The sequence below is a fragment of the Pelophylax lessonae genome, assembly GCF_965119305.1.
Source record: "Pelophylax lessonae genome assembly, chromosome: 12".
Lineage (NCBI taxonomy): Eukaryota > Metazoa > Chordata > Amphibia > Anura > Ranidae > Pelophylax > Pelophylax lessonae.
In genome coordinates this window covers 107949385-108021473 of record NC_138779.1, presented here as the reverse complement: position 1 = coordinate 108021473, position 72089 = coordinate 107949385, and positions in this window count along the sequence as shown.

Genomic DNA, 72089 nt, shown 5'->3' with positions numbered 1-72089 from the left:
GCCTAATGTACCTTCAGCCACAGAATACAACGTTCTTAGCTGTCAGGTAAACCCATGTGGGCTACTTTTTGGGGCCTATACTGGCCGACACTTACTTCTGTATCCTGTGAACGCCTAATGTACCTTCAGTCACAGAATACAACATTCTTAGCTGTCAGTTAAACCCATGTGGGCTAATTTTTTGGGGCCAATACTGGCTGACACTTACTTCTGTATCCTGTGAATGACTAATGTACCTTCAGCCACAGAATACAATGTTCTTAGCTGTCAGGTAAATCCACGTGGGCTAATTTTTGGGGCCTTTTATGGCCTACACTTACTTATTTATCATGTGAATGCCTAATGTACCTTCTGCCTAAGAATACAACGTTCTTAGCAGTCAGGTTAAACCCATGTGGGCTAATTTTTGGGGCCTATACTGGCCGACACTTACTTCTGTATCCTGTGAATGCCTAATGTACCTTCTGCCACAGAATACAACGTTCTTAGCTGTCAGGTAAACCCATGTGGGCTAATTTTTGGGGCCTATACTTGCCGACACTTACTTCTGTATCCTGTGAATGCCTAATGTACCTTCAGCCACAGAATACAACGTACTTAGCTGTCAGGTAAACCCATGTGGACTAATTTTTGGGGCCTATACTGGCCGACACTTACTTCTGTATCCTGTGAATGACTAATGTACCTTCAGCCACAGAATACAATGTTCTTAGCTGTCAGGTAAACCCATGTGGGCTAATTTTTGGGGCCTTTTATGGCCTACACTTACTTATTTATCCTGTGAATGCCTAATGTACCTTCTGCCACAGAATACAACGTTCTTACCTGTCAGGTAAACCCATGTGGGCTAATTTTTGGGGCCTATACTGGCCGACACTTACTTCTGTATCCTGTGAATGACTAATGTACCTTCAGCCACAGAATACAACATTCTTAGCTGTCAGGTTAAACCCATGTGGGCTAATTTTTGGGGCCTTTTATGGCCTACACTTACTTATTTATCATGTGAATGCCTAATCTACCTTCTGCCTAAGAATACAACGTTCTTAGCAGTCAGGTTAAACCCATGTGGGCTAATTTTTGGGGCCTATACTGGCCGACACTTACTTCTGTATCCTGTGAATGCCTAATGTACCTTCTGCCACAGAATACAACGTTCTTAGCTGTCAGTTCAACCCATGTGGGCTAATTTTTGGGGCCTATACTTGCCGACACTTACTTCTGTATCCAGGGCCAGATTAACGTAGGGGCTATTGGAGCTGCAGCTCCAGGCCCCTACCTTTATATAGGCCCCGGGTTGGCCATATTCACTGTTACCGCTCTTCTGTCACTTGTAAACACAGAAGTCTGGCTTCTATGCTCGCTTCCCCAGGCAGCTCCCTCAGAACCTCCCCACACAGCACGAAGGCCGGACAAGGAGGGACAGTTGCCGATGCATGGATGTGTTTATGGGCTTCAGAGACAGCATCCCATGTTGAATTAGGCAAGCATGGCTGCACCCTTCCTCCTCTGGGTGCATGCCAAGGCATGGCCCTTAAGGCCCTTCAAAATCCTCAGCACCAAGCCCATGATGCTCTTAATCCGGCCCTGTCTGTATCCTGTGAATGCCTAATGTACCTTCAGCCACAGAATACAACGTACTTAGCTGTCAGGTAAACCCATGTGGACTAATTTTTGGGGCCTATACTGGCCGACACTTACTTCTGTATCCTGTGAATGACTAATGTACCTTCAGCCACAGAATACAATGTTCTTAGCTGTCAGGTAAACCCATGTGGGCTAATTTTTGGGGCCTTTTATGGCCTACACTTACTTATTTATCCTGTGAATGCCTAATGTACCTTCTGCCACAGAATACAACGTTCTTACCTGTCAGGTAAACCCATGTGGGCTAATTTTTGGGGCCTATACTGGCCGACACTTACTTCTGTATCCTGTGAATGACTAATGTACCTTCAGCCACAGAATACAACATTCTTAGCTGTCAGGTTAAACCCATGTGGGCTAATTTTTGGGGTCTATACTGGCCGACACTTACTTCTGTTTCCTGTGAATGCCTAAAGTACCTTCAGCCACAGAATACAATGTTCTTAGCTGTCAGGTAAACCCATGTGGTCTAATTTTTGGGGCTTATACTGGCCAACACTTACTTCTGTAACCTGTCAATGCCTAATGTACCTTCAGCCACAGAATACAACGTTCTTAGCTGTCAGGTAAACCCTTGTGGGCTAATTTTTGGGGCCTATACTGGCCGACACTTACTTCTATATCCTGTGAATGCCTAATGTACCTTCAGCCACAGAATACAACGTTCTTAGCTGTCAGGTAAACCCATGTGGGCTACTTTTTGGGGTCTATACTGGCCGACACTTACTTCTGTATCCTGTGAACGCCTAATGTACCTTCAGTCACAGAATACAACATTCTTAGCTGTCAGTTAAACCCATGTGGGCTAATTTTTTGGGGCCAATACTGGCTGACACTTACTTCTGTATCCTGTGAATGACTAATGTACCTTCAGCCACAGAATACAATGTTCTTAGCTGTCAGGTAAACCCACGTGGGCTAATTTTTGGGGCCTTTTATGGCCTACACTTACTTATTTATCATGTGAATGCCTAATGTACCTTCTGCCTAAGAATACAACGTTCTTAGCAGTCAGGTTAAACCCATGTGGGCTAATTTTTGGGGCCTATACTGGCCGACACTTACTTCTGAATCCTGTGAATGCCTAATGTACCTTCTGCCACAGAATACAACGTTCTTAGCTGTCAGGTAAACCCATGTGGGCTAATTTTTGGGGCCTTTTATGGCCTACACTTATTTTTTTATCCTGTGAATGCCTAATGTACCTTCTTCCACAGAATACAACGTTCTTACCTGTCAGGTAAACCCATGTGGGCTAATTTTTGGGGCCTATACTGGCCGACACTTACTTCTGTTTCCTGTGAATGCCTAATGTACCTTCAGCCACAGAATACAATGTTCTTAGCTGTCAGGTAAACCCATGTGGTCTAATTTTTGGGGCTTATACTGGCCAACACTTACTTCTGTAACCTGTCAATGCCTAATGTACCTTCAGCCACAGAATACAACGTTCTTAGCTGTCAGGTAAACCCTTGTGGGCTAATTTTTGGGGCCTATAATAGCCGACACTTACTTCTGTATCCTGTGAATGCCTAATGTACCTTCAGCCACAGAATACAACGTTCTTAGCTGTCAGGTAAAGCCATGTGGGCTACTTTTTGGGGCCTATACTGGCCGACACTTACTTCTGTATTCTGTGAACGCCTAATGTACCTTCAGCCACAGAATACAATGTTCTTAGCTGTCAGGTAAACCCATGTGGTCTAATTTTTGGGGCTTATACTGGCCAACACTTACTTCTGTAACCTGTCAATGCCTAATGTACCTTCAGCCACAGAATACAACGTTCTTAGCTGTCAGGAAAACCCTTGTGGGCTAATTTTTGGGGCCTATAATAGCCGACACTTACTTCTGTATCCTGTGAATGCCTAATGTACCTTCAGCCACAGAATACAACGTTCTTAGCTGTCAGGTAAACCCATGTGGGCTACTTTTTGGGGCCTATACTGGCCGACACTTACTTCTGTATTCTGTGAACGCCTAATGTACCTTCAGTCACAGAATACAATGTTCTTAGCTGTCAGGTAAACCCATGTGGTCTAATTTTTGGGGCTTATACTGGCCAACACTTACTTCTGTAACCTGTCAATGCCTAATGTACCTTCAGCCACAGAATACAACATTCTTAGCTGTCAGTTAAACCCATGTGGGCTAATTTTTTGGGGCCAATACTGGCTGACACTTACTTCTGTATCCTGTGAATGACTAATGTACCTTCAGCCACAGAATACAATGTTCTTAGCTGTCAGGTAAACCCACGTGGGCTAATTTTTGGGGACTATACTGGCCGACACTTACTTCTATATCCTGTGAATGCCTAATGTACCTTCAGCCACAGAATACAACGTTCTTAGCTGTCAGGTAAACCCATGTGGGCTACTTTTTGGGGCCTATACTGGCCGACACTTACTTCTGTATCCTGTGAACGCCTAATGTACCTTCAGTCACAGAATACAACATTCTTAGCTGTCAGTTAAACCCATGTGGGCTAATTTTTTGGGGCCAATACTGGCTGACACTTACTTCTGTATCCTGTGAATGACTAATGTACCTTCAGCCACAGAATACAATGTTCTTAGCTGTCAGGTAAACCCACGTGGGCTAATTTTTGGGGCCTTTTATGGCCTACACTTACTTATTTATCATGTGAATGCCTAATGTACCTTCTGCCTAAGAATACAACGTTCTTAGCAGTCAGGTTAAACCCATGTGGGCTAATTTTTGGGGCCTATACTGGCCGACACTTACTTCTGTATCCTGTGAATGCCTAATGTACCTTCTGCCACAGAATACAACGTTCTTAGCTGTCAGGTAAACCCATGTGGGCTAATTTTTGGGGCCTATACTTGCCGACACTTACTTCTGTATCCTGTGAATGCCTAATGTACCTTCAGCCACAGAATACAACGTACTTAGCTGTCAGGTAAACCCATGTGGACTAATTTTTGGGGCCTATACTGGCCGACACTTACTTCTGTATCCTGTGAATGACTAATGTACCTTCAGCCACAGAATACAATGTTCTTAGCTGTCAGGTAAACCCATGTGGGCTAATTTTTGGGGCCTTTTATGGCCTACACTTACTTATTTATCCTGTGAATGCCTAATGTACCTTCTGCCACAGAATACAACGTTCTTACCTGTCAGGTAAACCCATGTGGGCTAATTTTTGGGGCCTATACTGGCCGACACTTACTTCTGTATCCTGTGAATGACTAATGTACCTTCAGCCACAGAATACAACATTCTTAGCTGTCAGGTTAAACCCATGTGGGCTAATTTTTGGGGCCTTTTATGGCCTACACTTACTTATTTATCATGTGAATGCCTAATGTACCTTCTGCCTAAGAATACAACGTTCTTAGCAGTCAGGTTAAACCCATGTGGGCTAATTTTTGGGGCCTATACTGGCCGACACTTACTTCTGTATCCTGTGAATGCCTAATGTACCTTCTGCCACAGAATACAACGTTCTTAGCTGTCAGTTCAACCCATGTGGGCTAATTTTTGGGGCCTATACTTGCCGACACTTACTTCTGTATCCAGGGCCAGATTAACGTAGGGGCTATTGGAGCTGCAGCTCCAGGCCCCTACCTTTATATAGGCCCCGGGTTGGCCATATTCACTGTTACCGCTCTTCTGTCACTTGTAAACACAGAAGTCTGGCTTCTATGCTCGCTTCCCCAGGCAGCTCCCTCAGAACCTCCCCACACAGCACGAAGGCCGGACAAGGAGGGACAGTTGCCGATGCATGGATGTGTTTATGGGCTTCAGAGACAGCATCCCATGTTGAATTAGGCATGCATGGCTGCACCCTTCCTCCTCTGGGTGCATGCCAAGGCATGGCCCTTAAGGCCCTTCAAAATCCTCAGCACCAAGCCCATGATGCTCTTAATCCGGCCCTGTCTGTATCCTGTGAATGCCTAATGTACCTTCAGCCACAGAATACAATTTTCTTAGCTGTCAGGTAAAACCATGTGGGCTAATTTTTGGGGCCTATACTGGCCGACACTAACTTCTGTTTCCTGTGAATGCCTAATGTACCTTCAGCCAAAGAATACAACATTCTTAGCTGTCAGGTAAACCCATGTGGGCTAATTTTTTGGAGCCTTTCATGGCCGACACTTACTTCTATATCCTGTGAATGACTAATGTACCTTCTGCCACAGAATACAACGCTCTTACCTGTCAGGTAAACCCATGTGGGCTAATTTTTGGGGCCTATACTGGCCGACACTTACTTCTGTATCCTGTGAATGACTAATGTACCTTCAGCCACAGACTACAACATTCTTAGCTGTCAGGTTAAACCCATGTGGGCTAATTTTTGGGGTCTATACTGGCCGACACTTACTTCTGTTTCCTGTGAATGCCTAAAGTACCTTCAGCCACAGAATACAATGTTCTTAGCTGTCAGGTAAACCCATGTGGTCTAATTTTTGGGGCTTATACTGGCCAACACTTACTTCTGTAACCTGTCAATGCCTAATGTACCTTCAGCCACAGAATACAACGTTCTTAGCTGTCAGGTAAACCCTTGTGGGCTAATTTTTGGGGACTATACTGGCCGACACTTACTTCTATATCCTGTGAATGCCTAATGTACCTTCAGCCACAGAATACAACGTTCTTAGCTGTCAGGTAAACCCATGTGGGCTAATTTTTGGGGCCTATACTTGCCGACACTTACTTCTGTATCCTGTGAATGACTAATGTACCTTCTGCCACAGAATACAACGCTCTTACCTGTCAGGTAAACCCATGTGGGCTAATTTTTGGGGCCTATACTGGCCGACACTTACTTCTGTATCCTGTGAATGCCTAATGTACCTTCTGCCACAGAATACAACGTTCTTAGCTGTCAGGTAAACCCATGTGGGCTAATTTTTGGGGCCTATACTTGCCGACACTTACTTCTGTATCCTGTGAATGCCTAATGTACCTTCAGCCACAGAATACAACGTACTTAGCTGTCAGGTAAACCCATGTGGACTAATTTTTGAGGCCTATACTGGCCGACACTTACTTCTGTATCCTGTGAATGACTAATGTACCTTCAGCCACAGAATACAATGTTCTTAGCTGTCAGGTAAACCCATGTGGGCTAATTTTTGGGGCCTTTTATGGCCTACACTTACTTATTTATCCTGTGAATGCCTAATGTACCTTCTGCCACAGAATACAACGTTCTTACCTGTCAGGTAAACCCATGTGGGCTAATTTTTGGGGCCTATACTGGCCGACACTTACTTCTGTATCCTGTGAATGACTAATGTACCTTCAGCCACAGAATACAACATTCTTAGCTGTCAGGTTAAACCCATGTGGGCTAATTTTTGGGGCCTTTTATGGCCTACACTTACTTATTTATCATGTGAATGCCTAATGTACCTTCTGCCTAAGAATACAACGTTCTTAGCAGTCAGGTTAAACCCATGTGGGCTAATTTTTGGGGCCTATACTGGCCGACACTTACTTCTGTATCCTGTGAATGCCTAATGTACCTTCTGCCACAGAATACAACGTTCTTAGCTGTCAGTTCAACCCATGTGGGCTAATTTTTGGGGCCTATACTTGCCGACACTTACTTCTGTATCCAGGGCCAGATTAATGTAGGGGCTATTGGAGCTGCAGCTCCAGGCCCCTACCTTTATATAGGCCCCGGGTTGGCCATATTCACTGTTACCGCTCTTCTGTCACTTGTAAACACAGAAGTCTGGCTTCTATGCTCGCTTCCCCAGGCAGCTCCCTCAGAACCTCCCCACACAGCACGAAGGCCGGACAAGGAGGGACAGTTGCCGATGCATGGATGTGTTTATGGGCTTCAGAGACAGCATCCCATGTTGAATTAGGCATGCATGGCTGCACCCTTCCTCCTCTGGGTGCATGCCAAGGCATGGCCCTTAAGGCCCTTCAAAATCCTCAGCACCAAGCCCATGATGCTCTTAATCCGGCCCTGTCTGTATCCTGTGAATGCCTAATGTACCTTCAGCCACAGAATACAATTTTCTTAGCTGTCAGGTAAAACCATGTGGGCTAATTTTTGGGGCTTATACTGGCCAACACTTACTTCTGTTTCCTGTGAATGCCTAATGTACCTTCAGCCAAAGAATACAACATTCTTAGCTGTCAGGTAAACCCATGTGGGCTAATTTTTTGGAGCCTTTCATGGCCGACACTTACTTCTATATCCTGTGAATGACTAATGTACCTTCTGCCACAGAATACAACGTTCTTACCTGTCAGGTAAACCCATGTGGGCTAATTTTTGGGGCCTATACTGGCCGACACTTACTTCTGTATCCTGTGAATGACTAATGTACCTTCAGCCACAGACTACAACATTCTTAGCTGTCAGGTTAAACCCATGTGGGCTAATTTTTGGGGTCTATACTGGTCGACACTTACTTCTGTTTCCTGTGAATGCCTAAAGTACCTTCAGCCACAGAATACAATGTTCTTAGCTGTCAGGTAAACCCATGTGGTCTAATTTTTGGGGCTTATACTGGCCAACACTTACTTCTGTAACCTGTCAATGCCTAATGTACCTTCAGCCACAGAATACAACGTTCTTAGCTGTCAGTTAAACCCATGTGGGCTAATTTTTTGGGGCCAATACTGGCTGACACTTACTTCTGTATCCTGTGAACGCCTAATGTACCTTCAGCCACAGAATACAACGTTCTTAGCTGTCAGGTAAACCCATGTGGGCTACTTTTTGGGGCCTATACTGGCCGACACTTACTTCTGTATCCTGTGAACGCCTAATGTACCTTCAGTCACAGAATACAACATTCTTAGCTGTCAGTTAAACCCATGTGGGCTAATTTTTTGGGGCCAATACTGGCTGACACTTACTTCTGTATCCTGTGAATGACTAATGTACCTTCAGCCACAGAATACAATGTTCTTAGCTGTCAGGTAAACCCACGTGGGCTAATTTTTGGGGCCTTTTATGGCCTACACTTACTTATTTATCATGTGAATGCCTAATGTACCTTCTGCCTAAGAATACAACGTTCTTAGCAGTCAGGTTAAACCCATGTGGGCTAATTTTTGGGGCCTATACTGGCCGACACTTACTTCTGTATCCTGTGAATGCCTAATGTACCTTCTGCCACAGAATACAACGTTCTTAGCTGTCAGGTAAACCCATGTGGGCTAATTTTTGGGGCCTATACTTGCCGACACTTACTTCTGTATCCTGTGAATGCCTAATGTACCTTCAGCCACAGAATACAACGTACTTAGCTGTCAGGTAAACCCATGTGGACTAATTTTTGGGGCCTATACTGGCCGACACTTACTTCTGTATCCTGTGAATGACTAATGTACCTTCAGCCACAGAATACAATGTTCTTAGCTGTCAGGTAAACCCATGTGGGCTAATTTTTGGGGCCTTTTATGGCCTACACTTACTTATTTATCCTGTGAATGCCTAATGTACCTTCTGCCACAGAATACAACGTTCTTACCTGTCAGGTAAACCCATGTGGGCTAATTTTTGGGGCCTATACTGGCCGACACTTACTTCTGTATCCTGTGAATGACTAATGTACCTTCAGCCACAGAATACAACATTCTTAGCTGTCAGGTTAAACCCATGTGGGCTAATTTTTGGGGCCTTTTATGGCCTACACTTACTTATTTATCATGTGAATGCCTAATGTACCTTCTGCCTAAGAATACAACGTTCTTAGCAGTCAGGTTAAACCCATGTGGGCTAATTTTTGGGGCCTATACTGGCCGACACTTACTTCTGTATCCTGTGAATGCCTAATGTACCTTCTGCCACAGAATACAACGTTCTTAGCTGTCAGTTCAACCCATGTGGGCTAATTTTTGGGGCCTATACTTGCCGACACTTACTTCTGTATCCAGGGCCAGATTAACGTAGGGGCTATTGGAGCTGCAGCTCCAGGCCCCTACCTTTATATAGGCCCCGGGTTGGCCATATTCACTGTTACCGCTCTTCTGTCACTTGTAAACACAGAAGTCTGGCTTCTATGCTCGCTTCCCCAGGCAGCTCCCTCAGAACCTCCCCACACAGCACGAAGGCCGGACAAGGAGGGACAGTTGCCGATGCATGGATGTGTTTATGGGCTTCAGAGACAGCATCCCATGTTGAATTAGGCATGCATGGCTGCACCCTTCCTCCTCTGGGTGCATGCCAAGGCATGGCCCTTAAGGCCCTTCAAAATCCTCAGCACCAAGCCCATGATGCTCTTAATCCGGCCCTGTCTGTATCCTGTGAATGCCTAATGTACCTTCAGCCACAGAATACAATTTTCTTAGCTGTCAGGTAAAACCATGTGGGCTAATTTTTGGGGCCTATACTGGCCGACACTAACTTCTGTTTCCTGTGAATGCCTAATGTACCTTCAGCCAAAGAATACAACATTCTTAGCTGTCAGGTAAACCCATGTGGGCTAATTTTTTGGAGCCTTTCATGGCCGACACTTACTTCTATATCCTGTGAATGACTAATGTACCTTCTGCCACAGAATACAACGTTCTTACCTGTCAGGTAAACCCATGTGGGCTATTTTTTGGGGCCTATACTGGCCGACACTTACTTCTGTATCCTGTGAATGACTAATGTACCTTCAGCCACAGACTACAACATTCTTAGCTGTCAGGTTAAAGCCATGTGGGCTAATTTTTGGGGTCTATACTGGTCGACACTTACTTCTGTTTCCTGTGAATGCCTAAAGTACCTTCAGCCACAGAATACAATGTTCTTAGCTGTCAGGTAAACCCATGTGGTCTAATTTTTGGGGCTTATACTGGCCAACACTTACTTCTGTAACCTGTCAATGCCTAATGTACCTTCAGCCACAGAATACAACGTTCTTAGCTGTCAGTTAAACCCATGTGGGCTAATTTTTTGGGGCCAATACTGGCTGACACTTACTTCTGTATCCTGTGAACGCCTAATGTACCTTCAGCCACAGAATACAACGTTCTTAGCTGTCAGGTAAACCCATGTGGGCTACTTTTTGGGGCCTATACTGGCCGACACTTACTTCTGTATCCTGTGAACGCCTAATGTACCTTCAGTCACAGAATACAACATTCTTAGCTGTCAGTTAAACCCATGTGGGCTAATTTTTTGGGGCCAATACTGGCTGACACTTACTTCTGTATCCTGTGAATGACTAATGTACCTTCAGCCACAGAATACAATGTTCTTAGCTGTCAGGTAAACCCACGTGGGCTAATTTTTGGGGCCTTTTATGGCCTACACTTACTTATTTATCATGTGAATGCCTAATGTACCTTCTGCCTAAGAATACAACGTTCTTAGCAGTCAGGTTAAACCCATGTGGGCTAATTTTTGGGGCCTATACTGGCCGACACTTACTTCTGTATCCTGTGAATGCCTAATGTACCTTCTGCCACAGAATACAACGTTCTTAGCTGTCAGGTAAACCCATGTGGGCTAATTTTTGGGGCCTATACTTGCCGACACTTACTTCTGTATCCTGTGAATGCCTAATGTACCTTCAGCCACAGAATACAACGTACTTAGCTGTCAGGTAAACCCATGTGGACTAATTTTTGGGGCCTATACTGGCCGACACTTACTTCTGTATCCTGTGAATGACTAATGTACCTTCAGCCACAGAATACAATGTTCTTAGCTGTCAGGTAAACCCATGTGGGCTAATTTTTGGGGCCTTTTATGGCCTACACTTACTTATTTATCCTGTAAATGCCTAATGTACCTTCTGCCACAGAATACAACGTTCTTACCTGTCAGGTAAACCCATGTGGGCTAATTTTTGGGGCCTATACTGGCCGACACTTACTTCTGTATCCTGTGAATGACTAATGTACCTTCAGCCACAGAATACAACATTCTTAGCTGTCAGGTTAAACCCATGTGGGCTAATTTTTGGGGCCTTTTATGGCCTACACTTACTTATTTATCATGTAAATGCCTAATGTACCTTCTGCCTAAGAATACAACGTTCTTAGCAGTCAGGTTAAACCCATGTGGGCTAATTTTTGGGGCCTATACTGGCCGACACTTACTTCTGTATCCTGTGAATGCCTAATGTACCTTCTGCCACAGAATACAACGTTCTTAGCTGTCAGTTCAACCCATGTGGGCTAATTTTTGGGGCCTATACTTGCCGACACTTACTTCTGTATCCAGGGCCAGATTAACGTAGGGGCTATTGGAGCTGCAGCTCCAGGCCCCTACCTTTATATAGGCCCCGGGTTGGCCATATTCACTGTTACCGCTCTTCTGTCACTTGTAAACACAGAAGTCTGGCTTCTATGCTCGCTTCCCCAGGCAGCTCCCTCAGAACCTCCCCACACAGCACGAAGGCCGGACAAGGAGGGACAGTTGCCGATGCATGGATGTGTTTATGGGCTTCAGAGACAGCATCCCATGTTGAATTAGGCATGCATGGCTGCACCCTTCCTCCTCTGGGTGCATGCCAAGGCATGGCCCTTAAGGCCCTTCAAAATCCTCAGCACCAAGCCCATGATGCTCTTAATCCGGCCCTGTCTGTATCCTGTGAATGCCTAATGTACCTTCAGCCACAGAATACAATTTTCTTAGCTGTCAGGTAAAACCATGTGGGCTAATTTTTGGGGCCTATACTGGCCGACACTAACTTCTGTTTCCTGTGAATGCCTAATGTACCTTCAGCCAAAGAATACAACATTCTTAGCTGTCAGGTAAACCCATGTGGGCTAATTTTTTGGAGCCTTTCATGGCCGACACTTACTTCTATATCCTGTGAATGACTAATGTACCTTCTGCCACAGAATACAACGTTCTTACCTGTCAGGTAAACCCATGTGGGCTAATTTTTGGGGCCTATACTGGCCGACACTTACTTCTATATCCTGTGAATGACTAATGTACCTTCAGCCACAGACTACAACATTCTTAGCTGTCAGGTTAAAGCCATGTGGGCTAATTTTTGGGGTCTATACTGGTCGACACTTACTTCTGTTTCCTGTGAATGCCTAAAGTACCTTCAGCCACAGAATACAATGTTCTTAGCTGTCAGGTAAACCCATGTGGTCTAATTTTTGGGGCTTATACTGGCCAACACTTACTTCTGTAACCTGTCAATGCCTAATGTACCTTCAGCCACAGAATACAACGTTCTTAGCTGTCAGTTAAACCCATGTGGGCTAATTTTTTGGGGCCAATACTGGCTGACACTTACTTCTGTATCCTGTGAACGCCTAATGTACCTTCAGCCACAGAATACAACGTTCTTAGCTGTCAGGTAAACCCATGTGGGCTACTTTTTGGGGCCTATACTGGCCGACACTTACTTCTGTATCCTGTGAACGCCTAATGTACCTTCAGTCACAGAATACAACATTCTTAGCTGTCAGTTAAACCCATGTGGGCTAATTTTTTGGGGCCAATACTGGCTGACACTTACTTCTGTATCCTGTGAATGACTAATGTACCTTCAGCCACAGAATACAATGTTCTTAGCTGTCAGGTAAACCCACGTGGGCTAATTTTTGGGGCCTTTTATGGCCTACACTTACTTATTTATCATGTGAATGCCTAATGTACCTTCTGCCTAAGAATACAACGTTCTTAGCAGTCAGGTTAAACCCATGTGGGCTAATTTTTGGGGCCTATACTGGCCGACACTTACTTCTGTATCCTGTGAATGCCTAATGTACCTTCTGCCACAGAATACAACATTCTTAGCTGTCAGGTAAACCCATGTGGGCTAATTTTTGGGGCCTATACTTGCCGACACTTACTTCTGTATCCTGTGAATGCCTAATGTACCTTCAGCCACAGAATACAACGTACTTAGCTGTCAGGTAAACCCATGTGGACTAATTTTTGGGGCCTATACTGGCCGACACTTACTTCTGTATCCTGTGAATGACTAATGTACCTTCAGCCTCAGAATACAATGTTCTTAGCTGTCAGGTAAACCCATGTGGGCTAATTTTTGGGGCCTTTTATGGCCTACACTTACTTATTTATCCTGTAAATGCCTAATGTACCTTCTGCCACAGAATACAACGTTCTTACCTGTCAGGTAAACCCATGTGGGCTAATTTTTGGGGCCTATACTGGCCGACACTTACTTCTGTATCCTGTGAATGACTAATGTACCTTCAGCCACAGAATACAACATTCTTAGCTGTCAGGTTAAACCCATGTGGGCTAATTTTTGGGGCCTTTTATGGCCTACACTTACTTATTTATCATGTGAATGCCTAATGTACCTTCTGCCTAAGAATACAACGTTCTTAGCAGTCAGGTTAAACCCATGTGGGCTAATTTTTGGGGCCTATACTGGCCGACACTTACTTCTGTATCCTGTGAATGCCTAATGTACCTTCTGCCACAGAATACAACGTTCTTAGCTGTCAGTTCAACCCATGTGGGCTAATTTTTGGGGCCTATACTTGCCGACACTTACTTCTGTATCCAGGGCCAGATTAACGTAGGGGCTATTGGAGCTGCAGCTCCAGGCCCCTACCTTTATATAGGCCCCGGGTTGGCCATATTCACTGTTACCGCTCTTCTGTCACTTGTAAACACAGAAGTCTGGCTTCTATGCTCGCTTCCCCAGGCAGCTCCCTCAGAACCTCCCCACACAGCACGAAGGCCGGACAAGGAGGGACAGTTGCCGATGCATGGATGTGTTTATGGGCTTCAGAGACAGCATCCCATGTTGAATTAGGCATGCATGGCTGCACCCTTCCTCCTCTGGGTGCATGCCAAGGCATGGCCCTTAAGGCCCTTCAAAATCCTCAGCACCAAGCCCATGATGCTCTTAATCCGGCCCTGTCTGTATCCTGTGAATGCCTAATGTACCTTCAGCCACAGAATACAACGTACTTAGCTGTCAGGTAAACCCATGTGGACTAATTTTTGGGGCCTATACTGGCCGACACTTACTTCTGTATCCTGTGAATGACTAATGTACCTTCAGCCACAGAATACAATGTTCTTAGCTGTCAGGTAAACCCATGTGGGCTAATTTTTGGGGCCTTTTATGGCCTACACTTACTTATTTATCCTGTGAATGCCTAATGTACCTTCTGCCACAGAATACAACGTTCTTACCTGTCAGGTAAACCCATGCGGGCTAATTTTTGGGGCCTATACTGGCCGAAACTTACTTCTGTATCCTGTGAATGACTAATGTACCTTCAGCCACAGAATACAACATTCTTAGCTGTCAGGTTAAACCCATGTGGGCTAATTTTTGGGGTCTATACTGGCCGACACTTACTTCTGTTTCCTGTGAATGCCTAAAGTACCTTCAGCCACAGAATACAATGTTCTTAGCTGTCAGGTAAACCCATGTGGTCTAATTTTTGGGGCTTATACTGGCCAACACTTACTTCTGTAACCTGTCAATGCCTAATGTACCTTCAGCCACAGAATACAACGTTCATAGCTGTCAGGTAAACCCTTGTGGGCTAATTTTTGGGGCCTATACTGGCCGACACTTACTTCTATATCCTGTGAATGCCTAATGTACCTTCAGCCACAGAATACAACGTTCTTAGCTGTCAGGTAAACCCATGTGGGCTACTTTTTGGGGTCTATACTGGCCGACACTTACTTCTGTATCCTGTGAACGCCTAATGTACCTTCAGTCACAGAATACAACATTCTTAGCTGTCAGTTAAACCCATGTGGGCTAATTTTTTGGGGCCAATACTGGCTGACACTTACTTCTGTATCCTGTGAATGACTAATGTACCTTCAGCCACAGAATACAATGTTCTTAGCTGTCAGGTAAACCCACGTGGGCTAATTTCTGGGGCCTTTTATGGCCTACACTTACTTATTTATCATGTGAATGCCTAATGTACCTTCTGCCTAAGAATACAACGTTCTTAGCAGTCAGGTTAAACCCATGTGGGCTAATTTTTGGGGCCTATACTGGCCGACACTTACTTCTGTATCCTGTGAATGCCTAATGTACCTTCTGCCACAGAATACAACGTTCTTAGCTGTCAGGTAAACCCATGTGGGCTAATTTTTGGGGCCTATACTTGCCGACACTTACTTCTGTATCCTGTGAATGCCTAATGTACCTTCAGCCACAGAATACAACGTACTTAGCTGTCAGGTAAACCCATGTGGACTAATTTTTGGGGCCTATACTGGCCGACACTTACTTCTGTATCCTGTGAATGACTAATGTACCTTCAGCCTCAGAATACAATGTTCTTAGCTGTCAGGTAAACCCATGTGGGCTAATTTTTGGGGCCTTTTATGGCCTACACTTACTTATTTATCCTGTAAATGCCTAATGTACCTTCTGCCACAGAATACAACGTTCTTACCTGTCAGGTAAACCCATGTGGGCTAATTTTTGGGGCCTATACTGGCCGACACTTACTTCTGTATCCTGTGAATGACTAATGTACCTTCAGCCACAGAATACAACATTCTTAGCTGTCAGGTTAAACCCATGTGGGCTAATTTTTGGGGCCTTTTATGGCCTACACTTACTTATTTATCATGTGAATGCCTAATGTACCTTCTGCCTAAGAATACAACGTTCTTAGCAGTCAGGTTAAACCCATGTGGGCTAATTTTTGGGGCCTATACTGGCCGACACTTACTTCTGTATCCTGTGAATGCCTAATGTACCTTCTGCCACAGAATACAACGTTCTTAGCTGTCAGTTCAACCCATGTGGGCTAATTTTTGGGGCCTATACTTGCCGACACTTACTTCTGTATCCAGGGCCAGATTAACGTAGGGGCTATTGGAGCTGCAGCTCCAGGCCCCTACCTTTATATAGGCCCCGGGTTGGCCATATTCACTGTTACCGCTCTTCTGTCACTTGTAAACACAGAAGTCTGGCTTCTATGCTCGCTTCCCCAGGCAGCTCCCTCAGAACCTCCCCACACAGCACGAAGGCCGGACAAGGAGGGACAGTTGCCGATGCATGGATGTGTTTATGGGCTTCAGAGACAGCATCCCATGTTGAATTAGGCATGCATGGCTGCACCCTTCCTCCTCTGGGTGCATGCCAAGGCATGGCCCTTAAGGCCCTTCAAAATCCTCAGCACCAAGCCCATGATGCTCTTAATCCGGCCCTGTCTGTATCCTGTGAATGCCTAATGTACCTTCAGCCACAGAATACAACGTACTTAGCTGTCAGGTAAACCCATGTGGACTAATTTTTGGGGCCTATACTGGCCGACACTTACTTCTGTATCCTGTGAATGACTAATGTACCTTCAGCCACAGAATACAATGTTCTTAGCTGTCAGGTAAACCCATGTGGGCTAATTTTTGGGGCCTTTTATGGCCTACACTTACTTATTTATCCTGTGAATGCCTAATGTACCTTCTGCCACAGAATACAACGTTCTTACCTGTCAGGTAAACCCATGCGGGCTAATTTTTGGGGCCTATACTGGCCGAAACTTACTTCTGTATCCTGTGAATGACTAATGTACCTTCAGCCACAGAATACAACATTCTTAGCTGTCAGGTTAAACCCATGTGGGCTAATTTTTGGGGTCTATACTGGCCGACACTTACTTCTGTTTCCTGTGAATGCCTAAAGTACCTTCAGCCACAGAATACAATGTTCTTAGCTGTCAGGTAAACCCATGTGGTCTAATTTTTGGGGCTTATACTGGCCAACACTTACTTCTGTAACCTGTCAATGCCTAATGTACCTTCAGCCACAGAATACAACGTTCATAGCTGTCAGGTAAACCCTTGTGGGCTAATTTTTGGGGCCTATACTGGCCGACACTTACTTCTATATCCTGTGAATGCCTAATGTACCTTCAGCCACAGAATACAACGTTCTTAGCTGTCAGGTAAACCCATGTGGGCTACTTTTTGGGGTCTATACTGGCCGACACTTACTTCTGTATCCTGTGAACGCCTAATGTACCTTCAGTCACAGAATACAACATTCTTAGCTGTCAGTTAAACCCATGTGGGCTAATTTTTTGGGGCCAATACTGGCTGACACTTACTTCTGTATCCTGTGAATGACTAATGTACCTTCAGCCACAGAATACAATGTTCTTAGCTGTCAGGTAAACCCACGTGGGCTAATTTCTGGGGCCTTTTATGGCCTACACTTACTTATTTATCATGTGAATGCCTAATGTACCTTCTGCCTAAGAATACAACGTTCTTAGCAGTCAGGTTAAACCCATGTGGGCTAATTTTTGGGGCCTATACTGGCCGACACTTACTTCTGTATCCTGTGAATGCCTAATGTACCTTCTGCCACAGAATACAACGTTCTTAGCTGTCAGGTAAACCCATGTGGGCTAATTTTTGGGGCCTTTTATGGCCTACACTTATTTTTTTATCCTGTGAATGCCTAATGTACCTTCTTCCACAGAATACAACGTTCTTACCTGTCAGGTAAACCCATGTGGGCTAATTTTTGGGGCCTATACTGGCCGACACTTACTTCTGTTTCCTGTGAATGCCTAATGTACCTTCAGCCACAGAATACAATGTTCTTAGCTGTCAGGTAAACCCATGTGGTCTAATTTTTGGGGCTTATACTGGCCAACACTTACTTCTGTAACCTGTCAATGCCTAATGTACCTTCAGCCACAGAATACAACGTTCTTAGCTGTCAGGTAAACCCTTGTGGGCTAATTTTTGGGGCCTATACTGGCCGACACTTACTTCTCTATCCTGTGAATGCCTAATGTACCTTCAGCCACAGAATACAACGTTCTTAGCTGTCAGGTAAACCCATGTGGGCTACTTTTTGGGGCCTATACTGGCCGACACTTACTTCTGTATCCTGTGAACGCCTAATGTACCTTCAGTCACAGAATACAACGTTCTTAGCTGTCAGGTAATCCCATGTGGGCTAATTATTGGGGCCTTTCATGGCCGACACTTACTTATTTATCCTGTGAATGCCTAATGTACCTTCAGCCACAGAATACAACGTTCTTAGCTGTCAGGTAAACCCTTGTGGGCTAATTTTTTGGGGCCTATACTGGCCGACACTTACTTCTGTATCCTGTGAATGACTAATGTACCTTCAGCCACAGAATACAATGTTCTTAGCTGTCAGGTAAACCCACGAAGGCTAATTTTTGGGGCCTATACTGGCTGACACTTACTTCTGTATCCTGTGAATGCCTAATGTACCTTCAGCCACAGAATACAACGTTCTTAGCTGTCAGGTAAACCCATGTGGGCTAATTTTTGGGGCCTATACTGGCCGACACTTACTTCTGTTTCCTGTGAATGCCTAATGTACCTTCAGCCACAGAATACACTGTTCTTAGCTGTCAGGTGAACCCATGTGGTCTAATTTTTGGGGCCTATACTGGCCGACACTTACTTCTATATTCTGTGAATGCCAAATGTACCTTCAGCCACAGAATACAACGTTCTTAGCTGTCAGGTAAACCCATGTGGGCTACTTTTTGGGGCCTATACTGGCCGACACTTACTTCTGTATCCTGTGAACGCCTAATATACCTTCAGCCACAGAATACAATGTTCTTAGCTGTCAGGTGAACCCATGTGGACTAATTTTTGGGGCCTTTCATGGCCGACACTTACTTATTTATCCTGTGAATGCCTAATGTACCTTCAGCCACAGAATAAAACATTCTTAGCTGTCAGGTAAACCCATGTGGGCTAATTTTTTGGGCCCTATACCTGCCGACACTTACTTCTGTATCCTGTGAATGCCTACTGTACCTTCAGCCACAGAATACAACGTTCTTAGCTGTCAGGTAAACCCATGTGGGCTAATTTTTGGGGCCTATACTGGCCGACACTTACTTCTGTATCCTGTGAATGCCTAATGTACCTTCAGCCACAGAATACAACATTCTTAGCTGTCAGGTTAAACCCATGTGGGCTAATTTTGGGGGCCTATACTGGCCGACACTTACTTCTGTTTCCTGTGAATGCCTAATGTACCTTCAGCCACAGAATACAATGTTCTTAGCTGTCAGGAAAAACCATGTGGGCTAATTTTTGGGGCCTATACTGGCCGACACTTACTTCTGTTTCCTGTGAATGCCTAATGTGCCTTCAGCCACAGAATACAACATTCTTAGCTGTCAGGTAAACCCATGTGGGCTAATTTTTTGGGGCATTTCATGGCCGACACTTACATATTTATCCTGTGAATGCCTAATGTACCTTCAGCCACAGAATACAACTTTCTTAGCTGTCAGTTAAACCCATGTGGGCTAATTTTTTGGGGCCTATACTGGCCGACACTTACTTCTATATCCTGTAAATGACTAATGTACCTTCAGCCACAGAATACAATGTTCTTAGCTGTCAGGTAAACCCACGAAGGCTAATTTTTGGGGCCTATACTGGCCGACACTTACTTCTGTATCCTGTGAATGACTAATGTACCTTCAGCCACAGAATACAACGTTCTTAGCTGTCAGGTAAACCCTTGTGGACTAATTTTTGGGGCCTATACTGGCCGACACTTACTTCTGTTTCCTGTGAATGCCTAATGTACCTTCAGCCACAAAATACAATGTTCTTAGCTGTCAGGTAAACCCATGTGGTCTAATTTTTGGGGCTTATACTGGCCAACACTTACTTCTGTAACCTGTCAATGCCTAATGTACCTTCAGCCACAGAATACAACGTTCTTAGCTGTCAGGTAAACCCTTGTGGGCTAATTTTTGGGGCCTATAAAAGCCGACACTTACTTCTGTATCCTGTGAATGCCTAATGTACCTTCAGCCACAGAATACAACGTTCTTAGCTGTCAGGTAAAGCCATGTGGGCTACTTTTTGGGGCCTATACTGGCCGACACTTACTTCTGTATTCTGTGAACGCCTAATGTACCTTCAGCCACAGAATACAATGTTCTTAGCTGTCAGGTAAACCCATGTGGTCTAATTTTTGGGGCTTATACTGGCCAACACTTACTTCTGTAACCTGTCAATGCCTAATGTACCTTCAGCCACAGAATACAACGTTCTTAGCTGTCAGGAAAACCCTTGTGGGCTAATTTTTGGGGCCTATAATAGCCGACACTTACTTCTGTATCCTGTGAATGCCTAATGTACCTTCAGCCACAGAATACAACGTTCTTAGCTGTCAGGTAAACCCATGTGGGCTACTTTTTGGGGCCTATACTGGCCGACACTTACTTCTGTATTCTGTGAACGCCTAATGTACCTTCAGTCACAGAATACAATGTTCTTAGCTGTCAGGTAAACCCATGTGGTCTAATTTTTGGGGCTTATACTGGCCAACACTTACTTCTGTAACCTGTCAATGCCTAATGTACCTTCAGCCACAGAATACAACGTTCTTAGCTGTCAGGTAAACCCTTGTGGGCTAATTTTTGGGGACTATACTGGCCGACACTTACTTCTATATCCTGTGAATGCCTAATGTACCTTCAGCCACAGAATACAACGTTCTTAGCTGTCAGGTAAACCCATGTGGGCTAATTTTTGGGGCCTATACTGGCCGACACTTACTTCTGTTTCCTGTGAATGCCTAATGTACCTTCAGCCACAGAATACAACGTTCTTAGCTGTCAGGTAAACCCATGTGGGCTACTTTTTGGGGCCTATACTGGCCGACACTTACTTCTGTATTCTGTGAACGCCTAATGTACCTTCAGTCACAGAATACAATGTTCTTAGCTGTCAGGTAAACCCATGTGGTCTAATTTTTGGGGCTTATACTGGCCAACACTTACTTCTGTAACCTGTCAATGCCTAATGTACCTTCAGCCACAGAATACAACGTTCTTAGCTGTCAGGTAAACCCACGAAGGCTAATTTTTGGGGCCTATACTGGCTGACACTTACTTCTGTATCCTGTGAATGCCTAATGTACCTTCAGCCACAGAATACAACGTTCTTAGCTGTCAGGTAAACCCATGTGGGCTAATTTTTGGGGCCTATACTGGCCGACACTTACTTCTGTTTCCTGTGAATGCCTAATGTACCTTCAGCCACAGAAAACAATGTTCTTAGCTGTCAGGTGAACCCATGTGGTCTAATTTTTGGGGCCTATACTGGCCGACACTTACTTCTATATTCTGTGAATGCCAAATGTACCTTCAGCCACAGAATACAACGTTCTTAGCTGTCAGGTAAACCCATGTGGGCTACTTTTTGGGGCCTATACTGGCCGACACTTACTTCTGTATCCTGTGAATGCCTAATGTACCTTCAGCCACAGAATAAAACATTCTTAGCTGTCAGGTAAACCCATGTGGGCTAATTTTTTGGGCCCTATACCTGCCGACACTTACTTCTGTATCCTGTGAATGCCTACTGTACCTTCAGCCACAGAATACAACGTTCTTAGCTGTCAGGTAAACCCATGTGGGCTAATTTTTGGGGCCTATACTGGCCGACACTTACTTCTGTACCCTTTGAATGCCTAATGTACCTTCAGCCACAGAATACAACATTCTTAGCTGTCAGGTTAAACCCATGTGGGCTAATTTTGGGGGCCTATACTGGCCGACACTTACTTCTGTTTCCTGTGAATGCCTAATGTACCTTCAGCCACAGAATACAATGTTCTTAGCTGTCAGGAAAAACCATGTGGGCTAATTTTTGGGGCCTATACTGGCCGACACTTACTTCTGTTTCCTGTGAATGCCTAATGTACCTTCAGCCACAGAATACAACATTCTTAGCTGTCAGGTAAACCCATGTGGGCTAATTTTTTGGGGCATTTCATGGCCGACACTTACTTATTTATCCTGTGAATGCCTAATGTACCTTCAGCCACAGAATACAACGTTCTTAGCTGTCAGTTAAACCCATGTGGGCTAATTTTTTGGGGCCTATACTGGCCGACACTTACTTCTATATCCTGTAAATGACTAATGTACCTTCAGCCACAGAATACAATGTTCTTAGCTGTCAGGTAAACCCACGAAGGCTAATTTTTGGGGCCTATACTGGCCGACACTTACTTCTGTATCCTGTGAATGACTAATGTACCTTCAGCCACAGAATACAACGTTCTTAGCTGTCAGGTAAACCCTTGTGGACTAATTTTTGGGGCCTATACTGGCCGACACTTACTTCTGTTTCCTGTGAATGCCTAATGTACCTTCAGCCACAGAATACAATGTTCTTAGCTGTCAGGTAAACCCATGTGGTCTAATTTTTGGGGCTTATACTGGCCAACACTTACTTCTGTAACCTGTCAATGCCTAATGTACCTTCAGCCACAGAATACAACGTTCTTAGCTGTCAGGTAAACCCTTGTGGGCTAATTTTTGGGGCCTATAATAGCCGACACTTACTTCTGTATCCTGTGAATGCCTAATGTACCTTCAGCCACAGAATACAACGTTCTTAGCTGTCAGGTAAAGCCATGTGGGCTACTTTTTGGGGCCTATACTGGCCGACACTTACTTCTGTATTCTGTGAACGCCTAATGTACCTTCAGCCATAGAATACAATGTTCTTAGCTGTCAGGTAAACCCATGTGGTCTAATTTTTGGGGCTTATACTGGCCAACACTTACTTCTGTAACCTGTCAATGCCTAATGTACCTTCAGCCACAGAATACAACGTTCTTAGCTGTCAGGAAAACCCTTGTGGGCTAATTTTTGGGGCCTATAATAGCCGACACTTACTTCTGTATCCTGTGAATGCCTAATGTACCTTCAGCCACAGAATACAACGTTCTTAGCTGTCAGGTAAACCCATGTGGGCTACTTTTTGGGGCCTATACTGGCCGACACTTACTTCTGTATTCTGTGAACGCCTAATGTACCTTCAGTCACAGAATACAATGTTCTTAGCTGTCAGGTAAACCCATGTGGTTTAATTTTTGGGGCTTATACTGGCCAACACTTACTTCTGTAACCTGTCAATGCCTAATGTACCTTCAGCCACAGAATACAACGTTCTTAGCTGTCAGGTAAACCCTTGTGGGCTAATTTTTGGGGACTATACTGGCCGACACTTACTTCTATATCCTGTGAATGCCTAATGTACCTTCAGCCACAGAATACAACGTTCTTAGCTGTCAGGTAAACCCATGTGGGCTACTTTTTGGGGCCTATACTGGCCGACACTTACTTCTGTATCCTGTGAACGCCTAATGTACCTTCAGTCACAGAATACAACATTCTTAGCTGTCAGTTAAACCCATGTGGGCTAATTTTTTGGGGCCAATACTGGCTGACACTTACTTCTGTATCCTGTGAATGCCTAATGTACCTTCTGCCACAGAATACAACGTTCTTAGCTGTCAGGTAAACCCATGTGGGCTAATTTTTGGGGCCTATACTTGCCGACACTTACTTCTGTATCCTGTGAATGCCTAATGTACCTTCAGCCACAGAATACAACGTACTTAGCTGTCAGGTAAACCCATGTGGACTAATTTTTGGGGCCTATACTGGCCGACACTTACTTCTGTATCCTGTGAATGACTAATGTACCTTCAGCCACAGAATACAACATTCTTAGCTGTCAGGTTAAACCCATGTGGGCTAATTTTTGGGGCCTTTTATGGCCTACACTTACTTATTTATCATGTGAATGCCTAATGTACCTTCTGCCTAAGAATACAACGTTCTTAGCAGTCAGGTTAAACCCATGTGGGCTATTTTTTGGGGCCTATACTGGCCGACACTTACTTCTGTATCCTGTGAATGCCTAATGTACCTTCTGCCACAGAATACAACGTTCTTAGCTGTCAGTTCAACCCATGTGGGCTAATTTTTGGGGCCTATACTTGCCGACACTTACTTCTGTATCCTGGGCCAGATTAACGTAGGGGCTATTGGAGCTGCAGCTCCAGGCCCCTACCTTTATATAGGCCCCGGGTTGGCCATATTCACTGTTACCGCTCTTCTGTCACTTGTAAACACAGAAGTCTGGCTTCTATGCTCGCTTCCCCAGGCAGCTCCCTCAGAACCTCCCCACACAGCACGAAGGCCGGACAAGGAGGGACAGTTGCCGATGCATGGATGTGTTTATGGGCTTCAGAGACAGCATCCCATGTTGAATTAGGCATGCATGGCTGCACCCTTCCTCCTCTGGGTGCATGCCAAGGCATGGCCCTTAAGGCCCTTCAAAATCCTCAGCACCAAGCCCATGATGCTCTTAATCCGGCCCTGTCTGTATCCTGTGAATGCCTAATGTACCTTCAGCCACAGAATACAACGTACTTAGCTGTCAGGTAAACCCATGTGGACTAATTTTTGGGGCCTATACTGGCCGACACTTACTTCTGTATCCTGTGAATGACTAATGTACCTTCAGCCACAGAATACAATGTTCTTAGCTGTCAGGTAAACCCATGTGGGCTAATTTTTGGGGCCTTTTATGGCCTACACTTACTTATTTATCCTGTGAATGCCTAATGTACCTTCTGCCACAGAATACAACGTTCTTACCTGTCAGGTAAACCCATGTGGGCTAATTTTTGGGGCCTATACTGGCCGACACTTACTTCTGTATCCTGTGAATGACTAATGTACCTTCAGCCACAGAATACAACATTCTTAGCTGTCAGGTTAAACCCATGTGGGCTAATTTTTGGGGTCTATACTGGCCGACACTTACTTCTGTTTCCTGTGAATGCCTAAAGTACCTTCAGCCACAGAATACAATGTTCTTAGCTGTCAGGTAAACCCATGTGGTCTAATTTTTGGGGCTTATACTGGCCAACACTTACTTCTGTAACCTGTCAATGCCTAATGTACCTTCAGCCACAGAATACAACGTTCTTAGCTGTCAGGTAAACCCTTGTGGGCTAATTTTTGGGGCCTATACTGGCCGACACTTACTTCTATATCCTGTGAATGCCTAATGTACCTTCAGCCACAGAATACAACGTTCTTAGCTGTCAGGTAAACCCATGTGGGCTACTTTTTGGGGTCTATACTGGCCGACACTTACTTCTGTATCCTGTGAACGCCTAATGTACCTTCAGTCACAGAATACAACATTCTTAGCTGTCAGTTAAACCCATGTGGGCTAATTTTTTGGGGCCAATACTGGCTGACACTTACTTCTGTATCCTGTGAATGACTAATGTACCTTCAGCCACAGAATACAATGTTCTTAGCTGTCAGGTAAACCCACGTGGGCTAATTTTTGGGGCCTTTTATGGCCTACACTTACTTATTTATCATGTGAATGCCTAATGTACCTTCTGCCTAAGAATACAACGTTCTTAGCAATCAGGTTAAACCCATGTGGGCTAATTTTTGGGGCCTATACTGGCCGACACTTACTTCTGTATCCTGTGAATGCCTAATGTACCTTCTGCCACAGAATACAACGTTCTTAGCTGTCAGGTAAACCCATGTGGGCTACTTTTTGGGGCCTTTTATGGCCTACACTTATTTTTTTATCCTGTGAATGCCTAATGTACCTTCTTCCACAGAATACAACGTTCTTACCTGTCAGGTAAACCCATGTGGGCTAATTTTTGGGGCCTATACTGGCCGACACTTACTTCTGTTTCCTGTGAATGCCTAATGTACCTTCAGCCACAGAATACAATGTTCTTAGCTGTCAGGTAAACCCATGTGGTCTAATTTTTGGGGCTTATACTGGCCAACACTTACTTCTGTAACCTGTCAATGCCTAATGTACCTTCAGCCACAGAATACAACGTTCTTAGCTGTCAGGTAAACCCTTGTGGGCTAATTTTTGGGGCCTATACGGGCCGACACTTACTTCTGTATCCTGTGAATGCCTAATGTACCTTCAGCCACAGAATACAACGTTCTTAGCTGTCAGGTATACCCATGTGGGCTACTTTTTGGGGCCTATACTGGCCGACACTTACTTCTGTATCCTGTGAACGCCTAATGTACCTTCAGTCACAGAATACAACGTTCTTAGCTGTCAGGTAATCCCATGTGGGCAAATTATTGGGGCCTTTCATGGCCGACACTTACTTATTTATCCTGTGAATGCCTAATGTACCTTCAGCCACAGAATACAACGTTCTTAGCTGTCAGGTAAACCCTTGTGGGCTAATTTTTTGGGGCCTATACTGGCCGACACTTACTTCTGTATCCTGTGAATGACTAATGTACCTTCAGCCACAGAATACAATGTTCTTAGCTGTCAGGTAAACCCACGAAGGCTAATTTTTGGGGCCTATACTGGCTGACACTTACTTCTGTATCCTGTGAATGCCTAATGTACCTTCAGCCACAGAATACAACGTTCTTAGCTGTCAGGTAAACCCATGTGGGCTAATTTTTGGGGCCTATACTGGCCGACACTTACTTCTGTTTCCTGTGAATGCCTAATGTACCTTCAGCCACAGAATACAATGTTCTTAGCTGTCAGGTGAACCCATGTGGTCTAATTTTTGGGGCCTATACTGGCCGACACTTACTTCTATATTCTGTGAATGCCAAATGTACCTTCAGCCACAGAATATAACGTTCTTAGCTGTCAGGTAAACCCATGTGGGCTACTTTTTGGGGCCTATACTGGCCGACACTAACTTCTGTATCCTGTGAACGCCTAATGTACCTTCAGCCACAGAATACAATGTTCTTAGCTGTCAGGTGAACCCATGTGGTCTAATTTTTGGGGCCTTTCATGGCCGACACTTACTTATTTATCCTGTGAATGCCTAATGTACCTTCAGCCACAGAATAAAACATTCTTAGCTGTCAGTTAAACCCATGTGGGCTAATTTTTTGGGTCCTATACCTGCCGACACTTACTTCTGTATCCTGTGAATGCCTACTGTACCTTCAGCCACAGAATACAACGTTCTTAGCTGTCAGGTAAACCCATGTGGGCTAATTTTTGGGGCCTATACTGGCCGACACTTACTTCTGTATCCTGTGAATGCCTAATGTACCTTCAGCCACAGAATACAACATTCTTAGCTGTCAGGTTAAACCCATGTGGGCTAATTTTGGGGGCCTATACTGGCCGACACTTACTTCTGTTTCCTGTGAATGCCTAATGTACCTTCAGCCACAGAATACAATGTTCTTAGCTGTCAGGAAAAACCATGTGGGCTAATTTTTGGGGCCTATACTGGCCGACACTTACTTCTGTTTCCTGTGAATGCCTAATGTACCTTCAGCCACAGAATACAACATTCTTAGCTGTCAGGTAAACCCATGTGGGCTAATTTTTTGGGGCATTTCATGGCCGACACTTACTTCTATATCCTGTAAATGACTAATGTACCTTCAGCCACAGAATACAATGTTCTTAGCTGTCAGGTAAACCCACGAAGGCTAATTTTTGGGGCCTATACTGGCCGACACTTACTTCTGTATCCTGTGAATGACTAATGTACCTTCAGCCACAGAATACAACGTTCTTAGCTGTCAGGTAAACCCTTGTGGACTAATTTTTGGGGCCTATACTGGCCGACACTTACTTCTGTTTCCTGTGAATGCCTAATGTACCTTCAGCCACAGAATACAATGTTCTTAGCTGTCAGGTAAACCCATGTGGTCTAATTTTTGGGGCTTATACTGGCCAACACTTACTTCTGTAACCTGTCAATGCCTAATGTACCTTCAGCCACAGAATACAACGTTCTTAGCTGTCAGGTAAACCCTTGTGGGCTAATTTTTGGGGCCTATAATAGCCGACACTTACTTCTGTATCCTGTGAGTGCCTAATGTACCTTCAGCCACAGAATACAACCTTCTTAGCTGTCAGGTAAACCCATGTGGGCTACTTTTTGGGGCCTATACTGGCCGACACTTACTTCTGTATCCTGTGAATGCCTAATGTACCTTCAGTCACAGAATACAATGTTCTTAGCTGTCAGGTAAACCCATGTGGTCTAATTTTTGGGGCTTATACTGGCCAACACTTACTTCTGTAACCTGTCAATGCCTAATGTACCTTCAGCCACAGAATACAACGTTCTTAGCTGTCAGGTAAACCCTTGGGGACTAATTTTTGGGGCCTATACTGGCCGACACTTACTTCTGTATCCTGTGAATGTCTAATGTACCTTCAGCCACAGAATAAAACGTTCTTAGCTGTCAGGTAAACCCATGTGGGCTAATTTTTGGGGCCTATACTGGCCGACACTTACTTTTGTATCCTGTGAATGACTAATGTACCTTCAGCCACAGAATACAACGTTCTTAGCTGTCAGGTAAACCCTTGTGGACTAATTTTTGGGGCCTATACTGGCCGACACTTACTTCTGTATCCTGTGAATGCCTAATGTACCTTCAGCCACAGAATAAAACGTTCTTAGCTGTCAGGTAAACCCATGTGGGCTAATTTTTGGGGCCTATACTGGCCGACACTTACTTCTGTATCCTGTGAATGACTAATGTACCTTCAGCCACAGAATACAATGTTCTTAGCTGTCAGGTAAACCCACATGGGCTAATTTTTGGGGCCTATACTGGCCGACACTTACTTCTGTATCTTGTGAATGCCTAATGTACCTTCAGCCACAGAATACAACGTTCTTAGCTGTCAGGTAAACCCATGTGGGCTAATTTTTGGGGCCTTTTATGGCCTACACTTACTTATTTATCCTGTGAACGACTAATGTACCTTCAGCCACAGAATACAACATTCTTAGCTGTCAGGTAAACCCATGGGGGCTAATTTTTGAGGCCTATACTGGCCGACACTTACTTCTGTTTCCTGTGAATGCCTAATGTACCTTCAGCCACAGAATACAATGTTCTTAGCTGTCAGGTAAACCCATGTGGTCTAATTTTTGGGGCTTATACTGGCCAACACTTACTTCTGTAACCTGTCAATGCCTAATGTACCTTCAGCCACAGAATACAACGTTCTTAGCTGTCAGGTAAACCCTTGTGGGCTAATTTTTGGGGCCTATACTGGCCGACACTTACTTCTGTATCCTGTGAATGCCTAATGTACCTTTTAGCCACAGAATACAACGTTCTTAGCTGTCAGGTAAACCCATGTGGGCTACTTTTTGGGGCCTATACTGGCCGACACTTACTTCTGTATCCTGTGAGGTTATCCCATGTGGGCTAATTTTTGGGGCCTTTCATGGCCAACACTTACTTATTTATCCTGTGAATACCTAATGTACCTTCAGCCACAGAATACAACATTCTTAGCTGTCTGGGAAACCCACGTGGGCTTATTTTGGGGCCTATGCTGGCCGACACTTACTTCTGTATCCTGTGAATGCCTAATATACCTTCAGCCAAAGAATACAACGTTCTTAGCTGTCTGGTAAACCCATGTGGGCTAATTTTTGGGGCCTTTCATGGCCGACACTTACTTATGTATCCTGTGAATGCCTAATGTACCTTCAGCCACAGAATACAACGTTCTTAGCTGTCAGTTAAACCCATGTGGGCAAATTTTTTGGGGCCTATACTGGCCGACACTTACTTCTGTATCCTGTGAATGAACAATGTACCTTTAGCCACAGAATACAATGTTCTTAGCTGTCAGGTAAACCCATGTGGGCTAATTTTTGGGGCCTATACTGGCCGACACTTACTTTTGTATCCTGTGAATGCCTAATGTACCTTCAGCCACAGAATACAATGTTCTTAGCTGTCAGGAAAAACCATGTGGGCTAATTTTTGGGGCCTATACTGGCCGACACTTACTTCTGTTTCCTGTGAATGCCTAATGTACCTTCAGCCACAGAATACAACATTCTTAGCTGTCAGGTAAACCCATGTGGGCTAATTTTTTGAGGCATTTCATGGCCGACACTTACTTATTTATCCTGTGAATGCCTAATGTACCTTCAGCCACAGAATACAACGTTCTTAGCTGTCAGTTAAACCCATGTGGGCTAATTTTTTGGGGCCTATACTGGCCGACACTTACTTCTATATCCTGTAAATGACTAATGTACCTTCAGCCACAGAATACAATGTTCTTAGCTGTCAGGTAAACCCACGAAGGCTAATTTTTGGGGCCTATACTGGCCGACACTTACTTCTGTATCCTGTGAATGACTAATGTACCTTCAGCCACAGAATACAACGTTCTTAGCTGTCAGGTAAACCCTTGTGGACTAATTTTTGGGGCCTATACTGGCCGACACTTACTTCTGTTTCCTGTGAATGCCTAATGTACCTTCAGCCACAGAATACAATGTTCTTAGCTGTCAGGTAAACCCATGTGGTCTAATTTTTGGGGCTTATACTGGCCAACACTTATTCTGTAACCTGTCAATGCCTAATGTACCTTCAGCCACAGAATACAACGTTCTTAGCTGTCAGGTAAACCCTTGTGGGCTAATTTTTGGGGCCTATAATAGCCGACACTTACTTCTGTATCCTGTGAATACCTAATGTACCTTCAGCCACAGAATACAACATTCTTAGCTGTCAGGTAAACCCATGTGGGCTACTTTTTGGGGCCTATACTGGCCGACACTTACTTCTGTATCCTGTGAACGCCTAATGTACCTTCACTCACAGAATACAATGTTCTTAGCTGTCAGGTAAACCCATGTGGTCTAATTTTTGGGGCTTATACTGGCCAACACTGACTTCTGTAACCTGTCAATGCCTAATGTACCTTCAGCCACAGAATACAACATTCTTAGCTGTCAGGTAAACCCTTGGGGACTAATTTTTGGGGCCTATACTGGCCGACACTTACTTCTGTATCCTGTGAATGTCTAATGTACCTTCAGCCACAGAATAAAACGTTCTTAGCTGTCAGGTAAACCCATGTGGGCTAATTTTTGGGGCCTATACTGGCCGACACTTACTTTTGTATCCTGTGAATGACTAATGTACCTTCAGCCACAGAATACAACATTCTTAGCTGTCAGGTAAACCCTTGTGGACTAATTTTTGGGGCCTATACTGGCCGACACTTACTTCTGTATCCTGTGAGGTTATCCCATGTGGGCTAATTTTTGGGGCCTTTCATGGCCAACACTTACTTATTTATCCTGTGAATACCTAATGTACCTTCAGCCACAGAATACAACATTCTTAGCTGTCTGTGAAACCCACGTGGGCTTATTTTGGGGCCTATACTGGCCGACACTTACTTCTGTATCCTGTGAATGCCTAATATACCTTCAGCCAAAGAATACAACGTTCTTAGCTGTCTGGTAAACCCATGTGGGCTAATTTTTGGGGCCTTTCATGGCCGACACTTACTTATTTATCCTGTGAATGCCTAATGTACCTTCAGCCACAGAATACAACGTTCTTAGCTGTCAGTTAAACCCATGTGGGCAAATTTTTTGGGGCCTATACTGGCCGACACTTACTTCTGTACCCTGTGAATGAACAATGTACCTTTAGCCACAGAATACAATGTTCTTAGCTGTCAGGTAAACCCATGTGGGCTAATTTTTGGGGCCTATACTGGCCGACACTTACTTTTGTATCCTGTGAATGCCTAATGTACCTTCAGCCACAGAATACAATGTTCTTAGCTGTCAGGAAAAACCATGTGGGCTAATTTTTGGGGCCTTTACTGGCCGACACTTACTTCTGTTTCCTGTGAATGCCTAATGTACCTTCAGCCACAGAATACAAAATTCTTAGCTGTCAGGTAAACCCATGTGGGCTAATTTTTTGGGGCATTTCATGGCCGACACTTACTTATTTATCCTGTGAATGCCTAATGTACCTTCAGCCACAGAATACAACGTTCTTAGCTGTCAGTTAAACCCATGTGGGCTAATTTTTTGGGGCCTATACTGGCCGACACTTACTTCTATATCCTGTAAATGACTAATGTACCTTCAGCCACAGAATACAATGTTCTTAGCTGTCAGGTAAACCCACGAAGGCTAATTTTTAGGGCCTATACTGGCCGACACTTACTTCTGTATCCTGTGAATGACTAATGTACCTTCAGCCACAGAATACAACGTTCTTAGCTGTCAGGTAAACCCTTGTGGACTAATTTTTGGGGCCTATACTGGCCGACACTTACTTCTGTTTCCTGTGAATGCCTAATGTACCTTCAGCCACAGAATACAATGTTCTTAGCTGTCAGGTAAACCCATGTGGTCTAATTTTTGGGGCTTATACTGGCCAACACTTACTTCTGTAACCTGTCAATGCCTAATGTACCTTCAGCCACAGAATACAACGTTCTTAGCTGTCAGGTAAACCCTTGGGGACTAATTTTTGGGGCCTATACTGGCCGACACTTACTTCTGTATCCTGTGAATGTCTAATGTACCTTCAGCCACAGAATAAAACGTTCTTAGCTGTCAGGTAAACCCATGTGGGCTAATTTTTGGGGCCTATACTGGCCGACACTTACTTTTGTATCCTGTGAATGACTAATGTACCTTCAGCCACAGAATACAACGTTCTTAGCTGTCAGGTAAACCCTTGTGGACTAATTTTTGGGGCCTATACTGGCCGACACTTACTTCTGTATCCTGTGAATGCCTAATGTACCTTCAGCCACAGAATAAAACGTTCTTAGCTGTCAGGTAAACCCATGTGGGCTAATTTTTGGGGCCTATACTGGCCGACACTTACTTCTGTATTGTGTGAATGACTAATGTACCTTCAGCCACAGAATACAATGTTCTTAGCTGTCAGGTAAACCCACATGGGCTAATTTTTGGGGCCTATACTGGCCGACACTTACTTCTGTATCTTGTGAATGCCTAATGTACCTTCAGCCACAGAATACAACGTTCTTAGCTGTCAGGTAAACCCATGTGGGCTAATTTTTGGGGCCTTTTATGGCCTACACTTACTTATTTATCCCGTGAATGACTAATGTACCTTCAGCCACAGAATACAACATTCTTAGCTGTCAGGTAAACCCATGGGGGCTAATTTTTGAGGCCTATACTGGCCGACACTTACTTCTGTTTCCTGTGAATGCCTAATGTACCTTCAGCCACAGAATACAATGTTCTTAGCTGTCAGGTAAACCCATGTGGTCTAATTTTTGAGGCTTATACTGGCCAACACTTACTTCTGTAACCTGTCAATGCCTAATGTACCTTCAGCCACAGAATACAACGTTCTTAGCTGTCAGGTAAACCCTTGTGGACTAATTTTTGGGGCCTATACTGGCCGACACTTAATTCTTTATCCTGTGAATGCCTAATGTACCTTCAGCCACAGAATACAACGTTCTTAGCTGTCAGGTAAACCCATGTGGGCTACTTTTTGGGGCCTATACTGGCCGACACTTACTTCTGTATCCTGTGAATGCCTAATGTACCTTCAGTCACAGAATACAACGTTCTTAGCTGTCAGGTAATCCCATGGTGGCTAATTATTGGGGCCTTTCATGGCCGACACTTACTTATTTATCCTGTGAATGCCTAATGTACCTTCAGCCACAGAATACAACGTTCTTAGCTGTCAGGTAAACCCATGTGGGCTAATTTTTTGGGGCCTATACTGCCTGACACTTACTTCTGTATCCTGTGAATGACTAATGTACCTTCAGCCACAGAATACAATGTTCTTAGTTGTCAGGTAAACCCACGAAGGCTAATTTTTGGGGCCTATACTGGCTGACACTTACTTCTGTATCCTGTGAATGCCTAATGTACCTTCAGCCACAGAATACAACGTTCTTAGCTGTCAGGTAAACCCACGTGGGCTAATTTTTGGGGCTTATACTGGCCGACACTTACTTCTGTTTCCTGTGAATGCCTAATGTACCTTCAGACACAGAATACAATGTTCTTAGCTGTCAGGTGAACCCATGTGGTCTAATTTTTGGGGCCTATACTGGCCGACACTTACTTCTATATCCTGTGAATGCCAAATGTACCTTCAGCCACAGAATACAACGTTCTTAGCTGTCGGGTAAACCCATGTGGGCTACTTTTTGGGGCCTATACTGGCCGACACTTACTTCTGTATCCTGTGAACGCCTAATGTACCTTCAGTCACAGAATACAACGTTCTTAGCTGTCAGGTAATCCCATGTGGATTAATTTTTGGGGCCTTTCATGGCCGACACTTACTTATTTATCCTGTGAATGCCTAATGTACCTTCAGCCACAGAATACAACATTCTTAGCTGTGAGGTAAACCCATGTGGGCTAATTTTTTGGGCCCTATACCTGCCGACACTTACTTCTGTATCCTGTGAATGCCTACTGTACCTTCAGCCACAGAATACAACGTTCTTAGCTGTCAGGTAAACCCATGTGGGCTAATTTTTGGGGCCTATACTGGCCGACACTTACTTCTGTATCCTGTGAATGCCTAATGTACCTTCAGCCACAGAATACAACATTCTTAGCTGTCAGGTTAAACCCATGTGGGCTAATTTTTGGGGCCTATACTGGCCGACACTTACTTCTGTTTCCTGTGAATGCCTAATGTACCTTCAGCCACAGAATACAATTTTCTTAGCTGTCAGGTAAAACCATGTGGGCTAATTTTTGGGGCCTATACTGGCCGACACTAACTTCTGTTTCCTGTGAATGCCTAATGTACCTTCAGCCAAAGAATACAACATTCTTAGCTGTCAGGTAAACCCATGTGGGCTAATTTTTTGGAGCCTTTCATGGCCGACACTTACTTCTATATCCTGTGAATGACTAATGTACCTTCAGCCACAGAATACAATGTTCTTAGCTGTCAGGTAAACCCACGAAGGCTAATTTTTAGGGCCTATACTGGCCGACACTTACTTCTGTATCCTGTGAATGACTAATGTACCTTCAGCCACAGAATACAACGTTCTTAGCTGTCAGGTAAACCCTTGTGGACTAATTTTTGGGGCCTATACTGGCCGACACTTACTTCTGTATCCTGTGAGGTTATCCCATGTGGGCTAATTTTTGGGGCCTTTCATGGCCAACACTTACTTATTTATCCTGTGAATACCTAATGTACCTTCAGCCACAGAATACAACATTCTTAGCTGTCTGGGAAACCCACGTGGGCTTATTTTGGGGCCTATACTGGCCGCCACTTACTTCTGTATCCTGTGAATGCCTAATATACCTTCAGCCAAAGAATACAACGTTCTTAGCTGTCTGGTAAACCCATGTGGGCTAATTTTTGGGGCCTTTCATGGCCGACACTTACTTATTTATCCTGTGAATGCCTAATGTACCTTCAGCCACAGAATACAACGTTCTTAGCTGTCAGTTAAACCCATGTGGGCAAATTTTTTGGGGCCTATACTGGCCGACACTTACTTCTGTATCCTGTGAATTAACAATGTACCTTTAGCCACAGAATACAATGTTCTTAGCTGTCAGGTAAACCCATGTGGGCTAATTTTTGGGGCCTATACTGGCCGACACTTACTTTTGTATCCTGTGAATGCCTAATGTACCTTCAGCCACAGAATACAACTTTCTTAGCTGTCAGGTAAACCCATGTGGGCTAATTTTTGGGGCCTTTTATGGCCTACACTTACTTATTTATCCTGTGAATGCCTAATGTACCTTCTGCCACAGAATACAACATTCTTAGCTGTCAGGTAAACCCATGTGGGCTAATTTTTGGGGCCTATACTGGCCGACACTTACTTCTGTATCCTGTGAATGACTAATGTACCTTCAGCCACAGAATACAACATTCTTAGCTGTCAGGTTAAACCCTTCATCCACAGAATACAATGTTCTTAGCTGTCAGGTAAACCCATGTGGTCTAATTTTTGGGGCTTATACTGGCCAACACTTACTTCTGTAACCTGTCAATGCCTAATGTACCTTCAGCCACAGAATACAACGTTCTTAGCTGTCAGGTAAACCCTTGGGGACTAATTTTTTGGGCCTATACTGGCCGACACTTACTTCTGTATCCTGTGAATGTCTAATGTACCTTCAGCCACAGAATAAAACGTTCTTAGCTGTCAGGTAAACCCATGTGGGCTTATGTTTGGGGCCTATACTGGCCGACACTTACTTTTGTATCCTGTGAATGACTAATGTATCTTCAGCCACAGAATACAACGTTCTTAGCTGTCAGGTAAACCCTTGTGGACTAATTTTTGGGGCCTATACTGGCCGACACTTACTTCTGTATCCTGTGAATGCCTAATGTACCTTCAGCCACAGAATAAAACGTTCTTAGCTGTCAGGTAAACCCATGTGGGCTAATTTTTGGGGCCTATACTGGCCGACACTTACTTCTGTATCCTGTGAATGACTAATGTACCTTCAGCCACAGAATGCAATGTTCTTAGCTGTCAGGTAAACCCACATGGGCTAATTTTTGGGGCCTATACTGGCCGACACTTACTTCTGTATCTTGTGAATGCCTAATGTAGCACCACCCCCGCAGGAGCTGCTGATTATATTATTGGGTCTACACCCTGCCTAACAACCCAATCAAATTGGCTCGATCCCTCCTCAGGCACAACTGACCCAGAATAGGACTGGACTATCAAATAGATACACAGGTTGGAATACAATACTTCACTATGCAACAATACCTTGTTACCTTCTTGAATAGTAGTCCTTCTGGGTGACACAATGGAACAACGCACAAGATTGTAATTAACCAAACTTAGTTTACTATGTATCAAATTGAATAGGGGAGATACAATACAATACAATACAAGTCCATAAAAGGTTATTTAAAACAGCTTTAAAAAGGTAAAAGAATACCCCCACACTCCTCCTGCATTAAGGCTAGACACAGTACCAGGTAGGTGGGCCTATCTGAGTCCCTCCCCCAGAGTTCTCTTCTTTCTTGTTGATCTTCGCTAGCAAGGTTATTGAATAGAGCTCATTTGTAATCCAGATTAGGAATAAAGATCAAGAGAGAAAAAAACAACGAGCTGTTAGTTGTCACCGCAGGGTGTCTGCGTAACTGAGCAATAACTTCTGCGAGAGAGATAAGCCTCTGGCGACTCCTTTACAGACCTTATTGTTTGTCTATGAGTCTCCTGAGAGAGTATGGTGATAAACCCCGGGGTTTTATCACCTCCTGCTGCGCTACCGCTATCTGTAGATAAAACTGTCTCTTCAGCAGATAAAGTCAGTTATTGGGCATGTGCCCTCTCACCAACAGAAGTTTCTCCTTCGCGCGCTTCCACTGCGGTCTCAGTCCTTTGGCTATATGCCAGCCGCGCGGGGTCCTTCTGGCGGATGACTTCCGGTCTCGGCAAACAGCAGTATGACCTCCAGGAATGTGCCTCGTGCTTGAGATGGGACGGTTCCACGTCGTCCCTCCAGGCTAAAAGGCTCTGGCCCAATATCCAGTGTCAGTCCTTCACTCTCGCTCGCTGGTTCCTCAGAGTCCAGCGCAGAAAGGCCCCCCCCCTTCGCGCGCTTCTCTCTTCCTTTAAATAACCTCCCCCATAGTGCCGTGCGGTGCAGCCGTGCACCCTGGATCTTGCAAAGCAGCCTGGGAGATGTAGTTTCTTCATCTTGTGAAAAGGAAGTCACAGCCCGGGAAATTCCATGCAGCTACCACTAGAGGGAGCCTAGTTCCTGGATCTTGCAAAGCAGCCTGGGAGATGTAGTTTCTTCATCTTGTGAAAAGGAAGTCACAGCCCGGGAAATTCCATGCAGCTACCACTAGAGGGAGCCTAGTTCCTTCCCACATATCAAACAGTGTCTTTAGGCATGTTTTAACCCCGCTACACACTCCCCCCACTTGAGAAACTTTGGTCCCCAAAGAGGTCAACAGTATGTACCCTAGTGCATAGGTTGGCATTATACAACAAAAACATTAACATTTTGCTGAAATAAGTCAATCTGAATACATCCAATTTTGTATTCTAATAGCAGTGCAACAGTAAAACAATAAAGTGCAATTAATAAACAAATAAGTGATTTCTACAGTGTTAATATAGTGCTGATTTCTAGTGCTTTTATATAGTGCTCCTTTAAAAAGCACATGTGCCTTTGCAATTTCTTAAACACTTACATCTTAAAGTTTGTGTTGAAAAAAAAACATCAAAAGGTGAGAAAGAGAAAAAAAAACATATAGTGAGGTCAGAGCAACAAAATGTGCGCAAACATTAACTCACAAAGTAAACCAAATTGTGAACATCAAAAACTGTGCTTATTATAATGGCCAAACCCAATATCCTTATGTACAAACTTAAATGCAAACGTTTTCTACTTCAATACTTTGTTCTCATGATCTCTCACAGACCCCCCAAAACTTGGGTGGCTTGTACAGTTGTGCCTGGGGGTGAGCTAGGGTTGTCCCCCACCAAATCTACAGTGGAGGAACTAGGCTGGTCAGGAGATCTTTTGGAGGTAAAAACAGCTTCTTCCGAACATTCACCCAATTGATCATAGGTCAGTCTCTTAGGTGGGTGAATGACTCTCCTTTCCCTCTGTTCCCGTGGAGGCATGCTCTCAGAGGTGCTAGGATCAGGCACTTCTGAGGATTCTTCAATGTCCCCCTCCTCATGTTCCAACACAGAGGAACCTGATGGTTCAAGAGAGGTCAGTTCTTCTTCAGAGAAGGGTGCAACCTCCTCCTCAGAACCTTCATCCTCAGCTGCTTCTTCTGGAAGCATATGAAAGGGTATGAATTCAGGGGCTTCTGCCCGAAGGGCTCCTCTATCAGCCAAGTCAGATGAAGACAGGGAGGCAGGTGTGGGTTCTGGCAACTGAGATGACCACAACCAGTCGGGTACCTCCTCTTCATCTTCCAAATCTTCAGATGGAGAACTTCCCTCTCCCTCATCTGGGAGCGTCGTCTGAGATCTGGTAACTGGTCTGGACCGGCGAGAAGTCGAAGGGGCCTCTGACAAGTCTTCCACAGGGGGCATACGAACCGCTTCAGAGAGAGGCAGCAAATGGTTCCGATGCCAAGCCTTCAATGGACCCACACTTCCTTCAGGCCGAATTTGGTACACAGGAAGGTTTGGCAGTTGCTTGCAGATAACATAAGGTTGGGACTTCCAGCGGTCTGCCAACTTGTGTTTTCCCGGGACACCCAAGTTTCTCAACAAAACCCTGTCCCCTGGTTGCAGGTCATGGATCCGAACTTTTAGGTCGAAATTTTTTTTATTCCGCAGTCCACGTTGATCAGATGTGGCCTGAGCCTTGTCATAGGCCGCTTTCAGACTCTTCCGCAGTCGGTCCACATATCCTCTATGCGATGCTGAAGAGGTATGATCAGGCGAAATGCCAAAGGCCAAATCCACTGGCAACCGAGCCTCCCTTCCAAACATCAGCCGATAAGGGGAATATCCAGTAGCATCACTGACAGTGCTGTTGTAGGCATGCACAATGGCAGCTACGTGCTTGCCCCAATGCTGTTTCTTCTCTGAGCTCAAAGTCCCCAACATATCCAAAAGAGTCCTGTTAAATCGTTCAGGCTGGGCATCCCCCTGTGGATGGTAGGGAGTGGTTCTAGTCTTTTGAATGCCTAACATATCTAACAGTCTCTTGATCAGTCTGCTTTCAAAGTCCCTTCCCTGATCAGAATGGAGGCGTTGTGGTAACCCATAATGTACAAAGAACTTCTCTACAAGAACTTTGGCTACCGTTGAGGCCTTCTGATCCCTTGTTGGGAATGCTTGAGCATATCTGGTAAAATGGTCTGTTACCACAAGGACATTCCCCTGGCCACTCAGATCAGGCTCTAAGCAAAGGAAATCAATGCACACCAGCTCCATGGGTCCCTGACTTTGTAGATGGCCCATTGGGGCTGCTTGACGTGGCAGAGTCTTCCTCTGTATACACCGGACACAAGAATGACAGTATCCTTCAACTTCGGCCCTCATACAAGGCCAGTAGAACCTGTCCCTGACAAGCTGAAAGGTTCTTTCGGGCCCCAGATGGCCATGATTATCATGAAGAGCGGCCAGAACTCCCTCTCTGTACTTAGCTGGTAAGAACAGTTGCCACTTCTCCTCCAGATCTTCAGATGGACCTCTCCGGTAGGCCACTCCTTCTCTGATCTGTAACCGGGTCCACTCTCTATGCAACAGACGGGCCCCCTGAGGGGAGTCAGTTAGAAGCAACTCAGGGCTCTGGATCTCCAGGGCTTCCAAGAGAAGTTTTCCCAAAGGGTCTTCCAACTGCTCCTTCCGCAAGTCCCTTTTGGACAGCCGGGGCAAACCCTCCCCTTCAACTTGGGTCACCTGGCAGTAGCATTTGGGTACTCCGATAGCCGAAACCCCAATCTCTTCTGCTCTTGACCCTCCTCGGGATCGAAATTCAGTTCCCTGATATAGGGCACGCACCCCTTCTGGAGCCAAATGAGTCCATTCTTCCGCAGGTTCCTGTGGAACATGCAACCTTCTGGATAGGGCATCTGCATCCCTATTTCCGATTCCTGGCCGATACTTCAGGCTAAAATTGAAGCTAGAGAGGGCAGCCAACCATCGATGTCCTGTTGCATCCAGCTTGGCCGTAGTCAACAGATAGGTGAGGGGATTATTATCTGTCTTGACAATGAATTCAGCTCCGTACAGGTAGTCTTTCAATTTGTCAACCACTGCCCACTTCAAGGCCAAGAATTCAAGTTTGTGAGTAGGATAATTCCTTTCAGCAGGCAGTAGGCTTCTGCTCACATAGGCAACAGGTCGCAGATGACCCTCATGCTCCTGATAAAGTACCCCCCCCAGCCCATCTCGGCTGGCATCAACATGCAGTTCATATGGTTTTGTGGGGTCCGCATAGGCCAACACAGGGGCAGTGGTTAGGGTTTCCTTCAGCTGGACAAAGGCCCCTTCGCATTCCGGGGTCCACTGATCCTGGATGGATTCCTTAGCCTTCCGGGGGCCTATGGTGGACTTCTCCGGCTTTACCAACTCAGGGACATCATCTTCTTCATTCTTCAGGAGCTCATTTAGGGGTCGGGCAATCTGGGCGAACCCCTCCACAAACCTCCTGTAATAGGAGCAAAAGCCCAAGAATGACCGGAGTTCGGTCACATTTGTGGGTCTCGGCCAGGAAGCAACAGCATCCAGCTTGTCCGGGTCAGTGGCCACCCCTTCTTCAGACACGATATGGCCCAGGTAATGGACCGAGGACTGATAGAATTGGCACTTCTCAGGAGAAAGTTTCAGACCTTCTTCATGTAGCCTCTTCAAGACCTTTTCCAACCTCTCCTCATGTTCTTCTAAAGTTCTGCCAAACACGATAACATCATCCAAGTATACCAGTACCTCTATCAAATTCATATCTCCAACGGTCCTCTCCATCAGCCTTTGGAAGGTAGCAGGGGCCCCGGACAACCCCTGAGGCATGCGATTGAACTCAAAGAACCCCACAGGGGTGATGAAGGCTGTTTTCTCCCGATCTTCAGGGTGCATGGGGATCTGATAATACCCACTCTTTAAGTCCATCACACTGAACCACTTCGCCCCTGACAGACTCTGTAGGGCATCTTCGATTCGAGGAGTGGTATACTGGTCTGGGATGGTTCTTCTGTTCAGCGTTCGGTAGTCGATACAAAGCCTCAAAGATCCATTTTTCTTCCGGACTACCACTATCGGGGAAGCATACGGGCTCCTGGATTCTCGGATAATCCCGATCTTTTTGAGCTCTGCCAGCTGTTGACGTAGATCTTCTAAGTCACCTAAGGGGACTCGCCGGACTCTCTCCCTGAAAGGCTTGTCCTCACTCAGGCGGATCTTATGAGTGGCGCTCCTGGCACATCCCACGTCAAACTCGTCCTTAGAGAATATTTCCCTACATCGAGCAAGTTGTGCCTTGGCCCTCTTCACCCATTTCGGCGGGAGGGCAGCGTTTCCAGAGCAAAGCTCCTCTATAACCGCTTCACCCTGTTCCTTTTCTTTGAAATCAATGGGGGCAACTGGGGTAGCCGGGTTGACTTGGCCCAGGAGCACTCTGGCCGGTACCTTCACTGGTGTAATAGAGGTGTTTCTGACACTCACTAAAACCCTTCCACGGTTTTCCTGTAACACCTTCAAAGGGATCACCTCAGGGATCACTTCTATCCCTCTCTGTCTCTCCTTTTGACCTGATTCAAAGATAATGAAGGGACCCGGCTGTTGCCATGTAAGTTTAACAGAAGCCTTAAAACAGGCCACCTCTCCTGGCTGTAAGACCTTTTCTGCTCTATCCAGCTTCCAGAGTCGTCCAACTCCTTCTGCGGGGGTCTCTTGCTCCAACACTAATCGTTGGTAGGCCTGCCGTAGCATGGGATGGATCCTTGGCGCCTGAGCATCTTGTCCCTGGACCAGTTGTATCAGAAGGCGCCTTACCAGGTCAGTGTTTGTTCCTACGATGAGAGAGCTTTTGTTGGCCCCTGGTGGACGAGGACAGACCACCGCTAAGGTGTCGAAGGTTTCCGCTTCACCAGCCACTGATGGATCAAAGGTCAACTTGATTGGCAGATACCCGTCATAGGGAAAACTTTGGGTCCCAATACCCCATATCTCCAGATCTTCCAACTTCTGCAAAGGTAGATGGGTAAGATATTTATCATAGAAGTCTCTATACAAAAAAGTCACCTGGGCCCCTGTGTCAAGGAGGGCTCTTGTGTAAATTCCTTCCACCTGAACCGAGACCACTGGGGAGGGCCCGACCAAGTTAGTTGGGAATTCTCTTGATGTAGCCTGGTTATCTGATTCAGTTCTCTGTACCCTGGCCCTCTTCTCCTTTTTCTTCCTTGATCTGGGCCCCCGCTGAACCCGGTGTGCATTGACTTTCCTTCCCTCAGTAACCCGGAGTCTAGAACTGGGGGTATTATATTTGGGTCTGACCCCCTGACTCAGTTTCCCTGATCCTGCACCACTTCTGGAGTCCCTTAAGACTGGCGGACACCCGGTTGACTCCTTCACCGGTGTCCTCTGAAGTTTCCCGCTGGCTCGCGAGGTTTCGCGGCAGCATTTCCTGAGCTGGGACATACCCTTCTAACATGCCCAACTCCCCCGCAGTTGAAACAAGTTAACAATCTTGCAGGCCGTGGCTCTGGATCTGTGCTGAGACTAACAGGTTCATCTGGCCTCTCCGATATACTCCCCTTGGGTAGAGTGGATACCTGACCAGTCAGGATGGACACCATTTCTATCAACTGAGACACTTGGGTCTTTAGGAGTTCAACTTGAGAGTCACCCTCTTCCACACTTATCACTCCAACCCGGGCAGTTGAGTCAAACTGCCGACTTTTCTTCTTGTTGTCCAACCTAACCTCTTCCTCTCTGACCATTCGAATCAGATCGGGGTATTCTAGAATGCCGCCATCTCGACGAGTTCGTAACAGTATGGCAATGGGATCTAAAGGTTGAGCCCCTTTCAGAACCTGTCGTGCACGAGTCTCATCTATTTTCCGGTGGTCTATTCCTTTCTTTAACAGAATCTGGTGGATAATCCTATCCAGACGTTTAATGAATTCGGACAACTTCTCCCCCTCTTCTTGATAACAGTGGTCCAACTGGTAGAGAAGTTCAGCCGCGTTCTCCGTCCGACCAAACACATCTTGCAGAATGTCCAAATAATCCTGTGCAGTGCAGTTCTTCTTGCTAAGCTTTAGATTACGTACAGCCTCTAATGCAGGTCCCCTTAAACTCTCTGTGATTCTCTGCTTCTTGTGCTGTTCTGGTACCTCCCATTCCTCCAAAGCCTGAGTGGCGGTATCTAACCACTCTTCGAACCCATCTTCTGCTGAAGGCACAGGCTGTTTCCCAGAGAATGTCCGGAGCTTCCTATATCCAGTCATCAAATAGCTCGAGGAGTCCCTACTACATTTTGCCACAATCTCCCCAAGAACAGCACACAGTTCTGAGCTAAAAGTCGACAAAGGTGATGACTCAGGATGCCCTTCTTGGACACCTTTTTCTTGGCTGGATACCCCAGGGGTGGTGGATGAGGGACCCGCAATAGGAACTCCTGGATGTATCAGGAAAAGTTCTGTTTGGTCAGTAGTTTTTACACTGTTTCCGTTGAAATAATCAGGGACCCCCTTCCTCCACTCACACAGTGCATACGTGTGTGGAACAGTGGTGTCAGTTTTCATGTCAATCACCCAAAATTTCCTGTCTGTGGATAGTGCCCTCAAAACAGGGAGGAGCTTTTCTTCAGTCCAGGCTTCTCCCTTGATTTCAACCACCAGGCCATTTTCCACTATGACATTCTCTTCCTTGCACCACTCAGCAGCAGCGACAGGATCCATTTCTGCGTGGGAGGGGATTCTATGGCTGAGAGGGTTGTATTGCAGGACTGTAGAAATCCCGGACGAGCCCCCACATGTAGCACCACCCCCGCAGGAGCTGCTGATTATATTATTGGGTCTACACCCTGCCTAACAACCCAATCAAATTGGCTCGATCCCTCCTCAGGCACAACTGACCCAGAATAGGACTGGACTATCAAATAGATACACAGGTTGGAATACAATACTTCACTATGCAACAATACCTTGTTACCTTCTTGAATAGTAGTCCTTCTGGGTGACACAATGGAACAACGCACAAGATTGTAATTAACCAAACTTAGTTTACTATGTATCAAATTGAATAGGGGAGATACAATACAATACAATACAAGTCCATAAAAGGTTATTTAAAACAGCTTTAAAAAGGTAAAAGAATACCCCCACACTCCTCCTGCATTAAGGCTAGACACAGTACCAGGTAGGTGGGCCTATCTGAGTCCCTCCCCCAGAGTTCTCTTCTTTCTTGTTGATCTTCGCTAGCAAGGTTATTGAATAGAGCTCATTTGTAATCCAGATTAGGAATAAAGATCAAGAGAGAAAAAAACAACGAGCTGTTAGTTGTCACCGCAGGGTGTCTGCGTAACTGAGCAATAACTTCTGCGAGAGAGATAAGCCTCTGGCGACTCCTTTACAGACCTTATTGTTTGTCTATGAGTCTCCTGAGAGAGTATGGTGATAAACCCCGGGGTTTTATCACCTCCTGCTGCGCTACCGCTATCTGTAGATAAAACTGTCTCTTCAGCAGATAAAGTCAGTTATTGGGCATGTGCCCTCTCACCAACAGAAGTTTCTCCTTCGCGCGCTTCCACTGCGGTCTCAGTCCTTTGGCTATATGCCAGCCGCGCGGGGTCCTTCTGGCGGATGACTTCCGGTCTCGGCAAACAGCAGTATGACCTCCAGGAATGTGCCTCGTGCTTGAGATGGGACGGTTCCACGTCGTCCCTCCAGGCTAAAAGGCTCTGGCCCAATATCCAGTGTCAGTCCTTCACTCTCGCTCGCTGGTTCCTCAGAGTCCAGCGCAGAAAGGCCCCCCCCCTTCGCGCGCTTCTCTCTTCCTTTAAATAACCTCCCCCATAGTGCCGTGCGGTGCAGCCGTGCACCCTGGATCTTGCAAAGCAGCCTGGGAGATGTAGTTTCTTCATCTTGTGAAAAGGAAGTCACAGCCCGGGAAATTCCATGCAGCTACCACTAGAGGGAGCCTAGTTCCTGGATCTTGCAAAGCAGCCTGGGAGATGTAGTTTCTTCATCTTGTGAAAAGGAAGTCACAGCCCGGGAAATTCCATGCAGCTACCACTAGAGGGAGCCTAGTTCCTTCCCACATATCAAACAGTGTCTTTAGGCATGTTTTAACCCCGCTACACTAATGTACCTTCAACCTCAGAATACAACGTTCTTAGCTGTCAGGTAAACCCATGTGGGCTAATTTTTGGGGCCTTTTATGGCCTTCACTTACTTATTTATCCTGTGAATGCCTAATGTACCTTCTGCCACAGAATACAACGTTCTTAGCTGTCAGGTAAACCCATGTGGGCTAATTTTGGGGCCTATACTGGCCGACACTTACTTCTGTATCCTGTGAATGACTAATGTACCTTCAGCCACAGAATACAACATTCTTAGCTGTCAGGTAAACCCATGGGGGCTAATTTTTGAGGCCTATACTGGCCGACACTTACTTCTGTTTCCTGTGAATGCCTAATGTACCTTCAGCCACAGAATACAACATTCTTAGCTGTCAGGTAAACCCATGGGGGCTAATTTTTGTGGCTTATACTGGCTGACACTTACTTCTGTATCCTGTCAATGCCTAATGTACCTTCAGCCACAGAATACAACGTTCTTAGCTGTCAGGTAAACACATGTGGACTAATTTTTGGGGCCTTTTATGGCCGACACTTACTTTTTTATCCTGTGAATGCCTAATGTACCTTCAGCCACAGAATATAACATTCTTAGCTGTCAGGGAAACCCACATGGGCTAATTTTGGGGCCTATACTGGCCGACACTTACTTCTGTATCCTGTGAATGCCTAATATACCTTCAGCCAAAGAATACAACATTCTTAGCTGTCAGGTATACCCATGTGGGCTAATTTTTGGGGCCTATACTGGCCGACACTTACTTCTGTATCCTGTGAATGCCTAATGTACCTTCAGTCACAGAATAAAACGTTCTTAGCTGTCAGGTAAACCCATGTGGGCTAATTTTTGGGGCCTATACTGGCCGACATTTAATTTCTGTATCCTGTGAATGACTAATGTACCTTCAGCCACAGAATACAACGTTCTTAGCTGTCAGGTAAACCCATGTTGGCTAATTTTTGGGGCCTTTCATGGCCGACACTTACTTATTTATCCTGTGAATGCCTAATGTACCTTCAGTCACAGAACACAACGTTCCTAGCTGTCAGGTAAACCCATGTGGGCTAATTTTTTGGGGCCAATACTGACCGACACTTACTTCTGTATCCTTTGAATGCCTAATGTACCTTCAGCCACAGAATACAACGTTCTTAGCTGTCAGTTAAACCCATGTGGGCTAATTTTTTGGGGCCTATACTGGCCGACACTTACTTCTGTATCCTGTGAATGACTAATGTACCTTCTGCCACAGAATACAATGTTCTTAGCTGTCAGGTAAACCCACGTGGGCTAATTTTTGGGGCCTATACTGGCCGACACTTACTTCTGTATCCTGTGAATGCCTAATGTACCTTCAGCCACAGAATACAACGTTCTTAGCTGTCAGGTAAACCCATGTGGGCTAATTTTTGGGGCCTTTTATGGCCTACACTTACTTATTTATCCTGTGAATGCCTAATGTACCTTCTGCCACAGAATACAACATTCTTAGCTGTCAGGTAAACCCATGTGGGCTAATTTTTGGGGCCTATACTGGCCGACACTTACTTCTGTGTCCTGTGAATGACTAATGTACCTTCAGCCACAGAATACAACATTCTTAGCTGTCAGGTTAAACCCTTCATCCACAGAATACAATGTTCTTAGCTGTCAGGTAAACCCATGTGGTCTAATTTTTGGGGCTTATACTGGCCAACACTTACTTCTGTAACCTGTCAATGCCTAATGTACCTTCAGCCACAGAATACAACGTTCTTAGCTGTCAGGTAAACCCTTGGGGACTAATTTTTTGGGCCTATACTGGCCGACACTTACTTCTGTATCCTGTGAATGTCTAATGTACCTTCAGCCACAGAATAAAACGTTCTTAGCTGTCAGGTAAACCCATGTGGGCTAATGTTTGGGGCCTATACTGGCCGACACTTACTTTTGTATCCTGTGAATGACTAATGTATCTTCAGCCACAGAATACAACGTTCTTAGCTGTCAGGTAAACCCTTGTGGACTAATTTTTGGGGCCTATACTGGCCGACACTTACTTCTGTATCCTGTGAATGCCTAATGTACCTTCAGCCACAGAATAAAACGTTCTTAGCTGTCAGGTAAACCCATGTGGGCTAATTTTTGGGGCCTATACTGGCCGACACTTACTTCTGTATCCTGTGAATGACTAATGTACCTTCAGCCACAGAATGCAATGTTCTTAGCTGTCAGGTAAACCCACATGGGCTAATTTTTGGGGCCTATACTGGCCGACACTTACTTCTGTATCTTGTGAATGCCTAATGTACCTTCAGCCACAGAATACAACGTTCTTAGCTGTCAGGTAAACCCATGTGGGCTAATTTTTGGGGCCTTTTATGGCCTTCACTTACTTATTTATCCTGTGAATGCCTAATGTACCTTCTGCCACAGAATACAACGTTCTTAGCTGTCAGGTAAACCCATGTGGGCTAATTTTGGGGCCTATACTGGCCGACACTTACTTCTGTATCCTGTGAATGACTAATGTACCTTCAGCCACAGAATACAACATTCTTAGCTGTCAGGTAAACCCATGGGGGCTAATTTTTGAGGCCTATACTGGCCGACACTTACTTCTGTTTCCTGTGAATGCCTAATGTACCTTCAGCCACAGAATACAACATTCTTAGCTGTCAGGTAAACCCATGGGGGCTAATTTTTGTGGCTTATACTGGCTGACACTTACTTCTGTATCCTGTCAATGCCTAATGTACCTTCAGCCACAGAATACAACGTTCTTAGCTGTCAGGTAAACACATGTGGACTAATTTTTGGGGCCTTTTATGGCCGACACTTACTTTTTTATCCTGTGAATGCCTAATGTACCTTCAGCCACAGAATATAACATTCTTAGCTGTCAGGGAAACCCACATGGGCTAATTTTGGGGCCTATACTGGCCGACACTTACTTCTGTATCCTGTGAATGCCTAATATACCTTCAGCCAAAGAATACAACATTCTTAGCTGTCAGGTATACCCATGTGGGCTAATTTTTGGGGCCTATACTGGCCGACACTTACTTCTGTATCCTGTGAATGCCTAATGTACCTTCAGTCACAGAATAAAACGTTCTTAGCTGTCAGGTAAACCCATGTGGGCTAATTTTTGGGGCCTATACTGGCCGACATTTAATTTCTGTATCCTGTGAATGACTAATGTACCTTCAGCAACAGAATACAACGTTCTTAGCTGTCAGGTAAACCCATGTGGGCTAATTTTTGGGGCCTTTCATGGCCGACACTTACTTATTTATCCTGTGAATGCCTAATGTACCTTCAGTCACAGAACACAACGTTCCTAGCTGTCAGGTAAACCCATGTGGGCTAATTTTTTGGGGCCAATACTGACCGACACTTACTTCTGTATCCTGTGAATGCCTAATGTACCTTCAGCCACAGAATACAACGTTCTTAGCTGTCAGTTAAACCCATGTGGGCTAATGTTTGGGGCCTATACTGGCCGACACTTACTTTTGTATCCTGTGAATGACTAATGTATCTTCAGCCACAGAATACAACGTTCTTAGCTGTCAGGTAAACCCTTGTGGACTAATTTTTGGGGCCTATACTGGCCGACACTTACTTCTGTATCCTGTGAATGCCTAATGTACCTTCAGCCACAGAATAAAACGTTCTTAGCTGTCAGGTAAACCCATGTGGGCTAATTTTTGGGGCCTATACTGGCCGACACTTACTTCTGTATCCTGTGAATGACTAATGTACCTTCAGCCACAGAATTCAATGTTCTTAGCTGTCAGGTAAACCCACATGGGCTAATTTTTGGGGCCTATACTGGCCGACACTTACTTCTGTATCTTGTGAATGCCTAATGTACCTTCAGCCACAGAATACAACGTTCTTAGCTGTCAGGTAAACCCATGTGGGCTAATTTTTGGGGCCTTTTATGGCCTTCACTTACTTATTTATCCTGTGAATGCCTAATGTACCTTCTGCCACAGAATACAACGTTCTTAGCTGTCAGGTAAACCCATGTGGGCTAATTTTGGGGCCTATACTGGCCGACACTTACTTCTGTATCCTGTGAATGACTAATGTACCTTCAGCCACAGAATACAACATTCTTAGCTGTCAGGTAAACCCATGGGGGCTAATTTTTGAGGCCTATACTGGCCGACACTTACTTCTGTTTCCTGTGAATGCCTAATGTACCTTCAGCCACAGAATACAACATTCTTAGCTGTCAGGTAAACCCATGGGGGCTAATTTTTGTGGCTTATACTGGCTGACACTTACTTCTGTATCCTGTCAATGCCTAATGTACCTTCAGCCACAGAATACAACGTTCTTAGCTGTCAGGTAAACCCTTGTGGGCTAATTTTTGGGGCCTATACTGGCCGACACTTACTTCTGTATCCTGTGAATGCCTAATGTACCTTCAGCCACAGAATACAACGTTCTTAGCTGTCAGGTAAACCCTTGTGGGCTAATTTTTGGGGCCTATACTGGCCGACACTTACTTCTGTATCCTGTGAACGCCTAATGTACCTTCAGTCACAGAATACAACATTCTTAGCTGTCAGTTAAACCCATGTGGGCTAATTTTTTGGGGCCAATACTGGCTGACACTTACTTCTGTATCCTGTGAATGACTAATGTACCTTCAGCCACAGAATACAATGTTCTTAGCTGTCAGGTTAAACCCATGTGGGCTAATTTTTGGGGCCTTTTATGGCCTACACTTACTTATTTATCATGTGAATGCCTAATGTACCTTCTGCCTAAGAATACAACGTTCTTAGCAGTCAGGTTAAACCCATGTGGGCTAATTTTTGGGGCCTATACTGGCCGACACTTACTTCTGTATCCTGTGAATGCCTAATGTACCTTCTGCCACAGAATACAACGTTCTTAGCTGTCAGTTCAACCCATGTGGGCTAATTTTTGGGGCCTATACTTGCCGACACTTACTTCTGTATCCAGGGCCAGATTAACGTAGGGGCTATTGGAGCTGCAGCTCCAGGCCCCTACCTTTATATAGGCCCCGGGTTGGCCATATTCACTGTTACCGCTCTTCTGTCACTTGTAAACACAGAAGTCTGGCTTCTATGCTCGCTTCCCCAGGCAGCTCCCTCAGAACCTCCCCACACAGCACGAAGGCCGGACAAGGAGGGACAGTTGCCGATGCATGGATGTGTTTATGGGCTTCAGAGACAGCATCCCATGTTGAATTAGGCATGCATGGCTGCACCCTTCCTCCTCTGGGTGCATGCCAAGGCATGGCCCTTAAGGCCCTTCAAAATCCTCAGCACCAAGCCCATGATGCTCTTAATCCGGCCCTGTCTGTATCCTGTGAATGCCTAATGTACCTTCAGCCACAGAATACAATTTTCTTAGCTGTCAGGTAAAACCATGTGGGCTAATTTTTGGGGCCTATACTGGCCGACACTAACTTCTGTTTCCTGTGAATACCTAATGTACCTTCAGCCAAAGAATACAACATTCTTAGCTGTCAGGTAAACCCATGTGGGCTAATTTTTTGGAGCCTTTCATGGCCGACACTTACTTCTATATCCTGTGAATGACTAATGTACCTTCTGCCACAGAATACAACGTTCTTACCTGTCAGGTAAACCCATGTGGGCTAATTTTTGGGGCCTATACTGGCCGACACTTACTTCTGTATCCTGTGAATGACTAATGTACCTTCAGCCACAGACTACAACATTCTTAGCTGTCAGGTTAAACCCATGTGGGCTAATTTTTGGGGTCTATACTGGCCGACACTTACTTCTGTTTCCTGTGAATGCCTAAAGTACCTTCAGCCACAGAATACAATGTTCTTAGCTGTCAGGTAAACCCATGTGGTCTAATTTTTGGGGCTTATACTGGCCAACACTTACTTCTGTAACCTGTCAATGCCTAATGTACCTTCAGCCACAGAATACAACGTTCTTAGCTGTCAGTTAAACCCATGTGGGCTAATTTTTTGGGGCCAATACTGGCTGACACTTACTTCTGTATCCTGTGAATGACTAATGTACCTTCAGCCACAGAATACAATGTTCTTAGCTGTCAGGTAAACCCACGTGGGCTAATTTTTGGGGACTATACTGGCCGACACTTACTTCTATATCCTGTGAATGCCTAATGTACCTTCAGCCACAGAATACAACGTTCTTAGCTGTCAGGTAAACCCATGTGGGCTACTTTTTGGGGCCTATACTGGCCGACACTTACTTCTGTATCCTGTGAACGCCTAATGTACCTTCAGTCACAGAATACAACATTCTTAGCTGTCAGTTAAACCCATGTGGGCTAATTTTTTGGGGCCAATACTGGCTGACACTTACTTCTGTATCCTGTGAATGACTAATGTACCTTCAGCCACAGAATACAATGTTCTTAGCTGTCAGGTAAATCCACGTGGGCTAATTTTTGGGGCCTTTTATGGCCTACACTTACTTATTTATCATGTGAATGCCTAATGTACCTTCTGCCTAAGAATACAACGTTCTTAGCAGTCAGGTTAAACCCATGTGGGCTAATTTTTGGGGCCTATACTGGCCGACACTTACTTCTGTATCCTGTGAATGCCTAATGTACCTTCTGCCACAGAATACAACGTTCTTAGCTGTCAGGTAAACCCATGTGGGCTAATTTTTGGGGCCTATACTTGCCGACACTTACTTCTGTATCCTGTGAATGCCTAATGTACCTTCAGCCACAGAATACAACGTACTTAGCTGTCAGGTAAACCCATGTGGACTAATTTTTGGGGCCTATACTGGCCGACACTTACTTCTGTATCCTGTGAATGACTAATGTACCTTCAGCCACAGAATACAATGTTCTTAGCTGTCAGGTAAACCCATGTGGGCTAATTTTTGGGGCCTTTTATGGCCTACACTTACTTATTTATCCTGTGAATGCCTAATGTACCTTCTGCCACAGAATACAACGTTCTTACCTGTCAGGTAAACCCATGTGGGCTAATTTTTGGGGCCTATACTGGCCGACACTTACTTCTGTATCCTGTGAATGACTAATGTACCTTCAGCCACAGAATACAACATTCTTAGCTGTCAGGTTAAACCCATGTGGGCTAATTTTTGGGGCCTTTTATGGCCTACACTTACTTATTTATCATGTGAATGCCTAATGTACCTTCTGCCTAAGAATACAACGTTCTTAGCAGTCAGGTTAAACCCATGTGGGCTAATTTTTGGGGCCTATACTGGCCGACACTTACTTCTGTATCCTGTGAATGCCTAATGTACCTTCTGCCACAGAATACAACGTTCTTAGCTGTCAGTTCAACCCATGTGGGCTAATTTTTGGGGCCTATACTTGCCGACACTTACTTCTGTATCCAGGGCCAGATTAACGTAGGGGCTATTGGAGCTGCAGCTCCAGGCCCCTACCTTTATATAGGCCCCGGGTTGGCCATATTCACTGTTACCGCTCTTCTGTCACTTGTAAACACAGAAGTCTGGCTTCTATGCTCGCTTCCCCAGGCAGCTCCCTCAGAACCTCCCCACACAGCACGAAGGCCGGACAAGGAGGGACAGTTGCCGATGCATGGATGTGTTTATGGGCTTCAGAGACAGCATCCCATGTTGAATTAGGCATGCATGGCTGCACCCTTCCTCCTCTGGGTGCATGCCAAGGCATGGCCCTTAAGGCCCTTCAAAATCCTCAGCACCAAGCCCATGATGCTCTTAATCCGGCCCTGTCTGTATCCTGTGAATGCCTAATGTACCTTCAGCCACAGAATACAACGTACTTAGCTGTCAGGTAAACCCATGTGGACTAATTTTTGGGGCCTATACTGGCCGACACTTACTTCTGTATCCTGTGAATGACTAATGTACCTTCAGCCACAGAATACAATGTTCTTAGCTGTCAGGTAAACCCATGTGGGCTAATTTTTGGGGCCTTTTATGGCCTACACTTACTTATTTATCCTGTGAATGCCTAATGTACCTTCTGCCACAGAATACAACGTTCTTACCTGTCAGGTAAACCCATGTGGGCTAATTTTTGGGGCCTATACTGGCCGACACTTACTTCTGTATCCTGTGAATGACTAATGTACCTTCAGCCACAGAATACAACATTCTTAGCTGTCAGGTTAAACCCATGTGGGCTAATTTTTGGGGTCTATACTGGCCGACACTTACTTCTGTTTCCTGTGAATGCCTAAAGTACCTTCAGCCACAGAATACAATGTTCTTAGCTGTCAGGTAAACCCATGTGGTCTAATTTTTGGGGCTTATACTGGCCAACACTTACTTCTGTAACCTGTCAATGCCTAATGTACCTTCAGCCACAGAATACAACGTTCTTAGCTGTCAGGTAAACCCTTGTGGGCTAATTTTTGGGGCCTATACTGGCCGACACTTACTTCTATATCCTGTGAATGCCTAATGTACCTTCAGCCACAGAATACAACGTTCTTAGCTGTCAGGTAAACCCATGTGGGCTACTTTTTGGGGTCTATACTGGCCGACACTTACTTCTGTATCCTGTGAACGCCTAATGTACCTTCAGTCACAGAATACAACATTCTTAGCTGTCAGTTAAACCCATGTGGGCTAATTTTTTGGGGCCAATACTGGCTGACACTTACTTCTGTATCCTGTGAATGACTAATGTACCTTCAGCCACAGAATACAATGTTCTTAGCTGTCAGGTAAACCCACGTGGGCTAATTTTTGGGGCCTTTTATGGCCTACACTTACTTATTTATCATGTGAATGCCTAATGTACCTTCTGCCTAAGAATACAACGTTCTTAGCAGTCAGGTTAATCCCATGTGGGCTAATTTTTGGGGCCTATACTGGCCGACACTTACTTCTGTATCCTGTGAATGCCTAATGTACCTTCTGCCACAGAATACAACGTTCTTAGCTGTCAGGTAAACCCATGTGGGCTAATTTTTGGGGCCTTTTATGGCCTACACTTATTTTTTTATCCTGTGAATGCCTAATGTACCTTCTTCCACAGAATACAACGTTCTTACCTGTCAGGTAAACCCATGTGGGCTAATTTTTGGGGCCTATACTGGCCGACACTTACTTCTGTTTCCTGTGAATGCCTAATGTACCTTCAGCCACAGAATACAATGTTCTTAGCTGTCAGGTAAACCCATGTGGTCTAATTTTTGGGGCTTATACTGGCCAACACTTACTTCTGTAACCTGTCAATGCCTAATGTACCTTCAGCCACAGAATACAACGTTCTTAGCTGTCAGGTAAACCCTTGTGGGCTAATTTTTGGGGCCTATACTGGCCGACACTTACTTCTGTATCCTGTGAATGCCTAATGTACCTTCAGCCACAGAATACAACGTTCTTAGCTGTCAGGTAAACCCATGTGGGCTACTTTTTGGGGCCTATACTGGCCGACACTTACTTCTGTATCCTGTGAACGCCTAATGTACCTTCAGTCACAGAATACAACGTTCTTAGCTGTCAGGTAATCCCATGTGGGCTAATTATTGGGGCCTTTCATGGCCGACACTTACTTATTTATCCTGTGAATGCCTAATGTACCTTCAGCCACAGAATACAACGTTCTTAGCTGTCAGGTAAACCCTTGTGGGCTAATTTTTTGGGGCCTATACTGGCCGACACTTACTTCTGTATCCTGTGAATGACTAATGTACCTTCAGCCACAGAATACAATGTTCTTAGCTGTCAGGTAAACCCACGAAGGCTAATTTTTGGGGCCTATACTGGCTGACACTTACTTCTGTATCCTGTGAATGCCTAATGTACCTTCAGCCACAGAATACAACGTTCTTAGCTGTCAGGTAAACCCATGTGGGCTAATTTTTGGGGCCTATACTGGCCGACACTTACTTCTTTTTCCTGTGAATGCCTAATGTACCTTCAGCCACAGAATACACTGTTCTTAGCTGTCAGGTGAACCCATGTGGTCTAATTTTTGGGGCCTATACTGGCCGACACTTACTTCTATATTCTGTGAATGCCAAATGTACCTTCAGCCACAGAATACAACGTTCTTAGCTGTCAGGTAAACCCATGTGGGCTACTTTTTGGGGCCTATACTGGCCGACACTTACTTCTGTATCCTGTGAACGCCTAATGTACCATCAGCCACAGAATACAATGTTCTTAGCTGTCAGGTGAACCCATGTGGACTAATTTTTGGGGCCTTTCATGGCCGACACTTACTTATTTATCCTGTGAATGCCTAATGTACCTTCAGCCACAGAATAAAACATTCTTAGCTGTCAGGTAAACCCATGTGGGCTAATTTTTTGGGCCCTATACATGCCGACACTTACTTCTGTATCCTGTGAATGCCTACTGTACCTTCAGCCACAGAATACAACGTTCTTAGCTGTCAGGCAAACCCATGTGGGCTAATTTTTGGGGCCTATACTGGCCGACACTTACTTCTGTATCCTGTGAATGCCTAATGTACCTTCAGCCACAGAATACAATGTTCTTAGCTGTCAGGAAAAACCATGTGGGCTAATTTTTGGGGCCTATACTGGCCGACACTTACTTCTGTTTCCTGTGAATGCCTAATGTACCTTCAGCCACAGAATACAACATTCTTAGCTGTCAGGTAAACCCATGTGGGCTAATTTTTTGGGGCATTTCATGGCCGACACTTACTTATTTATCCTGTGAATGCCTAATGTACCTTCAGCCACAGAATACAACTTTCTTAGCTGTCAGTTAAACCCATGTGGGCTAATTTTTTGGGGCCTATACTGGCCGACACTTACTTCTATATCCTGTAAATGACTAATGTACCTTCAGCCACAGAATACAATGTTCTTAGCTGTCAGGTAAACCCACGAAGGCTAATTTTTGGGGCCTATACTGGCCGACACTTACTTCTGTATCCTGTGAATGACTAATGTACCTTCAGCCACAGAATACAACGTTCTTAGCTGTCAGGTAAACCCTTGTGGACTAATTTTTGGGGCCTATACTGGCCGACACTTACTTCTGTTTCCTGTGAATGCCTAATGTACCTTCAGCCACAGAATACAATGTTCTTAGCTGTCAGGTAAACCCATGTGGTCTAATTTTTGGGGCTTATACTGGCCAACACTTACTTCTGTAGCCTGTCAATGCCTAATGTACCTTCAGCCACAGAATACAACGTTCTTAGCTGTCAGGTAAACCCTTGTGGGCTAATTTTTGGGGCCTATAATAGCCGACACTTACTTCTGTATCCTGTGAATGCCTAATGTACCTTCAGCCACAGAATACAACGTTCTTAGCTGTCAGGTAAAGCCATGTGGGCTACTTTTTGGGGCCTATACTGGCCGACACTTACTTCTGTATTCTGTGAACGCCTAATGTACCTTCAGCCACAGAATACAATGTTCTTAGCTGTCAGGTAAACCCATGTGGTCTAATTTTTGGGGCTTATACTGGCCAACACTTACTTCTGTAACCTGTCAATGCCTAATGTACCTTCAGCCACAGAATACAACGTTCTTAGCTGTCAGGAAAACCCTTGTGGGCTAATTTTTGGGGCCTATAATAGCCGACACTTACTTCTGTATCCTGTGAATGCCTAATGTACCTTCAGCCACAGAATACAACGTTCTTAGCTGTCAGGTAAAGCCATGTGGGCTACTTTTTGGGGCCTATACTGGCCGACACTTACTTCTGTATTCTGTGAACGCCTAATGTACCTTCAGCCACAGAATACAATGTTCTTAGCTGTCAGGTAAACCCATGTGGTCTAATTTTTGGGGCTTATACTGGCCAACACTTACTTCTGTAACCTGTCAATGCCTAATGTACCTTCAGCCACAGAATACAACGTTCTTAGCTGTCAGTTAAACCCATGTGGGCTAATTTTTTGGGGCCAATACTGGCTGACACTTACTTCTGTATCCTGTGAATGACTAATGTACCTTCAGCCACAGAATACAATGTTCTTAGCTGTCAGGTAAACCCACGTGGGCTAATTTTTGGGGACTATACTGGCCGACACTTACTTCTATATCCTGTGAATGCCTAATGTACCTTCAGCCACAGAATACAACGTTCTTAGCTGTCAGGTAAACCCATGTGGGCTACTTTTTGGGGCCTATACTGGCCGACACTTACTTCTGTATCCTGTGAACGCCTAATGTACCTTCAGTCACAGAATACAACATTCTTAGCTGTCAGTTAAACCCATGTGGGCTAATTTTTTGGGGCCAATACTGGCTGACACTTACTTCTGTATCCTGTGAATGACTAATGTACCTTCAGCCACAGAATACAATGTTCTTAGCTGTCAGGTAAACCCACGTGGGCTAATTTTTGGGGCCTTTTATGGCCTACACTTACTTATTTATCATGTGAATGCCTAATGTACCTTCTGCCTAAGAATACAACGTTCTTAGCAGTCAGGTTAAACCCATGTGGGCTAATTTTTGGGGCCTATACTGGCCGACACTTACTTCTGTATCCTGTGAATGCCTAATGTACCTTCTGCCACAGAATACAACGTTCTTAGCTGTCAGGTAAACCCATGTGGGCTAATTTTTGGGGCCTATACTTGCCGACACTTACTTCTGTATCCTGTGAATGCCTAATGTACCTTCAGCCACAGAATACAACGTACTTAGCTGTCAGGTAAACCCATGTGGACTAATTTTTGGGGCCTATACTGGCCGACACTTACTTCTGTATCCTGTGAATGACTAATGTACCTTCAGCCACAGAATACAATGTTCTTAGCTGTCAGGTAAACCCATGTGGGCTAATTTTTGGGGCCTTTTATGGCCTACACTTACTTATTTATCCTGTGAATGCCTAATGTACCTTCTGCCACAGAATACAACGTTCTTACCTGTCAGGTAAACCCATGTGGGCTAATTTTTGGGGCCTATACTGGCCAACACTTACTTCTGTATCCTGTGAATGACTAATGTACCTTCAGCCACAGAATACAACATTCTTAGCTGTCAGGTTAAACCCATGTGGGCTAATTTTTGGGGCCTTTTATGGCCTACACTTACTTATTTATCATGTGAATGCCTAATGTACCTTCTGCCTAAGAATACAACGTTCTTAGCAGTCAGGTTAAACCCATGTGGGCTAATTTTTGGGGCCTATACTGGCCGACACTTACTTCTGTATCCTGTGAATGCCTAATGTACCTTCTGCCACAGAATACAACGTTCTTAGCTGTCAGTTCAACCCATGTGGGCTAATTTTTGGGGCCTATACTTGCCGACACTTACTTCTGTATCCAGGGCCAGATTAACGTAGGGGCTATTGGAGCTGCAGCTCCAGGCCCCTACCTTTATATAGGCCCCGGGTTGGCCATATTCACTGTTACCGCTCTTCTGTCACTTGTAAACACAGAAGTCTGGCTTCTATGCTCGCTTCCCCAGGCAGCTCCCTCAGAACCTCCCCACACAGCACGAAGGCCGGACAAGGAGGGACAGTTGCCGATGCATGGATGTGTTTATGGGCTTCAGAGACAGCATCCCATGTTGAATTAGGCATGCATGGCTGCACCCTTCCTCCTCTGGGTGCATGCCAAGGCATGGCCTTTAAGGCCCTTCAAAATCCTCAGCACCAAGCCCATGATGCTCTTAATCCGGCCCTGTCTGTATCCTGTGAATGCCTAATGTACCTTCAGCCACAGAATACAATTTTCTTAGCTGTCAGGTAAAACCATGTGGGCTAATTTTTGGGGCCTATACTGGCCGACACTAACTTCTGTTTCCTGTGAATGCCTAATGTACCTTCAGCCAAAGAATACAACATTCTTAGCTGTCAGGTAAACCCATGTGGGCTAATTTTTTGGAGCCTTTCATGGCCGACACTTACTTCTATATCCTGTGAATGACTAATGTACCTTCTGCCACAGAATACAACGTTCTTACCTGTCAGGTAAACCCATGTGGGCTAATTTTTGGGGCCTATACTGGCCGACACTTACTTCTGTATCCTGTGAATGACTAATGTACCTTCAGCCACAGACTACAACATTCTTAGCTGTCAGGTTAAACCCATGTGGGCTAATTTTTGGGGTCTATACTGGCCGACACTTACTTCTGTTTCCTGTGAATGCCTAAAGTACCTTCAGCCACAGAATACAATGTTCTTAGCTGTCAGGTAAACCCATGTGGTCTAATTTTTGGGGCTTATACTGGCCAACACTTACTTCTGTAACCTGTCAATGCCTAATGTACCTTCAGCCACAGAATACAACGTTCTTAGCTGTCAGTTAAACCCATGTGGGCTAATTTTTTGGGGCCAATACTGGCTGACACTTACTTCTGTATCCTGTGAATGACTAATGTACCTTCAGCCACAGAATACAATGTTCTTAGCTGTCAGGTAAACCCACGTGGGCTAATTTTTGGGGACTATACTGGCCGACACTTACTTCTATATCCTGTGAATGCCTAATGTACCTTCAGCCACAGAATACAACGTTCTTAGCTGTCAGGTAAACCCATGTGGGCTACTTTTTGGGGCCTATACTGGCCGACACTTACTTCTGTATCCTGTGAACGCCTAATGTACCTTCAGTCACAGAATACAACATTCTTAGCTGTCAGTTAAACCCATGTGGGCTAATTTTTTGGGGCCAATACTGGCTGACACTTACTTCTGTATCCTGTGAATGACTAATGTACCTTCAGCCACAGAATACAATGTTCTTAGCTGTCAGGTAAATCCACGTGGGCTAATTTTTGGGGCCTTTTATGGCCTACACTTACTTATTTATCATGTGAATGCCTAATGTACCTTCTGCCTAAGAATACAACGTTCTTAGCAGTCAGGTTAAACCCATGTGGGCTAATTTTTGGGGCCTATACTGGCCGACACTTACTTCTGTATCCTGTGAATGCCTAATGTACCTTCTGCCACAGAATACAACGTTCTTAGCTGTCAGGTAAACCCATGTGGGCTAATTTTTGGGGCCTATACTTGCCGACACTTACTTCTGTATCCTGTGAATGCCTAATGTACCTTCAGCCACAGAATACAACGTACTTAGCTGTCAGGTAAACCCATGTGGACTAATTTTTGGGGCCTATACTGGCCGACACTTACTTCTGTATCCTGTGAATGACTAATGTACCTTCAGCCACAGAATACAATGTTCTTAGCTGTCAGGTAAACCCATGTGGGCTAATTTTTGGGGCCTTTTATGGCCTACACTTACTTATTTATCCTGTGAATGCCTAATGTACCTTCTGCCACAGAATACAACGTTCTTACCTGTCAGGTAAACCCATGTGGGCTAATTTTTGGGGCCTATACTGGCCGACACTTACTTCTGTATCCTGTGAATGACTAATGTACCTTCAGCCACAGAATACAACATTCTTAGCTGTCAGGTTAAACCCATGTGGGCTAATTTTTGGGGCCTTTTATGGCCTACACTTACTTATTTATCATGTGAATGCCTAATGTACCTTCTGCCTAAGAATACAACGTTCTTAGCAGTCAGGTTAAACCCATGTGGGCTAATTTTTGGGGCCTATACTGGCCGACACTTACTTCTGTATCCTGTGAATGCCTAATGTACCTTCTGCCACAGAATACAACGTTCTTAGCTGTCAGTTCAACCCATGTGGGCTATTTTTTGGGGCCTATACTTGCCGACACTTACTTCTGTATCCAGGGCCAGATTAACGTAGGGGCTATTGGAGCTGCAGCTCCAGGCCCCTACCTTTATATAGGCCCCGGGTTGGCCATATTCACTGTTACCGCTCTTCTGTCACTTGTAAACACAGAAGTCTGGCTTCTATGCTCGCTTCCCCAGGCAGCTCCCTCAGAACCTCCCCACACAGCACGAAGGCCGGACAAGGAGGGACAGTTGCCGATGCATGGATGTGTTTATGGGCTTCAGAGACAGCATCCCATGTTGAATTAGGCATGCATGGCTGCACCCTTCCTCCTCTGGGTGCATGCCAAGGCATGGCCCTTAAGGCCCTTCAAAATCCTCAGCACCAAGCCCATGATGCTCTTAATCCGGCCCTGTCTGTATCCTGTGAATGCCTAATGTACCTTCAGCCACAGAATACAACGTACTTAGCTGTCAGGTAAACCCATGTGGACTAATTTTTGGGGCCTATACTGGCCGACACTTACTTCTGTATCCTGTGAATGACTAATGTACCTTCAGCCACAGAATACAATGTTCTTAGCTGTCAGGTAAACCCATGTGGGCTAATTTTTGGGGCCTTTTATGGCCTACACTTACTTATTTATCCTGTGAATGCCTAATGTACCTTCTGCCACAGAATACAACGTTCTTACCTGTCAGGTAAACCCATGTGGGCTAATTTTTTGGGGCCTATACTGGCCGACACTTACTTCTGTATCCTGTGAATGACTAATGTACCTTCAGCCACAGAATACAACATTCTTAGCTGTCAGGTTATACCCATGTGGGCTAATTTTTGGGGTCTATACTGGCCGACACTTACTTCTGTTTCCTGTGAATGCCTAAAGTACCTTCAGCCACAGAATACAATGTTCTTAGCTGTCAGGTAAACCCATGTGGTCTAATTTTTGGGGCTTATACTGGCCAAAACTTACTTCTGTAACCTGTCAATGCCTAATGTACCTTCAGCCACAGAATACAACGTTCTTAGCTGTCAGGTAAACCCTTGTGGGCTAATTTTTGGGGCCTATACTGGCCGACACTTACTTCTATATCCTGTGAATGCCTAATGTACCTTCAGCCACAGAATACAACGTTCTTAGCTGTCAGGTAAACCCATGTGGGCTACTTTTTGGGGTCTATACTGGCCGACACTTACTTCTGTATCCTGTGAACGCCTAATGTACCTTCAGTCACAGAATACAACATTCTTAGCTGTCAGTTAAACCCATGTGGGCTAATTTTTTGGGGCCAATACTGGCTGACACTTACTTCTGTATCCTGTGAATGACTAATGTACCTTCAGCCACAGAATACAATGTTCTTAGCTGTCAGGTAAACCCACGTGGGCTAATTTTTGGGGCCTTTTATGGCCTACACTTACTTATTTATCATGTGAATGCCTAATGTACCTTCTGCCTAAGAATACAACGTTCTTAGCAGTCAGGTTAAACCCATGTGGGCTAATTTTTGGGGCCTATACTGGCCGACACTTACTTCTGTATCCTGTGAATGCCTAATGTACCTTCTGCCACAGAATACAACGTTCTTAGCTGTCAGGTAAACCCATGTGGGCTAATTTTTGGGGCCTTTTATGGCCTACACTTATTTTTTTATCCTGTGAATGCCTAATGTACCTTCTTCCACAGAATACAACGTTCTTACCTGTCAGGTAAACCCATGTGGGCTAATTTTTGGGGCCTATACTGGCCGACACTTACTTCTGTTTCCTGTGAATGCCTAATGTACCTTCAGCCACAGAATACAATGTTCTTAGCTGTCAGGTAAACCCATGTGGTCTAATTTTTGGGGCTTATACTGGCCAACACTTACTTCTGTAACCTGTCAATGCCTAATGTACCTTCAGCCACAGAATACAACGTTCTTAGCTGTCAGGTAAACCCTTGTGGGCTAATTTTTGGGGCCTATACTGGCCGACACTTACTTCTGTATCCTGTGAATGCCTAATGTACCTTCAGCCACAGAATACAACGTTCTTAGCTGTCAGGTAAACCCATGTGGGCTACTTTTTGGGGCCTATACTGGCCGACACTTACTTCTGTATCCTGTGAACGCCTAATGTACCTTCAGTCACAGAATACAACGTTCTTAGCTGTCAGGTAATCCCATGTGGGCTAATTATTGGGGCCTTTCATGGCCGACACTTACTTATTTATCCTGTGAATGCCTAATGTACCTTCAGCCACAGAATACAACGTTCTTAGCTGTCAGGTAAACCCTTGTGGGCTAATTTTTTGGGGCCTATACTGGCCGACACTTACTTCTGTATCCTGTGAATGACTAATGTACCTTCAGCCACAGAATACAATGTTCTTAGCTGTCAGGTAAACCCACGAAGGCTAATTTTTGGGGCCTATACTGGCTGACACTTACTTCTGTATCCTGTGAATGCCTAATGTACCTTCAGCCACAGAATACAACGTTCTTAGCTGTCAGGTAAACCCATGTGGGCTAATTTTTGGGGCCTATACTGGCCGACACTTACTTCTGTTTCCTGTGAATGCCTAATGTACCTTCAGCCACAGAATACACTGTTCTTAGCTGTCAGGTGAACCCATGTGGTCTAATTTTTGGGGCCTATACTGGCCGACACTTACTTCTATATTCTGTGAATGCCAAATGTACCTTCAGCCACAGAATACAACGTTCTTAGCTGTCAGGTAAACCCATGTGGGCTACTTTTTGGGGCCTATACTGGCCGACACTTACTTCTGTATCCTGTGAACGCCTAATGTACCTTCAGCCACAGAATACAATGTTCTTAGCTGTCAGGTGAACCCATGTGGACTAATTTTTGGGGCCTTTCATGGCCGACACTTACTTATTTATCCTGTGAATGCCTAATGTACCTTCAGCCACAGAATAAAACATTCTTAGCTGTCAGGTAAACCCATGTGGGCTAATTTTTTGGGCCCTATACCTGCCGACACTTACTTCTGTATCCTGTGAATGCCTACTGTACCTTCAGCCACAGAATACAACGTTCTTAGCTGTCAGGTAAACCCATGTGGGCTAATTTTTGGGGCCTATACTGGCCGACACTTACTTCTGTATCCTGTGAATGCCTAATGTACCTTCAGCCACAGAATACAACGTTCTTAGCTGTCAGGTAAAGCCATGTGGGCTACTTTTTGGGGCCTATACTGGCCGACACTTACTTCTGTATTCTGTGAACGCCTAATGTACCTTCAGCCACAGAATACAATGTTCTTAGCTGTCAGGTAAACCCATGTGGTCTAATTTTTGGGGCTTATACTGGCCAACACTTACTTCTGTAACCTGTCAATGCCTAATGTACCTTCAGCCACAGAATACAACGTTCTTAGCTGTCAGGAAAACCCTTGTGGGCTAATTTTTGGGGCCTATAATAGCCGACACTTACTTCTGTATCCTGTGAATGCCTAATGTACCTTCAGCCACAGAATACAACGTTCTTAGCTGTCAGGTAAAGCCATGTGGGCTACTTTTTGGGGCCTATACTGGCCGACACTTACTTCTGTATTCTGTGAACGCCTAATGTACCTTCAGCCACAGAATACAATGTTCTTAGCTGTCAGGTAAACCCATGTGGTCTAATTTTTGGGGCTTATACTGGCCAACACTTACTTCTGTAACCTGTCAATGCCTAATGTACCTTCAGCCACAGAATACAACGTTCTTAGCTGTCAGTTAAACCCATGTGGGCTAATTTTTTGGGGCCAATACTGGCTGACACTTACTTCTGTATCCTGTGAATGACTAATGTACCTTCAGCCACAGAATACAATGTTCTTAGCTGTCAGGTAAACCCACGTGGGCTAATTTTTGGGGACTATACTGGCCGACACTTACTTCTATATCCTGTGAATGCCTAATGTACCTTCAGCCACAGAATACAACGTTCTTAGCTGTCAGGTAAACCCATGTGGGCTACTTTTTGGGGCCTATACTGGCCGACACTTACTTCTGTATCCTGTGAACGCCTAATGTACCTTCAGTCACAGAATACAACATTCTTAGCTGTCAGTTAAACCCATGTGGGCTAATTTTTTGGGGCCAATACTGGCTGACACTTACTTCTGTATCCTGTGAATGACTAATGTACCTTCAGCCACAGAATACAATGTTCTTAGCTGTCAGGTAAACCCACGTGGGCTAATTTTTGGGGCCTTTTATGGCCTACACTTACTTATTTATCATGTGAATGCCTAATGTACCTTCTGCCTAAGAATACAACGTTCTTAGCAGTCAGGTTAAACCCATGTGGGCTAATTTTTGGGGCCTATACTGGCCGACACTTACTTCTGTATCCTGTGAATGCCTAATGTACCTTCTGCCACAGAATACAACGTTCTTAGCTGTCAGGTAAACCCATGTGGGCTAATTTTTGGGGCCTATACTTGCCGACACTTACTTCTGTATCCTGTGAATGCCTAATGTACCTTCAGCCACAGAATACAACGTACTTAGCTGTCAGGTAAACCCATGTGGACTAATTTTTGGGGCCTATACTGGCCGACACTTACTTCTGTATCCTGTGAATGACTAATGTACCTTCAGCCACAGAATACAATGTTCTTAGCTGTCAGGTAAACCCATGTGGGCTAATTTTTGGGGCCTTTTATGGCCTACACTTACTTATTTATCCTGTGAATGCCTAATGTACCTTCTGCCACAGAATACAACGTTCTTACCTGTCAGGTAAACCCATGTGGGCTAATTTTTGGGGCCTATACTGGCCAACACTTACTTCTGTATCCTGTGAATGACTAATGTACCTTCAGCCACAGAATACAACATTCTTAGCTGTCAGGTTAAACCCATGTGGGCTAATTTTTGGGGCCTTTTATGGCCTACACTTACTTATTTATCATGTGAATGCCTAATGTACCTTCTGCCTAAGAATACAACGTTCTTAGCAGTCAGGTTAAACCCATGTGGGCTAATTTTTGGGGCCTATACTGGCCGACACTTACTTCTGTATCCTGTGAATGCCTAATGTACCTTCTGCCACAGAATACAACGTTCTTAGCTGTCAGTTCAACCCATGTGGGCTAATTTTTGGGGCCTATACTTGCCGACACTTACTTCTGTATCCAGGGCCAGATTAACGTAGGGGCTATTGGAGCTGCAGCTCCAGGCCCCTACCTTTATATAGGCCCCGGGTTGGCCATATTCACTGTTACCGCTCTTCTGTCACTTGTAAACACAGAAGTCTGGCTTCTATGCTCGCTTCCCCAGGCAGCTCCCTCAGAACCTCCCCACACAGCACGAAGGCCGGACAAGGAGGGACAGTTGCCGATGCATGGATGTGTTTATGGGCTTCAGAGACAGCATCCCATGTTGAATTAGGCATGCATGGCTGCACCCTTCCTCCTCTGGGTGCATGCCAAGGCATGGCCTTTAAGGCCCTTCAAAATCCTCAGCACCAAGCCCATGATGCTCTTAATCCGGCCCTGTCTGTATCCTGTGAATGCCTAATGTACCTTCAGCCACAGAATACAATTTTCTTAGCTGTCAGGTAAAACCATGTGGGCTAATTTTTGGGGCCTATACTGGCCGACACTAACTTCTGTTTCCTGTGAATGCCTAATGTACCTTCAGCCAAAGAATACAACATTCTTAGCTGTCAGGTAAACCCATGTGGGCTAATTTTTTGGAGCCTTTCATGGCCGACACTTACTTCTATATCCTGTGAATGACTAATGTACCTTCTGCCACAGAATACAACGTTCTTACCTGTCAGGTAAACCCATGTGGGCTAATTTTTGGGGCCTATACTGGCCGACACTTACTTCTGTATCCTGTGAATGACTAATGTACCTTCAGCCACAGACTACAACATTCTTAGCTGTCAGGTTAAACCCATGTGGGCTAATTTTTGGGGTCTATACTGGCCGACACTTACTTCTGTTTCCTGTGAATGCCTAAAGTACCTTCAGCCACAGAATACAATGTTCTTAGCTGTCAGGTAAACCCATGTGGTCTAATTTTTGGGGCTTATACTGGCCAACACTTACTTCTGTAACCTGTCAATGCCTAATGTACCTTCAGCCACAGAATACAACGTTCTTAGCTGTCAGTTAAACCCATGTGGGCTAATTTTTTGGGGCCAATACTGGCTGACACTTACTTCTGTATCCTGTGAATGACTAATGTACCTTCAGCCACAGAATACAATGTTCTTAGCTGTCAGGTAAACCCACGTGGGCTAATTTTTGGGGACTATACTGGCCGACACTTACTTCTATATCCTGTGAATGCCTAATGTACCTTCAGCCACAGAATACAACGTTCTTAGCTGTCAGGTAAACCCATGTGGGCTACTTTTTGGGGCCTATACTGGCCGACACTTACTTCTGTATCCTGTGAACGCCTAATGTACCTTCAGTCACAGAATACAACATTCTTAGCTGTCAGTTAAACCCATGTGGGCTAATTTTTTGGGGCCAATACTGGCTGACACTTACTTCTGTATCCTGTGAATGACTAATGTACCTTCAGCCACAGAATACAATGTTCTTAGCTGTCAGGTAAATCCACGTGGGCTAATTTTTGGGGCCTTTTATGGCCTACACTTACTTATTTATCATGTGAATGCCTAATGTACCTTCTGCCTAAGAATACAACGTTCTTAGCAGTCAGGTTAAACCCATGTGGGCTAATTTTTGGGGCCTATACTGGCCGACACTTACTTCTGTATCCTGTGAATGCCTAATGTACCTTCTGCCACAGAATACAACGTTCTTAGCTGTCAGGTAAACCCATGTGGGCTAATTTTTGGGGCCTATACTTGCCGACACTTACTTCTGTATCCTGTGAATGCCTAATGTACCTTCAGCCACAGAATACAACGTACTTAGCTGTCAGGTAAACCCATGTGGACTAATTTTTGGGGCCTATACTGGCCGACACTTACTTCTGTATCCTGTGAATGACTAATGTACCTTCAGCCACAGAATACAATGTTCTTAGCTGTCAGGTAAACCCATGTGGGCTAATTTTTGGGGCCTTTTATGGCCTACACTTACTTATTTATCCTGTGAATGCCTAATGTACCTTCTGCCACAGAATACAACGTTCTTACCTGTCAGGTAAACCCATGTGGGCTAATTTTTGGGGCCTATACTGGCCGACACTTACTTCTGTATCCTGTGAATGACTAATGTACCTTCAGCCACAGAATACAACATTCTTAGCTGTCAGGTTAAACCCATGTGGGCTAATTTTTGGGGCCTTTTATGGCCTACACTTACTTATTTATCATGTGAATGCCTAATGTACCTTCTGCCTAAGAATACAACGTTCTTAGCAGTCAGGTTAAACCCATGTGGGCTAATTTTTGGGGCCTATACTGGCCGACACTTACTTCTGTATCCTGTGAATGCCTAATGTACCTTCTGCCACAGAATACAACGTTCTTAGCTGTCAGTTCAACCCATGTGGGCTATTTTTTGGGGCCTATACTTGCCGACACTTACTTCTGTATCCAGGGCCAGATTAACGTAGGGGCTATTGGAGCTGCAGCTCCAGGCCCCTACCTTTATATAGGCCCCGGGTTGGCCATATTCACTGTTACCGCTCTTCTGTCACTTGTAAACACAGAAGTCTGGCTTCTATGCTCGCTTCCCCAGGCAGCTCCCTCAGAACCTCCCCACACAGCACGAAGGCCGGACAAGGAGGGACAGTTGCCGATGCATGGATGTGTTTATGGGCTTCAGAGACAGCATCCCATGTTGAATTAGGCATGCATGGCTGCACCCTTCCTCCTCTGGGTGCATGCCAAGGCATGGCCCTTAAGGCCCTTCAAAATCCTCAGCACCAAGCCCATGATGCTCTTAATCCGGCCCTGTCTGTATCCTGTGAATGCCTAATGTACCTTCAGCCACAGAATACAACGTACTTAGCTGTCAGGTAAACCCATGTGGACTAATTTTTGGGGCCTATACTGGCCGACACTTACTTCTGTATCCTGTGAATGACTAATGTACCTTCAGCCACAGAATACAATGTTCTTAGCTGTCAGGTAAACCCATGTGGGCTAATTTTTGGGGCCTTTTATGGCCTACACTTACTTATTTATCCTGTGAATGCCTAATGTACCTTCTGCCACAGAATACAACGTTCTTACCTGTCAGGTAAACCCATGTGGGCTAATTTTTTGGGGCCTATACTGGCCGACACTTACTTCTGTATCCTGTGAATGACTAATGTACCTTCAGCCACAGAATACAACATTCTTAGCTGTCAGGTTATACCCATGTGGGCTAATTTTTGGGGTCTATACTGGCCGACACTTACTTCTGTTTCCTGTGAATGCCTAAAGTACCTTCAGCCACAGAATACAATGTTCTTAGCTGTCAGGTAAACCCATGTGGTCTAATTTTTGGGGCTTATACTGGCCAAAACTTACTTCTGTAACCTGTCAATGCCTAATGTACCTTCAGCCACAGAATACAACGTTCTTAGCTGTCAGGTAAACCCTTGTGGGCTAATTTTTGGGGCCTATACTGGCCGACACTTACTTCTATATCCTGTGAATGCCTAATGTACCTTCAGCCACAGAATACAACGTTCTTAGCTGTCAGGTAAACCCATGTGGGCTACTTTTTGGGGTCTATACTGGCCGACACTTACTTCTGTATCCTGTGAACGCCTAATGTACCTTCAGTCACAGAATACAACATTCTTAGCTGTCAGTTAAACCCATGTGGGCTAATTTTTTGGGGCCAATACTGGCTGACACTTACTTCTGTATCCTGTGAATGACTAATGTACCTTCAGCCACAGAATACAATGTTCTTAGCTGTCAGGTAAACCCACGTGGGCTAATTTTTGGGGCCTTTTATGGCCTACACTTACTTATTTATCATGTGAATGCCTAATGTACCTTCTGCCTAAGAATACAACGTTCTTAGCAGTCAGGTTAAACCCATGTGGGCTAATTTTTGGGGCCTATACTGGCCGACACTTACTTCTGTATCCTGTGAATGCCTAATGTACCTTCTGCCACAGAATACAACGTTCTTAGCTGTCAGGTAAACCCATGTGGGCTAATTTTTGGGGCCTTTTATGGCCTACACTTATTTTTTTATCCTGTGAATGCCTAATGTACCTTCTTCCACAGAATACAACGTTCTTACCTGTCAGGTAAACCCATGTGGGCTAATTTTTGGGGCCTATACTGGCCGACACTTACTTCTGTTTCCTGTGAATGCCTAATGTACCTTCAGCCACAGAATACAATGTTCTTAGCTGTCAGGTAAACCCATGTGGTCTAATTTTTGGGGCTTATACTGGCCAACACTTACTTCTGTAACCTGTCAATGCCTAATGTACCTTCAGCCACAGAATACAACGTTCTTAGCTGTCAGGTAAACCCTTGTGGGCTAATTTTTGGGGCCTATACTGGCCGACACTTACTTCTGTATCCTGTGAATGCCTAATGTACCTTCAGCCACAGAATACAACGTTCTTAGCTGTCAGGTAAACCCATGTGGGCTACTTTTTGGGGCCTATACTGGCCGACACTTACTTCTGTATCCTGTGAACGCCTAATGTACCTTCAGTCACAGAATACAACGTTCTTAGCTGTCAGGTAATCCCATGTGGGCTAATTATTGGGGCCTTTCATGGCCGACACTTACTTATTTATCCTGTGAATGCCTAATGTACCTTCAGCCACAGAATACAACGTTCTTAGCTGTCAGGTAAACCCTTGTGGGCTAATTTTTTGGGGCCTATACTGGCCGACACTTACTTCTGTATCCTGTGAATGACTAATGTACCTTCAGCCACAGAATACAATGTTCTTAGCTGTCAGGTAAACCCACGAAGGCTAATTTTTGGGGCCTATACTGGCTGACACTTACTTCTGTATCCTGTGAATGCCTAATGTACCTTCAGCCACAGAATACAACGTTCTTAGCTGTCAGGTAAACCCATGTGGGCTAATTTTTGGGGCCTATACTGGCCGACACTTACTTCTGTTTCCTGTGAATGCCTAATGTACCTTCAGCCACAGAATACACTGTTCTTAGCTGTCAGGTGAACCCATGTGGTCTAATTTTTGGGGCCTATACTGGCCGACACTTACTTCTATATTCTGTGAATGCCAAATGTACCTTCAGCCACAGAATACAACGTTCTTAGCTGTCAGGTAAACCCATGTGGGCTACTTTTTGGGGCCTATACTGGCCGACACTTACTTCTGTATCCTGTGAACGCCTAATGTACCTTCAGCCACAGAATACAATGTTCTTAGCTGTCAGGTGAACCCATGTGGACTAATTTTTGGGGCCTTTCATGGCCGACACTTACTTATTTATCCTGTGAATGCCTAATGTACCTTCAGCCACAGAATAAAACATTCTTAGCTGTCAGGTAAACCCATGTGGGCTAATTTTTTGGGCCCTATACCTGCCGACACTTACTTCTGTATCCTGTGAATGCCTACTGTACCTTCAGCCACAGAATACAACGTTCTTAGCTGTCAGGTAAACCCATGTGGGCTAATTTTTGGG